This window comes from Phoenix dactylifera, unplaced genomic scaffold (genome assembly GCF_009389715.1).
Source record: "Phoenix dactylifera cultivar Barhee BC4 unplaced genomic scaffold, palm_55x_up_171113_PBpolish2nd_filt_p 001396F, whole genome shotgun sequence".
Lineage (NCBI taxonomy): Eukaryota > Viridiplantae > Streptophyta > Magnoliopsida > Arecales > Arecaceae > Phoenix > Phoenix dactylifera.
Genome location: NW_024068718.1, coordinates 23,871 through 95,959, shown reverse-complemented (window position 1 = coordinate 95,959; position 72,089 = coordinate 23,871). Strand labels below are relative to the sequence as shown.

At 37.6% G+C, this 72,089-nt stretch overlaps 3 protein-coding genes and 1 long non-coding RNA gene across 4 annotated transcripts in view; 1 reads left to right on the top strand and 3 right to left on the bottom strand.

Annotated features, from left to right (window-relative positions):
* LOC120108563 (metal transporter Nramp5-like) overlaps nt 1-10,009 on the bottom strand; it is a 10,717-nt gene extending 708 nt beyond the window's left edge. Inside the window, exons 1-12 of the mRNA XM_039122203.1 lie at nt 9,848-10,009; nt 9,346-9,424; nt 9,195-9,235; nt 8,954-9,032; nt 8,732-8,836; nt 8,530-8,639; nt 7,908-8,089; nt 7,755-7,824; nt 7,187-7,360; nt 6,374-6,478; nt 668-799; nt 435-530 (exon numbers count right to left, since the gene is read on the bottom strand). Of these exons, the coding sequence (XP_038978131.1) occupies nt 435-530; nt 668-799; nt 6,374-6,478; nt 7,187-7,360; nt 7,755-7,824; nt 7,908-8,089; nt 8,530-8,639; nt 8,732-8,836; nt 8,954-9,032; nt 9,195-9,235; nt 9,346-9,424; nt 9,848-10,009 (1,335 nt within the window). The remainder of the gene's footprint in view (nt 1-434; nt 531-667; nt 800-6,373; nt 6,479-7,186; nt 7,361-7,754; nt 7,825-7,907; nt 8,090-8,529; nt 8,640-8,731; nt 8,837-8,953; nt 9,033-9,194; nt 9,236-9,345; nt 9,425-9,847) is intronic.
* Nucleotides 10,010-21,711: 11,702 nt separating this feature from the next.
* LOC120108562 (metal transporter Nramp5-like) lies at nt 21,712-27,099 on the bottom strand. Its single transcript, XM_039122202.1, has 13 exons — nt 26,937-27,099; nt 26,438-26,516; nt 26,305-26,345; nt 26,064-26,142; nt 25,847-25,951; nt 25,645-25,754; nt 25,024-25,205; nt 24,868-24,937; nt 24,294-24,467; nt 23,479-23,583; nt 23,108-23,239; nt 22,875-22,970; nt 21,712-22,255 (listed from the first exon to the last, which is right to left on the bottom strand). The coding sequence occupies exons 1-13, from the start codon at nt 27,087-27,089 to the stop codon at nt 21,926-21,928; spliced, it is 1,656 nt and encodes a 551-aa protein (XP_038978130.1). The 5' UTR covers nt 27,090-27,099; the 3' UTR covers nt 21,712-21,925.
* Nucleotides 27,100-40,161: 13,062 nt separating this feature from the next.
* LOC103713900 (beta-galactosidase 3) lies at nt 40,162-62,667 on the top strand. Its single transcript, XM_039122201.1, has 19 exons — nt 40,162-40,515; nt 40,616-40,711; nt 40,821-40,933; nt 41,029-41,095; nt 41,229-41,321; nt 41,695-41,838; nt 42,510-42,598; nt 47,159-47,264; nt 47,420-47,507; nt 47,693-47,811; nt 48,438-48,602; nt 51,861-52,069; nt 52,568-52,677; nt 54,757-54,866; nt 57,380-57,484; nt 60,107-60,217; nt 60,548-60,759; nt 61,532-61,868; nt 62,277-62,667. Exons 1-19 carry the CDS (start codon nt 40,210-40,212, stop codon nt 62,388-62,390), a joined length of 2,694 nt encoding a protein of 897 aa, XP_038978129.1. The 5' UTR covers nt 40,162-40,209; the 3' UTR covers nt 62,391-62,667.
* Nucleotides 62,668-67,039: 4,372 nt separating this feature from the next.
* LOC120108564 lies at nt 67,040-68,664 on the bottom strand. The gene is made up of 2 exons (XR_005509869.1): nt 68,355-68,664; nt 67,040-67,401 (listed from the first exon to the last, which is right to left on the bottom strand). It is a non-coding gene; the product is annotated as an uncharacterized LOC120108564 (long non-coding RNA).
* Between the last annotated feature and the right edge of the window lie 3,425 nt (nt 68,665-72,089).

Genomic DNA, 72,089 nt, shown 5'->3' with positions numbered 1-72,089 from the left:
AGCTATTGAAATTCTCATAATGTTTTACAATTAGATTTTTACCTGGCAAGGATCGGGTATCATGCATACATACATACATATGGATTAATCTGTGCGTATACACACATATACAAATATATTCAAATATATATTCTTCTTGCTTCATATGCATATACATATGTATCCATGTATACTTGTATATACGTATCCAGAAGACAGAGTTCAGATCATTTTTTGATGCAAATCCTTCGTGTTATATAGCTGGTGGTTGACACAACATGTAGGAGTTGGTAAGCTAACATTTCAAAATTTTCGTTGCATACGTGGCCGGACTTATATAACGGCATGCACCATATGAGTATACTATTGATGCAGTAAATAGGCTTGAATTGTTGGCCGGATGAATGGTATTAATAAATGTCACGAGACAAATTGGATAATCTGAAAAAACTCACAAAGATTGAGTTCTTGTGAGGTCCCATCTTCGTACGGCTGCTGCTGAATTTGAGAAGAGGGATTAGAGAAAATGGCAGCTGAAAAGAGAGAATCATCTGCACAGTTGAATTAATTAGTTGGAGAGATCATCTTTAAAATAATAATGAGTACTCTTTTGGGAAAGATAAAAGATGACTATAAAGAATAACTCCCTCTTGAGAGAAGTTTAATCAAAATGATTAATGGATGGTACCGATGCTATGATGATGAGCCGTCCAGCTCCAGAAGAGCCACCAATGATAGAGACAATAAGACTGGGAGTGATGGAGATGCACCGTATCATGACGTTCCCCAACCATGGCCTCGTCTTGATGTCCAAGAATCCCTGCAAGATTTACCAATAGATCAAGAAGACATTTCAATTGCAAGTTAGTAACTAAGATGGTTCCTTCAACAAAACAAAAAAAGAAAAGAAATCCTACGTGCCCTTTTTCCTGATATGTACAGGATTGATGGAATTAATCAAAGGGCGTCTCAAAATTCGGAAAAAAAATTCATAGAAGACTGAGAGTGTGATAAAACCGCCAGGCCCAGATGAACCGACGTGGACCCAATAGCTCCCGGCCGAGTCCCAAGTCGTGGAGATTTCGGAAGAAAGGCGGTAGAGAGCGGCAGCTATTGAGGCAGTTATAACAGCCTAACAGCTGCGATCACCACCCCTGAGCTTGATGGAGGGTTATAAAAAGCCCAAGGAATCCTCAATGAAGGACTCATCGAACCATCCTCTTACCTCCTTTATTACTTCTTCCTTCTGTGCAAAAGGAAATGGATCGGGAGCAGCAGCCCTAGAGGAGGAGGGATCTCCAGCTCGTCACCACATGGCATCGTCGGAGCAGACACAGCAGCTCGTCGAAATGCCTCACGGCTCCTCGGAGCTAGGTAAACCCATAAACTCTCTCCCCCTCTCATGATTTATACCACATTTAGCTTAGTGCTAGGATATCTGTAAAATAACAAACAGAGAATGAAGATTGAAAACAAAGAGAAGAAGGGGAGGAAGGAGATGAGGATATGGGAGAGGGGAGAATCTAACCTGGTCGGCCCTTGACCTGAGATCGGTTCGAGCAGTTGAAGATCATAGCCGGTCCAGGCCCGTAGATCTCCTTCCCTCACTCGATCACGTCCTTCCCATTCAATCAACCCCAAAGTATCAACCCTAACTCCCGATCCATGGAAGGAGGAGTCGGTCCAAGCACATCCGGTTCCTATGGGGTAGAACCGGCATGTTCTTAGGGTTGCTGGAGAGGAGGTGGTTCTTGCTCCCTTCTCCATCAACCCACGGCTCGGCCACAGCTGTCGTCGACCTCAGTCAAGGTGGTGGCAGAGCCGAGGACCTTTCCTCCGTTGATGTGCCGATGGAGGAGGGCTTCTCCTCCCCTCCCTCTATTGCGGCGAATCCCGAAAAAGAAATCAACTAGAAGAAGAGGAAGGGAGGTCGACCCGGGTGGCGTTGGCCGGTCGCCGGCACCCGCCAACCTCGGACCCGGTTTTCTTTTGAGCCTGCCTCCTAGTTTCATGGGAGAAGAGGAGAAGAGGGGGAGAAGATCGGGAAGGGAAGAAGAAAGAAGGAAAAGAGAAGAAGAAAAGGAAAAAGAAAAGAAGAGAAGAAAGTTCGGGAAGGGAGGAGAAGAAAGAAAAGAAAGAGAAGAAAAGAAAGAAAAGAAAACGAAGAAAAAAAAAGAAAAGAAAAAAAAGAAAAGAACGAAAAAGAAGAAAAGAAGGAACAAGAAAAGAAGAAAGAAAAATAACATAAAAATTGCTGTGGGCCGAGTTAGGCCCTAATTGAGGCGGTGGGCTTCATGTGAACCAGGCTTTTAAAGGCCCGAAGCCGCGCTGGGCCCTGGTCAGATCCCAATATTCTTAAAACCCAGGATTAAACTAAACCAGTATGCAACTGACCTATGCCTGAACTAGTAATTGGGTTAGATCTGAACCAATATGCAATTGATCTAGACCTGAACCAGTAGTTGGGTCAGAACTGAACCAGCATGCAATTGATCTAGACTGAACCAGAAATTGGGTTAGATCTGAACCAGTATGCAATTGATCCAGGCCTGAATCAGTAATTGGGCCAGATCTGAACCAGTATGCAATTGGCTCAGACCTGAACCAGAATTTAGGTCAGACCTGAACTAGAAAATTGTTTAGACCGAACTCAGACACTGGGTTAGACCCAAATTGAGAATTTTGAGTAGACCTAATCAGAAATTGAACTAGGTTAGAGACCTAAGAATGAAATTGAGTCCTATAGAATGGGTTGTAAATTAGTTAATTAAGAAAAGATATAAATAATAAATTGAATGTGCAAGTAATAAGTAATTTGATGATATTGATAGGTATTGAAGAATTGGCATATTGGTGGCAATTTAAGGTAATTAACCTGTCTTAATCTTATTATGGATAATGTATCACGTTTTATATAATGAAAAAGTATTATTTATGCAATTGGAATTGTGTATATGAATTGAGGAAAATATAAGTAATTCTGATATAATCTTATGTTTTATCAAATACTTGTGACTATTTGATTAAAAATTGTATATAATTATTTATGTTTTCACAAAATTAGAATCAAGCATGTGTTAGCAAATGATTGCATGATTTTGGATAAATAGCATCCATCGTGATTATTATATTATTTACACATGATTATGATGATGTTGAAAGATGCATGGAAAGAAAAAAAATAAAGTTTTCAGCATAATCATGAATTTTATTCAGCATGATGCCATTATTCACTTTCCAAAGTATCGATGAGAAAAGATTTATAAAAATCATAATATGTTTTAAAGAACTCTCAGATTGCTATGTATGATCCCCGCCAGTGGGTATAACAGTAACTAGGCATACAACCTCAGCTAGTGGGTAAAAGTAACTTGCTTTACGACCCCTCGCCAGTGGGTAATAGTAACTGGAAGATGACCCTGCAGTGGTAAAGGCCTTGTTGTGGGAATAAGAGCGGCCATAACTACACTACCATCTGAGAGTATGGATTTCAAAGTAGGAATAATGGGCAAAAGTTTTATGATGCATAATCATATTTATGAAGTTGCATGAATGTGTTGGGAACCCTGGTAGTCGCATGCATATATTTTTTAAAATTTTACAGTGGAAGCATGAATTAAACTATTTAATTTCTATGCATGCTAGAAATCATATCTCTATAACAAAAATAGATCTAGGACTTTAACATTTATCCTAAACAAGTAGGCATGATTCTATGTCAAACATGTAGTCATGCAAAATTTCAGCAACCTAGTTGATTTCTAATCTTAATTTTTAATGAGATCAGATCTCATACCTTTTTGCTTTGAAAATTTTGATGATGCCTTGATCACTTTGTATAGCCGAACACGCGTCCGGCCTCTACGGATAGTCCACGCGAAGCTCTAGGAAGATCCACAACTGCAGGAGTGCTAGCTTGTACAGAGGTGCTGCAGTGGGCTGAACTTTTCTCCCTCGAAGCACTCAACTTTTGATTCTTCTTCGAGAGGATGAAGGATGGAGATGAAGGAAAATAAGAAGGAGAGAAGGTGGCTGGCTCTCATAATTTTTCAGAATTTAGAACCCTTTCTAAAGACCATCTTTTTCAAACCCTAGGCGTGGGGGTCTTTTTATAGCCAAAAGACCCTCCACGCCTCACACCTCTTTTGGACAACGAATTTGGCTGATAAAATTTCCAAAAAATTTTGATGAATTGGCAGCTAAGAGATGAACAAATTCTCTTTTAATCTTGTGCCAAGAATCCCTAAAAATCAGGGGGTTATTGCACCTCAAACTTTAGCTGCACGCCACCCTCCTTGATGCGCCATGCAATCCCTACAAATTAGGGATTTGATTCCTATCTTTTTAGAAAGATTTGAGGTGCCATATTTTTCTAAAAAATATCCCACACCTCCTCTTTCGTCACCCCAAAAATTGGCGAAAAATAAAGAGGATAGGCACCACTGCTTTTAGGGATAAGGATGAGGTGTCTTTCTTCTCCAAGAAAGAAAGCTTGGGTCCTAAATTTTAGGAATTCTTCTCCATAATAAATTTTGATTATTTGGACTCTTAATCCTCATCAAATAAGGACTCTTAATTGAATTGAGTCAAGCCCAATCCAATTGGGTCAAGTCCGATCAATTAGGTTATGCCCAATCGGCTCGGGTCGAACTCGATCAAATTAGGTCAAACCCTAATTTAGCCCAAATTGAATCTAATTTAATTTGGTTTAATTAAAGTCCAATAATTCAATCAAATTGAATTTATTAGTAATCCAATTACTAATTAACCCTTCAATAATTCATAATTATTTTAATACAACTTTTGCTTAGGATAATTTGTCAATCGAATTGACCAAATTATCCCTGAATGATTCTTAATCATCAATCAGCCATTTGTTCAACCTAGAAACTTCTATGCGTGTGACCCCATAGGTTCGAACCTAAGCCAGTAGCATAAGAACAACTTCTTGTACTAATCGAAATGACCATCTAGCAATAATACCCGACGTCCGGATAGGCCGAATATATGCGAAGCAAATATTTTAGAACCCAGGACTATGGTTACTGTATAATTCATCCCTTTGACTCCTAATGCCAGGATGACTTTAGAGTTCTGTCAACTCTATAATAAGTACATCCTCTATGTGATCAACTTAGAAATTCTGTGACTCCTCACAAGGGTTATCCTAGTCAAGGTTTTGCTAAATTGAACACAAAGCATTATCTCATGTTTCCAGGAGGGGTCAATTCCATTTTGACTCACACACTGATTTCGCAGTACTTGACTGCACCCAGTAACCTTCCGTCCTAGAATTAGAAATTCTGCTAGTCCGGTGCCAAAGTACAGTGAGTTGCTTGCTAGTTACTGTGGTGATCTCAGGTCTGAGGGATACTTATACCCATATCCACTCAGAACATCTCTTGACAATAGAGTGTTCCGAAATTGGTCACGTTTAGTGAAATGTACTCCTACACTTCACCTGTACGACATATTCAGAGTCTCCATACTCCTTGGTTAAAAGGACAACCAACGTATATGTCTCACAACGACCTAATCTCGCCAATGCTATGGTCCTATTAATAGCAAATCATTTGGTCGCGAACAGGTTGAAGGACTTGAAGATAAATCCTCCTTTATCATAAAACAAGTCCTAAGGACTTCATCATATAAGATCATTTGAAGATGTACAATGAAATGATGAACAATGTCAAATAACACTTTATTAATTTATCAATTCATTTACAAAATTCAATCATCAGCACACTGACGATTGACTCTTAGGATACAATTTTCAACAGAATGGACTTGCATAGTTTTGTGACTGGTTGGATTATATGAAATGTTTACTTTATTACAAGCACAGATTTCAAAGCATGAATAATGATAAGTATGAATTTCAAAGCATGAATAATGATGAGTACGGATTTTAAAGCATGGGATAAAGACAAAAGTTTTATGTCTCGTTTGATTATATGTTGTATGAAGTGCTTACTTTGTTACAACTGTTAGTTTCTTTAAAATAATGCAATGGCTTGCAAAACATTATACTTGATCTGATAAAATTATGAATGGTTACTTACTAAGCTTTTATAGCTCACACCCATTCATTTATGTTCTCACAGATAAATAGGATTGCTAGGAGCAAGGAGCGTGACATGCTTCAGAATTATGGAAAAAATGGAATATTAAGTGCTGATATTTTTAGAAGCTTGTATCAATCCTTAATGATGAAACATTTGATTATATTCATGAAATGAAATTGTTCCTAATTGATTTGAAGGTTTAAAGTGGCTACGTATTATTGCGGGCAAAGATTTGCAATAGCACGGCCGTGTCACGGTCCGAATTCAGGGCGTGACAGAGAGTTAATACAAAAAGAAGGGAAATATTTCAATAAGATTTAGACTTTTACCTGTATGATGTATTGGCCCGCATAGGTACCAGTAATGGTAGAGCTTTGTCCAGAAGCTAGCAATGCGATCGCATATATTACAGAGCTTGATTTTCCCAAGACATCCTATAAGAACATGGGATGAATCAATTTTAATCTCATATAGATTACAATTTTTTCTACAACTTCCCATTCACGTGATCTTGTTATTGTTGCTTATTCATGAGATAAAAAGTAATAAACAGTACAGATATGGTCCAGATTTATATTACTTTTATCGTATATCTTCGAATTTTTTAGGGAGAAAATGCGCTTTGAAAATATTAATAAATATAAAAGTATGGTACTAAGTCTTAAAATAAAATTAGTTTTTGATATTAGCTTATTATTTATATATATTTCTATCATTGACGGTACACAGTGCCCTTCTAATAATATTTAACTTTGCGAACTCTTTGGAAATGTGTTCTTTTGAAAAAATGAGCTGGAAAAATATTAAGAAACATAAAAAATCATAAAAAAATTGTTTTTTGGCAAATATATAAAAAAAAATTTGTTGTTAGCTTATTATTTATATCTCTATATTTGGGATAGATGGCTCTTCTAATCACCCCTAACCTTTTAAATTCTGATAAAGGCAGGATTTGAATCCAGGCCATATATTACTTAAAGACTTGACCAGCCTGTATAGTAGTATTATCAAAAAAAAAAAAGTTTAAGCATTTTATATTTTTTAAGAAAATGGCCTTATTTCTTGAATATTCTCTCTATAATTTTTGAGAAGAGACAATGAGCTGGCTGTATCAAGGATGAGTTTGAAGCATGAGGGTAGACCTCGAGCAAAAAAGATGCTGAGTTGAGGGTGAGATTGCTGCATCTGTCCGAGTTCTCTTGTGATAGGTTTTCAGCAGAACACACGTAGCCAGAGACAGACACGACGGCGATGTTGATAAGCAAGGCAACGAGCATTGCGAACGTGCTCTCCAACAGGAAGTAACGACAGGCGTTCTAATAAAAAAATGTCACCATATAAGCAATTGACAAGGGAAGTAATCAACTTAGCAACCTAAATGGTATTTTATTATATATGAAAGTCATATACATCAAACATCCATGGCAATCCCTCTCCAATTTATTATACACCATTGCTTGCATGATGCCAAGAAATAGTCACGAAAATATTGGAACAAAGAGTAAGCAACAAGTCTTGTTGCATCAAGTTTGAATAATATAACGAATAAGAAGTATTCTACTTTCATATCCATCAACACAAACATAAAGTCAAAGCTATGAGACATTGACTTTTATTTTTTTGTGGGGGAAGGAGTATTGTTCATTAATTTGGGATCATTGATAGGGAATGACGGTGTAATTGTTTTAATTTGGCCAAGATGGATCTTACATTGATTCCTTTAGTGGATGGTGGTGTCTTCCTTGAGAGCACAAGAGCTGAGTGCAAAAATAAATTATGCCTACAACCGAAAAAAAAAATGAAGTGGTCAACCGAGTAACTTAACAACCACGAAGCTGTAGTAATTTAAGATGAGTTGCTTACGGGCTGATAAGGGCACCCAAGAGAGCAATGAGATCTCCAGTGGCTCCACTGCCGTTAAGCCTGGGCACAAATAATCCCTTTAACACCTCAGATGCAGGGGGTTTCACATAGCCCATTTCTCCAAAGTAGCAGGCCGCCATGACGAGCAGCAACATAGATATCAGAAACTCAAGTTTCCGAACCTGCACAAGCATTTAGTTTAGCAGCTTGTTTATTATATTATATCATAGGCAAATCCTATTTCTTAATTACTATTTGACTGCAATTCTATGGTTTGTCCTTGGCTAAGTTTCAGATGAATCCATGTCTTTTAGCATTGCAATCTTGTTCGAATGGGTGTATTGATATGATAAAAGGTTTTCGTTAAAGATGTCAATTGCAAGAGTTTCAGCTAGTTAAGGATGGTATACGTCATGCATCACAATAGGCAATTGAGTGAATTGTCGAAGTGTGGCAGTACCATGCTGCTGCTCATGTACACTATCTGAAACTAGAAAAGCTGGTAGAAATCACTATGCAATAATGTGGTAACCAGCTCATCAGCATTTCCATTAGTGGGAGCAATCACCCTATCCTTACCCCTTTTTTAACAATAAATAAAGGTCTGATCTTAGTTAATTACCCCATATCTCTGTAGTCCGAGAAGTACAAGAGTGCTCAATCCTGTGATAAGGACTCCCGTCCATACAGGGATGTTTAACAATATATTGAGTGCAAAGGCTGTTCCGATCACTGCACCAAACCAAAGAAACAGATATATATTCCCAATGAGCCAAATTGATTAAGGAAAGAAAATCCCATAAAAAGTTGAGCTCCAAACCAACCTTCAGGGATGTCAGTTGCAATGGCTAACATCTCTGCAAGCAACCACAAGCAGAGGTTGACGTACTTCGGATACTCGGCTTTACACAGCTCGGCGAGGTGCTTCCCTGTTTTAAATTTAATGATCAATATCGAAATATGCACTTAATTTGACTGGCAATACAGAGTTTCTGGTAGCGTGAAGCTTATAGATTAGCATGCACTATTGCAGATGCCATCCATACCTGTTGTTACTCCAAGATTTGCTGCTAAGGACTGTATAATAAGCGCGAAAACCAGTCCAATCAAGATGACCCAGAGGAGCTGTTGTCGTGAGTTTCCCAAAATTGGTGAGATAATATCAGTTTAAGTTTGTGATAGGAAGTAAACAGCTAACTGAAGAAATAATGAAAAAAGACAAGAATAGAGGTCCTATAAATTGGCGAGTCTGGACCATGGCTCTCATTCTCTGTTCTTAAAGTTTACCTCGTATCTGTGATTAGCTCCGGCTTGCAAGTCGGTTTCCACTGTCCCATAATTCCAGCATTAGATTCATAGACTTGAATGAATATGAGAGAGTGAGTGAGTGAGAGAGAGAGAGAGAGAGAGAGAGAGAGAGAGAGAGAGAGAGACATACAATTCCCAGGATCAAGATAAGCAACGCACACAAGAAATCCGGGTCCAACATGTGCCAGAAACTTCTTCCATCCAGGGCCCTGTCACAAAATGGTTATTTAACAGAGAAAAGAAGATACTTGTATGGATTGAAGCATAGTAGGTATACAGAGCCAAGTGTTTTTGCTCAAATGTGCATAGAGAGCCAGGTGTCTCACTGGAAAACATTTTGGTCATTGGCAAGTTGTCGTGCTAATGATAGTCATAAAACAGAAATCATTGAAGTAAAAGGATGGACCAACTCAAGTGATTCAATGAAATTTCAAGATGAATTGAATTTAATCTGATTCTCTTGTGTATTTTAATCTACATAATCACTAGAACTAGAGGTATCAGGCCGGTACTGTAACTTAAAATAGTTTTTTCAAAAGAAAACAAAGAAAAGAAAAAGAAAAATAAAGGAAATGTTAGTGAGGGTGTGGGGAGTGAAGAAAGGAAGGGGGGTGGGAAAGCCCTAGAGAAACCTGCTCCTTGGCATCACCGTTGTCACCACCACCAACCAGTGTTGTTGCCGTGGCTGCGGGCATCTCTTCTGTTACTGCAGCAGCAGCAGCAGCAACTCTACCGCTCCCTCTTCCTTGTGCACCATCTCTTGTGATCTCTCTCCCCTCACCACCCACCTCCATCTCCTTTATTTCCAAGCAATGCTAAAAAAACTAACGAGAGATGCCTTCTGAATAGCAACTTCCCTCCGTTCATATAGGTCTTGTCAGCTTAAAAGAATGTGCTGCAATATACTACTCGGCATTCCTCGTCCAAAAAAAAAGTATTTTAAACAAAAACCAAGTTGATTTTTTGTGCTCGTTTACTTAAATTTTTTTGCTCGTTTACCTTAATTTTCCAAAAGACATGTGCTCGTTTACTTTAATCTTTTAACTTTTTGTCCTGGAGTGATGCGAGACGGTTGACCATCTTCGGTTAAACCCACACTTCCTGGGCCTCCAAATTCTCTGACCAACACTCTTCTAACATTTTTTTTATCATGAAACCACCTACCTTGCTATCTATGACGTTATGATGGGATTTTGTTTTCTGTGCTAGCACGGAAAAAGTTTATATTTCTCTCGCCCACGTGTATTCATGTGACCTGCGACTGTTGTTAACGAAAGATTCCTTTTTTCTTTATTTTGGTTTAAATTTTTTATCTGAGAGGGGGAGTACGGATACAGATTAGCAGGGACTAGGCTAGATTGTGGTTACGTAAATTGATTTTAAATGGTTCATCAAAACTCTTCTAACATTTTTTTATCATGACACCACTTACCTTGCTATCTTTGACTTTATGATGGGATTTTCTTTTCACATGGAAAAACTTTATATTTCACTGTTGCTGCCGAAAGATTCCTTTTTTCTTTATTTTGGTTTAAACTTTTATCTGAGGGGAAGTACGGATACTTTTTTTTTGAAACAGTACGGATACAGTTTAGCTGGGACTATTACATGTAGAGCAGAGGAAACGGCTTTGAACGTGCCAACGTTCTACCAAAAAAAAAGTAAAAAAAAAAAAGGAACGTGCCAAAGACTTTTGTTTTTCGGTTTTCTCAATCTGATCCATTGTGAGAATTCGTGCGGATGTGTATTTAGTTTCATATCGGTTATTCGCTGGATAGATTTTGGATATTTATACAAGATCAAAGAACCCAAATAGTAATTTCCGACTAGCCATTTTGGGTGAGGTCCTGGGTTGTTACAAATAGTATTAGAGCGGATCCGGCCCATAACCTATTAGGGCTGACCACGGGCCAATCGTGGTGTTTGTGATTAGATTTGAATAGATATGAATCCTTAGCTTGACGAGGGGTTGATCTTGGGTACTTATACAGGATCAAGGAACCCAAATAATACATTCCGACTAGCCATTTTGGGTGAAATCCTGGGCTGTTACATCCATGATTTGATTGAGAATAAATTTTTTCTTGCGAGTGGCAGATGCGGAGCACATCACAAGCAAATGTCTTACTTCGTGGAACCGCCTCCGCCAAAGGCTGCGCCTGTAGAAGAGACACCTCCAGAGGTTTATCGAGTTAAGCGGTGGATCGATGAGCAGAAAACTGTTAGGCGTGAGTTGGCATTGGAGAGATCATAAAATAAGCCTCGAATGTAAATCTCTTAATTTAAGGGATCCAAACATTATCTTCCCATAGAACTTTTGCTTCAAAATTGTCTGACGAAGATGCAGGAACGGGAAACATTACTACAGAAAAAAAACATTTATTCTCGACATCCAACTGCCGACGCTTGTAAATAGCGTCGGTAGATACCAAAGCGTCGATAGGAGCCTGACTTAGACGACGCTAAAAAGAGTCGTCGGAAATCAAAATAAAAACGAGGCTTTAGAAAGCAACATCGGAGGCCAATTCCTCAATGACGGCGCTTTCTAAAACATTGTCAGAGTCATGTTTGTATCACGCCCCGAACCCAGCACCCGAATCCGGTACGCGACCGGCCGCATGAGCCCTAGAGCAATGCCCTAAAGATCATGCAAGACCTGAGATGAACAAAAATCAATAAATTCATAATTAATTAATTAATTAATTAATTAATTAATTAGATAAATCCAATATGTCCAGATAATCAAATTGGTTCATTTACAAAAGTTTTCAATGTTCATTGATATCAAAATAAACTAACTAATTAATGACTCTGATACTCGTACTCTATGTCCATCCCATCCATGTCTATGCATCCCACAACTCTTAAAAGAAAAGAAGAGGGGGTGAGCTTTACAGCCCAGTAAGAATTCCTACACATCCATACCAATACAATAATAATATGAATTTAACAATCACCAGAAATCGATGCACATATCATGAAATCATATACTGGCTATCAATAGCTTGAATAATCAGTATAAATATGCAAATCAAATATCAACAAAAATCCGGCCACTCAAGTGTGATATGTCATGCAATATTTCAAATATCTTCATTAATGTTTTCAATGCTTTTAGTTACATTCCTTTTAAACTTGATCCGAATCATTTATCTTTCCGACTTTAGGCTAAATTCTGGTCACGTTTCCAGCCCGTGTCAGGGCAAACCAATAGTGTCACACTTAGAGCCTGTGACAGGCAAACCAATAGTGTCATACTTAGAGCCTGTGACAGGCAAACCAATAGTATCATATGTAGAGTCTGTGACTGGCAAACCAATATTGTCACACTTAGAGTATGTGACTGGCAAACCAATATTGTCACTCTTAGAGCTTATGACAGACAAACCAATAGTGTCACACTTAGAGCCTGTGACGGGCAAACCAATAGTGTCCCACTTAGAGCCTATGACGGGAAAACCAATAGTATCACACTTAGAGCCTGTGACGGGTAAAACAATGGTAACGAGACGGCCCAAAGTCCATATTTGTTTAATCAATTTTACATCCACACATCAATCCTTTTTATTAATTTCTAGCTTTAGATTAACCACTGTTACGTTTCTAGCCCGTGATGGGGCAACCAATGATAATAAAGTTAGTCTAGAGCACCACATCCATAAATTCAATTATGCAAGTGTACGTTATGCACATACATGCATCCATCATAATACAAATCATAAGCCAACACGATCAAAATACAATTTAATATAAAACTATTTTTGCTTTGTCTAGATCATAGCATATCATACATATATGGCGCAAAATTATTTATATCATGTAGGATTGGCGCACAAGAATTCTTACTCTTTGTTGAAAAACATAAAAACAGACTAATCAACCGCCCTCACGGCGATTTATGAACCAAGATGCGCAGAACCCCGCTCAGCGTCCTCTCGTCTAATAAATTGTTCTCCTACAGAATCAAGTCATCATTAAAAATTATTCAAGATATATGACAATCCAGAATCCTCAAAATAATGATTTTTCTGAATCCAAGTTTAGAGAGAGAACCCCAACTAGAGAGAGAAGAGAGAAGGGCAAGGAAAGAGGAGAGAAACGAGTGGCTCTTCCTCTCTCTCTCTCTCTCTCCCCCCTCCTTTCTATCTTGTCCCCGTGGGCATGCTCAGCAGCACTAGCCGCTCGTGGCCGACAACTCCAGCGGTCGACGACCCCAACATGGTGCCGGCCATGCGCCACGCCTGGCAACATCGGCCAAATGGAAGGAGAAAAAAGACCGAATAGAGGTTCGGTTTCCCCATCAATCCGGCGGCTTACCGGCTCATGTCATCCCAATAAATAGGAGATCAGCACTTCCAACCATACAACAACTCAAAAGGTGCCATTTGTATACTTGCTTGATGGTTATTATTGTAAGCAAACTCTATTAGTGACAGGTGACTATCCCACTTTCCTCCTAGATCAATGACACAGGCTCTCAGCATGTTTTCCAAAATCTAGATGGTCCTTTCTGACTGTCCATCAGTTTGGGGGTGGAAAGCTGTGCTGAAGCTCAATTTGGTTCCAAGAGCTTTATGAAGACTCTTCCAGAACTGTGATATAAATCTATTATCTCTTTCTGACACAATGGTAACTGGGACCCCATACAACCTCACAATTTGCTCTATATATAAATTTGCCAATCTCTCTAAGAAGAAATCGACTCTAAACGACAAAAAGTGTGCTGACTTAGTTGGCCGGTCAACAATTACCCGCACCGCATCATTACCCGATGGGGTTTTGGGTGAACCAATCACAAAATCTATAGTGATATGCTCCCACTTTCATTAAGGAATAAATAGAGATTGCAATGGTCCCACAGGTCTCTGATGTTCTGCTTTTACCTGTTGACATACTAGACACCGAGCTACAAATTGAGCAATATTCTTTTTCATACCATCACCAAAAATGTTTCTTTAAATTCCGATACAACTTAGTGCCTCCTGGATGCACCATATAAGCCGAGTTATGAGCCTCCTCTAAAATTTCATTCCTTAGTTCTGAAACTTTTCGAATACACAATCTGCTACTGAATCTCAAAGAACCATCCTCTTTCTGAGATGACTTAATCTTCTCAATCAGAGTAGATTGCACCATAAGATTAGCAAGCCGAACTTGAGGATCATGTAGTCGTACTTCAATTTCATATTTCACTAAATCAAGCAAAATATTTCTTCGTGTAGTAATTAGGGCCGCTAATTTACTTAGAAATTTTCTGCTTAGAGCATTAGCCTCAACATTTGTTTTTCTTGGATGATAACTGATAGTTATATCATAATCTTTTAATAGCTCTAACCATCTTCTTTGCCTCAAATTCAGCTCCTTTTGGGTATAGATATACTTTAGATTTTTGTGGTCCGTAAAAATTTCACAATGTTCACCAAATAAATAGTGCATCCATATTTTTAAAGCAAAGATCAGAGCTACTAACTCCAAATCATAAGTACGGTAATTCTGCTCAAATGCTTTTAGCTGTCTAGAAATATAGGCTATCACTTTCTCATTTTGCATCAGAACACAACTAAGGCCCTTGCGTGATACATCACTATAGATGGTGAAGCCTCCCATCCTATATGGAATAGTTAATACCGGACCTGTCATCCATTATCTTTTCAACTCTTGAAAACTCTGCTCATATTCTTCCGTCCATTCAAACTTTACTTGCTTCTAGGTTAGATGAGATAGAGGTATGGCAATACGAGAGAATCCCTCAATGAATCTCCGATAATATCCCGCCATTCCCAAAGAGTTGCGCACCTCGGACACATTAGTAGGTCTGCTTCAATCAACTACTGCCTCCACTTTCTTTAGATCAATAGAGATACCATCCTTGGAGATCACGTGCCTGAGAAAGGTGACACTATTTAACCAAAACTCACATTTCTGCAACTTGCCATAAAGTTTGTTTTCTTTTAAGAGTTTGCAATACTATCCTCAAATGTTCCTCATAATCTTGTGGGCTTTTTTGAATAGACTAGAATGTCATCAATAAATACTACTATAAATCGATCCAGGTAGGGCTTGAACACCCAATTCATAAGATCCATAAAGGCTGCTAAATAATTTTTGATCAAAATATCTCTTTGCACAGGAATTAAGAAAATTCAAATTTTAAAATTTCAAATAGAATTACAGCATAAGCTCTATATCTTTTTGTCCTTGATTATGTAAAGTGTACTTACCATAACTAACTTTTAAGCCATTAGTCAAGTTTAAGGTCATTGCATGATCTCCACAACTTAGAATCCAAAATATTTAGGGTTAATTAACCTTGGATTTCCTTAACAATTCGATTAGACAATCTAGATTGATCTTTCTTCCAACAAGATTTACTCCAAATTCAATGGGTTAGAACTCTTGAGCCAATATCACTATGAGTAGAAATTAACTCTATCATCCTCCAAATCCTTCCTCACCAAAGTCCTTAATGTCTATGATCAGTGCTATATATGATAACTCACATAAGTATCTCGAAATCGAAATCTCTACTCAATATCGTATTTTACAATGACAAAGATTCCTAGTCAAATCGTAAACCTAGACTTAAGTTTAAGTTAACATATTCAATATTCTCCAATAATAATAAGAAAAATTTAGTAGCCCAATCCAAACATGAGAATTCAAATAATTAGAATTCCCCCATCAATATGCCAACTCTATAGCCTCAAAATAAAATCAAATACATCAATAGGAAATAGACCTATTTGCAATATCCAAACATCCCAATACCACATATAGATTCAACCTCAAAGAACATTCCTTTCAATATTATGAAATCTTCTTAGCTCACTCTGATACTATGGAAGATCTATGTACAAATCCCACTCTAATAATTAGAGCAAAACCAAAAGTGTGATCACAACTAAACCCATATCAAATTAGAACTTCCAAGTCATTTAAACAACATATGGACCAATAAATACGATATGGTATAATCAACTAATATGGTATGACATGGTTAACCTTCCTATACTTGCCTTAGATCTAATCTCTCTTACCATGATCAAAGACAATGTATCCAATCCTTCCGTACTGGTTGAATATCAAACCCAATGCTTACATTTTATCACAATGCCTAGTGATCTTATACCTAAGCATTGAATTTAATTCTGCTACTTTTGTCATGTCCCAAGTGATTATAACCTTAAGCTATGATACATTTCTGTCGCAAACCCTAGTAATCTTAAACTTATGCTTTGGTTCTAATTTTGTCACTATCCCCAATGATATTAAACCTCAAACTCTGATGCCACTTAGGCCACAGTCCCTAATGGTCTTAAACCCTAAGTTCTAATATCCTTCCTGTTACAATCTCAAGTGATTAAAAACCAAGGCTCTGATAGTTTTCCTATCATAATTCCCCACTCACACTCATCCGAACCTAAACCCTAGGATACCTTAACCTTAAGCTCTGATACCACTTTATCACGCCCCGAATCTAGCATCCGGGTCCGATACGCGACCGACTGCATGAGCCTTAGAGCAGTGCACTAAAGGTCATGCAAGATCTGAGATGAACAAAAATCCAATAAATCCATAATTAATTAATTAGACAAATCCAACATGTCCAGATAATCAAATTGGTTCATTTACAAAAGCTTTCAATGTTCATTGATATCAAAATAACCTAACTAATGACTCTGATACTCACACTATACGCCCATCCCATCCATGTCTATGCATCCTATAACTCTGGAAAAAAAAGAAGGGGGAGTGAGCTTTACAACCCAGTAAGAATTCCTACACATCCATACTAATACAATAATAATATGAATTTGAAAACCACAAGAAATCGATGCACATATCATGAAATCATATACCGGCTATCAAAAGCTCGAATAATCAGTATAAATATGCAAGTCAAATATCAACAAAAATCCAGCCACTCAAGTGTGATATGTCATACGATATCTCAAAAATCTTCATTAGCGTTTTCTATGCTTTTAATTCCATTCCTTTTAAACTTGATTCGAGTCAATTATCGTTCCGACTTTGGGTCCAATTTCGATCACGTTTCCAGTCCGTGACGAGGCAAACCAATAGTATCAAACTTAGAGCCTGTGACATGCAAACCAATAGTGTCACACTTAGAGCTTGTGACAGGCAAATCAATATTGTCACACTTAGAGCCTATGACTAGCAAACCAATATTGTCACACTTGAGCCTGTGACGGGCAAACCAATATTGTCACACTTAGAGCCTATAACGGGCAAACCAATATTATCATACTTAGAGTCTGTGACGGGCAAACCAATAGTGTCACACTTAGAGCCTGTGACGGGCAAACCATTAATGAGACGACCCAAAGTTCATGTTTGTTTAATTAATTTCACATCCACACATCATTCCTTTTTATTAATTTCCAGCTTTAGATTAACCACAGTCACATTTCCAGCCCATGACGGAGCAACCAATAATAACAAGGTTAGTCTAGAGCACCACATCCATAAATCTAATTATGCAGGTGTAGGTTATGTGCATACATGCATCCATCATAATACCAATCATAAGCCAACACGATCAAAATACAATTTAATATAAAAGTATTTTTGCTTTGTCTGGATCATAGCATATCATACATATATGGTGCAAAAATATTTATATCATGCAGGATTGGCGTACAAGAATTCTTACTCTTTGTTGAAAAACTTAGACAAACTAATCAACCACCCTCACGGCAATTTATGAACCGAGATGCGCAGAACCCCACTTAGCGTCCTCTCATCTAATAGTTTGTTCTCCTACAGAAGCAAGTCATCATTAACAATTATCCCAGATATATGACAATCTAGAACCTTCAAAACAATGATCTCCTTGGATGCAAGTTTAGAGAGAGAACCTAACTAGAGAGAGAAACTAGAAAGAGAAGAGAGAAGGGCAAGAAAAGAGGAGAGAACCATGTGGCTCTGCCCCCCCTCTCTCTCTCTCCCCTTCTTTCTATCTTCTCCCTGTGGGCATGCTCAGCAGCGCTAGCCGCCTGTGGCCGACGACCCCAGCGCTCGACGACCCCAACGTGGTGCCGGCCACGTGCCACGCCCGGCGACATCGGCCAAACGGAAGGAGGAAAAAGACCAAATAGAGGTTCGGTTTCCCCATCAATCCGACAGCTTACCGGTTGTATTTCCAAAGAAATAATAGCCCAAAGACAAAGGAGAAGGAGGAGGGGTACTCACCTTACCTCCGGCGAGCTTTTCCGGCAAGACCGATGGCGAAGAATCCAAGCTTCTCACAGATCTCCTTTTTTTTCTTTACCTTTTTCTTTTGAAGGGCTCTCGGTTGATGCCCTAGGAAGAGGGGAAAGGGGTCTTTTATTGATGGCATATTTAGTAAACAGGTTAACAATATATAAAAAAAAAGCTTACTGTTTGATATGATCTATTTATTAAACCGGTTAAGAGGTTGGTTCAAATAACCTGTTTATTAAATATGCCAGATTGAGATTTTAAATTTTGATTCATTTAATAAATAAGTCAAATTTAGATTTAAAATTTTCTGTTTAACTTAATCCCTTAATTTTTTGAGGAGCCAGACGGTTTGGCATTATATTTGGGTGAGTTCGCAACGGATTGCGTTGCTGTGTGTGACCTACATGTATCCTTCATATCTCATATATATCATTGCGTCACACATTTATCACATTTATGACATCGTCAGGATTCAACCGAGGGGCAACAAAGTGATCAGAAAAGATATTTTGAAACATGAATGAAAACATATGAACACCGAACCGCATAATTTAAGAAGCAAAGAAACATTATAAAATGAAATTAAAAACCTAAATTTTGACAAGAAAAGGTCTTTATTCAGGTCTTGGCCCTGATCGCAGGAATGACGGGATCCTCGGCATCCATTCTTTTTTGTGAAGCAGATACCACTCGGATCACTCACCTGAAGCTTGTACCGATGGCATGGATATCAACTCTGAGAAGTTCTCTGGTTTACCTGGGTCAGCAACTTGGAAGGGAACTAAAACTAGCTTACATCCTGGGATGCACTGCAACCACCGCTCTTACAGAAATTGACTGGCAGCCACAGTTGAAGAAATTCGAACAAAAGTTCGCAGGCCCGAAGACGACTGTTGTCAACGGGTGGCAGGCTCACATTGATAAATTTGGTTCTCTCAGCCCTGTCTCTCGACCATATGTCTCTGTTTCTCCTTCCAACTTGGTTACTGACTAAATTAGATAAGTTGAGAAGCAGCTTTCTATGGTGTGGCAAGCCTAGTTCTTTACCAACGTCTAACCTGGTCAACTGGAAGGGGGGACTGGGCATTCTGAATTGAGCATGATTCAACGGGCGCTTCTCTCTAAATGGGCATGGAGGCTGTTAACTGATGGAGAACAGTCAAGGATAAATCAAATCAACTCAGCTTATTACAAAAGATGCAGCTTTAGCTGCACCAGGAGGAAGAAAATGACGAAAGCATTGGCCATCTGGAGAAACATTTGCAAAATTCTGAATCCATTCCGGATGAGTCTGAACTTCACTAATAGGAGGCTGTACCTACGCAATGGAGGACACGCAATGGAGACTGCGCCAGTGTCCTTAACTCGTCTTGGGCTCATTCATGGAGCAAGTGATTGTAGCATTCATTCACTGTTAATAAAAGTGCTGCAAACAAATCCATGCAATTTAAATTAATGGCTGAGAAACAAAGAGGAACAACGTAAAAGCATATATATCCAAGTATGCTCGGGTCGGAGTAACATCTTAATCTTCCTATTATTCCTTTGGGAAAATAACAAACCATGAACTCCGAACAAAATCTGTCGCAAAATCAATAACATATGTGCATCTTTGGGTACTACACACAATCAAAGCAAATCTCTAACATGCATCAAAGCATCATCACTTCATCAGCCCTGTCTCAATTAAACAAAGAAAGCAACTTTTTTGGAAGAAGCTTCAATGCTAACTAACCAATCAAAATAACAACATATTTATCTCCATGGTAAAGTTCAAGAAGTGATCTCTCGCACAACTTCATATTGATAATCATAATGAATATATCACCTTAGATGCACATTAAAATTCACCCATAAACATCCTGAATATAATCAACCTAATACACAATACTATTAGCAAAATTACAAGTAAATATGTAAGGAATGTTATAAATATTTCCAAACTAATTGGTACACGTATAATCAACATTAAATATTATAACATGATATAGAGATAGAGACTCTTGGAATATCACGAAACAATTGCTAGTCTAAAGAATGCATAAATGAGCACTTCATCGACATTGGTAAAATATCAAACCAAATTGATAACATGCTTAAATCAAAATATTGTCATACATCTTGGATCTAACCAATATAGTCCAAATATGTAACAACCTATAAGACATTTAAGCAAACTATAAACAAAAGTACATGGGCTCATTACGTAGAATGGACTAGTTTAACATTAAAGGATTGCACCTAAAACCGGATTGCAGTAATAGTTCTGGACAAGTGTCATACCTAGAAGTAGACTTCAGGAAACAGATCCAATCAGACCTGTTCATGGAATCAATTAGTAAATGAGTTTGTAGTCTGATTGAAGCTTAAATTACTGGACTAAGCTCACATATGAACTAGATTGTGTTCAAATCTACCCCAGATTAGGCTCGGTCAACCAGTCAACCCTTGATGCTCCAATGGTTTCTCATCTATTTTTTGACCATGATTGTCTCATCCTCACCCATGCAGCAAAATCTAATGCAAAGACACTTTAGAAGATTTTGAAGGATTACAGTTATGCATCCAGCTAGCTAGCAGGTGAACCAATATAGCAAGATACCCAATTCAGCCTTAGGATTATTAATATACTTGCGAAGCATATGATCATGGAAACCTCGAACATCTGGGAACATTGCGGCCCATGGCAATTTCTAAGAGTTCCCCCTTTCGGAAGAAGATTGACCATGATAGCATGTAGTTTATAGGAACAGATTGGAGGGATGGAAATCAAAATCTTTTTCCATGACAGGTAGGATACCCTATTAAGACCATGCTGTGTTGTAGTAGCTACCTCATCGCTGATACTATTTTTCCAAAAATATATCATTCATAAGTTGGAGCAGATATTTAAAAGATTCCTATAGGCTACTACTGGGATGTGAAAATGGTACATATGCATACTGGGTGGCTTCTTTTGTGGCTAATCATTCTGAAGAACTTCTCTGAACTAGTAAAGAAGAGCTGTCTAGAATGCTCAATGACTTGTTACATTTTGACTTTTTTGGATGTATTTATATTAGAACTATATGAGTTATCCATTATAGCAAAAAAAAAAAAAAAAAAAAAAAGTTGACCTGCTCGCTTGGGACAAGGTCCACCAGCTTACGTAGAAAGGTGGTTTAAGATTCCATCTCTAATTGCTGGGAGTGAAAAACTAGAGGTGATGGTTTTCATAAAACCTGTTTTACAAAGGACGTTTTAGAATAACATTATGCAACCAAATAGGTCCTTAATGTCCTAATCCATGTCCTCTTATATTTTCTTTTTTATTGCTGATTTTCATTTTCGGAAGATACATATGGTGGGGATGAACGTCTATGAAGACAAAATCATTTCACCCTCCAAATATATAAAGTAACATTTATCATGCATGGTACAACTAGAGTATCACATGACATTTTTGCATTCTTTTGTGGCATATGTTTGAAGATAAGTACTCCGGTTTAATTAGGAAGAGGGATATCAGAAAGGTCCTCTCTATATGGTACAGCTCCATTCCCTCTGTTGCCTTCGGCGCAATGCATTCCCTTCTCCATCTCAATCTGTTGCGAATCAGGTGTATCAACAAATGTCACAGCTGCATCCTTCCTAAAAGTTAAGTAGGTAACTGCGAGGATGTATATGGCCATGAGAGGGAAGACGATGATGCCGATGAAAACATTGGCAACCTTTGGCAGGCTACTGTGGATGAGCCATTCAACAAACTGGGTGCTTAGAAAGTAGATGTTGATTCCAATTATACCTAAACCGAGGATCCATGAGACGATGATGATCTGCATTAAGGAATATAAATATAACTCAAGTTAGCATAAGATGTGGATGGCGTTTGTATGTGAAAGACAATTTTGGGATTTTACACAACAATGGCAGCTCAAAGAGGCTGACATCCTGAAACAATCATACCAAAGGTGCACATAAAGAGAAAACCTTCTTACACACCACCTTTGTTTATTTTACTATTGGAATTCTCATAATGTTTTACAATTAAATTTTTACCCGACAAGGATCGGGTATCATACATACATACATACATATGGATTAATCTGTGCATATACACACATATACAAATATATTCAAATATATATTCTTCTTGCTTCATATGCATATACATATGTATCTATGTATACATGTATATACGTATCCAGAAGATAGAGTTCAGATCATTTTTGGATGCAAATCCTTCCTGTTATATAGCTGGTGGTTGACAAAATATATAGGAGTTGGTAAGCCAACATTTCTAAATTTTTGTTGCGTATGTGGCCGGACTTAAATAACGGCATGCACCTAAATTATGAGTATACTATTGATGTAGTAGATAGGCTTGAATTGTTGGCCGGATGAATGGTATTAATAAATGTCACGAGAAAAATTGATTAAGCTGATAAAACTCACAAAGATCGAGTTCTTGTGAGGTCCCATCTTTGTGCGGCTGCTGCTGAATTTGAGAAGAGGGATTAGAGCAAATGGCAGCTCAAAAGAGAGAATCATCTGTACAATTGAAATAATTAGTTGGAGAGATCATCTTTAAAATAATAATGAGTACTCTTTTCGGAAAGATAAAAGATGACTATAAAGAATAACTCCCTCTTGAGAGGGGTTTAATTAAAATGATTAATGGATGTTACCGATGCTATGATGATGAGCCGTCCAGCTCCAGAAGAGCCACCAATGATAGAGACAATAAGACTGGGAGTGATAGCGATGCACCGTGTCATGAGGTTTCTCAACCATTTCCTCATCTTGATGTCCAAGAATCCCTGCAAGATTTACCAATAGATCAAGAAGAGATTTTGATTACAAGTTAGTAACTAAGATGGTTCCTTCAAAAAAAAGAAAAGAAATCCTATGTGTCCCTTTTTCCTGATAAGTACACGATTGATGGAATTAATTAAGGGTCTCAAAAGCAACATTCGAAAAAAAATTAAAAAAATTACATAGAAGACTGACAGTTCATGCAAATAGGAGGAAAAGATTTCAATAAGATTTAGACTTTTACCTGCATGATGTATTGGCCAGCATAGGTACCAGTAATGGTGGAGCTTTGTCCAGAAGCTAGCAATGCGATCGCATATACTATGGAGCTTGATTTTCCCAAGACATTCTATGAGGACATGCAATGAATCAATTTTCAATCTCATATAGAATACAAATTTTTCAAAAACTTCTCATTCACAAGATCTTGTTATTGTTGCTTGTTTATGAGATAAAAAGTAATAAACAGTATATGGTCCAGATTTATATTACTTTTATCATATATCTTCGAATTTTTTAGGGAGAAAATGTGCTCTGAAAATATTAATAAATATAAAAGTATAGTACTAAGTCTTAAAGTAAAATTAGCTTTTGATATTAGCTTACTATTTATATATATTTCTATTATTGGGGTACACAACGCCCTTCTAATGATATTTAACCCTGCGAACTCTTTGAAAATGTGTTCTTTTGGGGAAAATGAGCTTAGAAAATATTAATAAACATGAAAATTCATAAAAAAATTATTTTTTTCGCAAACATAAAAAAATTATTTTGGTGTTAGCTTATTATTTATATCTCTATATTTGGGATAGATAGCTCTTCTAATCACCCCTAACCTTTCAAATTCTGATAAAGGCAGGATTTGAATTCAGGTTATATGATATAATAATTAAAGACTTTGTATAGTTGTATTATCAAAAAAAAAAAAAAAAAGAAATTAAGCATTTTGTATTTTTTAAGAAAATGGCCTTATTTCTTGAATATTCTCTCTATAATTTCTGAGAAGAGACAATGAGCTTGCTGTATCCTGGATGAGTTTGAAGCATGAGGGTAGACCTTGAGCAAAAAAGATGCTGAGTTGAGGGTGAGATCGCTGCATCTGTCCGAATTCTCTTGTGATAGGTTATCCGCAGAACACACGGCGCCGGAGACAGACACGACTGCAATGTTGATAAGCAACGCAACGAGCAATGCGAATGCGCTCTCCAACAGGAAGTAACGACAGGCATTCTAATACAAAAATGTCACCATACAAGCAATTGACATGGGAATTAATTAACTTAGCAGCCTGGAGAATGGTATTTTGTTACACAGAGCAGTCATATACATCAAACATGGATGGCAATCCTTGTTCAATTTATTACACACAATTGCTTGTGTGATGCCAAGAAATAGAGTCACAAAAATATAGGAACAAAGAATAAGCAACAAGTCTTGTTGTGTCAAGTTTGAATAATATAACAAATAAGAAGTATTCTACTTTCATATCCATCAACACAAACATAAAGTAAAAGCTATGAGACATTGATTTTTATTTTTTTGTGGGGGAAGAAATATTGTCCAAGAATTTTGGGATCATTGATAGGGAATGACAGTGTAATTGTTTTAATTTGGCCAAGATGGATCTTACATTGATTCCTTTAGAGGACGGCGGTGTCTTCCTTGAGAGTACAAGAGCTGAGTGCAAAAATAAATTATGCCTACAACCAATGTAAACAAATTTGAAGTGGCCAACAGAGTGACTTAACAACCACGAAAATGTAATAATTTAAGATGAGTTGCTTACGGCATGACAAGGGCACCCAAGAGAGCAATGGCATCTGCAGTGGCTCCACTGCCGTTGAGCCTGGGCACAAATAATCCCTTTAACACCTCAGATGCAGGGGGTTTCACATAGCCCATTTCTCCAAAGTAGCAGGCCGCCATGACGAACACCAACATAGATATCAGAAACTCAAGTTTCCGAACCTGCACAAGCATTTAGTTTAGCAGCTTGTTCATTATATTATATCATAGGCAAATCGATTTCTTAATTACTATTTGACTGCAATTCTATGGTTTGTCCTTGGCTAAGTTTCAGATGAATCCATGTCTTTTAGCATCGCAATCTTGTTCGAATGGGTGCATTGCTATGATAAAAGATTTTCGTTAAAGATGTCAATTGCAAGAGTTTCAGCTAGTTAAGGATGGTATACATCATGCATCACAATAGGCAATTGAGTGAATTGTCGAAGTGTGGCAGTACCATGCTGCTGCTCATGTACACTATCTGAAACTAGAAAAGCTGGTAGAAATCACTATGCAATAATGTGGTAACCAGCTCATCAGCATTTCCATTAGTGGGAGCAATCACCCAATCCTTACCCCGTTTTTAACAATAAATAAAGGTCTGATCTTAGTTAATTACCCCATATCTCTGTAGTCCGAGAAGTACAAGAGTGCTCAATCCTGTGATAAGCACTCCCGTCCATACAGGGATGTGGAACAATATATTGAGTGCAAAGGCTGTTCCGATCACTGCATCAAACCAAAGAAACAGATATAGATTCCCAATGAGCCAAATTGATTAAGGAAAGAAAATCCCATAAAAATTTGAGCTTCAAACCAACCTTCAGGGATGTCCGCTGCAATGACTGCCACCTCTGCAAGCAACCACAAGCAGAGCTTGACGTACTTCGGATACTCAGCTTTACACAACTCGGCAAGGTGCTTCCCTGTTTTAAATTTAATGATCGATATCGAAATATACACTTAATCTGATTGCAATACAGAGTTTCTACTAGCCTGAAGCTTATAGATTAGCATGCATTATTGCAGATGCCATACCTGTTGTTACTCCAAGATTTGCTGCTAAGGACTGTATAATTAGCGCGAAAACCAGTCCAATTAAGATGACCCAGAGGAGCTGTTGTCGTGAGTTTTCCAGAATTGGTGAGATAATATCAGTTTAAGTTTGAGATAGAAAGTAAACAGCTAACTGAAGAAATAATGAAAAAAGACTAGAATAGAGGTCCTATAAATTGGCGACTCTGGACCATGGCTGTCATTCTCTGTTCTTAAAGCTTACCTCGTATCTGTGATTAGCTCCAGCTTGCAAGTCGGTTTCCACTGTCCCATAAATCCAGCATTAGATTCATAGACTTGAATGAATATGAGAGTGAGTGAGAGAGAGAGAGAGAGAGAGAGAGAGAGAGACATACAATTCCCAGGATCAAGATAAGCCAGGGACACAAGAAATCCGGGTCCAACATGTGCTATAAACTTTTTCCATCCAGGGCCCTGTCACAAAATGGTTATTTGACAGAGAAAAGAAGATGCTTGTATAGATTGAAGCATAGTAGGTATACGGAGCCAAGTGTTTTTGCTCAAATGTGCATAGAGAGCCAGGTGTCTCACTGGAAAACATTTTGGGCATTGGCAAGTTGTCATGGTAATGACAGTCATATAACAGAAATCATTGCAGTAAAAGAATGGACCAACTCAAGTGATTCAATGAAATTTCAAGATGATTTGAATTTAATCTGATTCTCCTGGGTATTTTAATCTATATAATCGCTAGAACTAGAGATATTAGGCCGGTACTGTAACTTAATTATTATTTTTTTTCAAAAGAAAGCAAAGAAAAGAAAAACAAAGGAAATGTTTGTGAGGGTGTGGGGAGTGAAGAAAGGAAGAGGGGTGGGAAAGCCCTAGAGAAACCTGTTCCTTGGTATCACCGTTGTCCCCACCAACCAGTGTCGCTGCCGTGGCTGTGGGCATCTCCTCTGTTACTACAGCAGCAGCAACTCTTCTACTCCCTCTTCCTTGTGCACCATCTCTTCTGATCTCTCTCCCCTCACCACCCATCTCCATCTCCCTTGTTTCCAAGAAACGCAAAAACTAACGAGAGACGCCTTCTGGAAAACAACTTCCCTCTGTCTATATAGGTCTTGTCAGCTTAAAAAAATGTGCTGAAATATACTCCCTGGCATGCCTTGTCCAAAAAAAACTATGTATTTTAAACAAAACCAAGTTGGATTAGGTTGCTCGTTTACATTTCTTTTTGAACGTCTTGTCCTGGGGTGATGCGAGACGGTTGAACATCATTGGTTAAACCTACACTGCGTACACCTCCAAATTCTTGACCGGAGGCGGCGCAATATGTGCTGCTAATACGACGTTGTTGTAAGGTCTCAGAAATTTAGGAAAGCTACTGTGACCAAGCTTGGGGGCCATGTTTTAATGATTCCCACTAAAGTTTCGTTCATGCAAGCAACATGTAGTGGTTTAGTTGTGTTAGTTGGTAAAATCCGGCATGGTGCTTCCCTGACACAAAAAAAAAAAAAAAATTTACATGGAGTGCTTGCACGTAAGGTTGCCATGGTGATAACAACCGTTAATTTATATTCCGAGGAAAAGTGGCATGAAGTTTTGAAATAAAAAATGAAACCGTGGCTTGTACTGTCAGACGTTTATTGATGCATGGGAGTCATCTACAGAAGTTTTGTCTATGTACGAATCAGGCCAATACATGCATGAAAGACAGCTAGGGAGGGCGAAATTATATGAACTCATGCATCATGTTGCTATACGTTTGGAAGGCACCTAAAAGCCGATCATGCAATATATGGCTTCAGCCATTGCTATTTCTTATCAACTGGCAGATCTATAGCTAACATTAACCAGTCACACTGATAGCACATGGTGTTTATCATCTGAGATCCTGGATAGGTCATTCTCATTTCTACTTTCAATCATAGTGCGACCATATACTACGATCAGATCCTTCGAGGCACATTAAATTGCCTTGCTATGTATGACCTACATGTATCCTTTATATCTTATATCCTTGCGTCACACATTTATCAGGATTCAACCGAGGGGCAACAAAGTGATCAGAAAAGATATTTTGAAACATGAATGAAAACACATGAACACCGAAGCGCATAATTTAAGAAGCAAAGAAACATTATAAAATGAAATTAAAAAACTAAAAGTTGATAAGAAAATGTCTTTATTCTCTAATGTCATAATAGATATTTAAGGATGTAGATAGTACTTAATCTCTCGTTTGAGTGATTCATTTATATCTTGACTCTTATATTTTCTTTATATCTTTTAACATGTTAGTTCTGCAAATTTGGAGCATTTTGGGTTTCCACGCCTATCATCACTTCCTTTAATTAGAGGTGAACCTCTGGTTGACACCTTTTTCCCACATGTGAAAGGTTCAAGATTTACAAGTTGAGTGGTCGTGATCCCATCATTTCTTTTTTTCTTTGAAAAAAAAAACTTTAATTGGAGATGACATTTCTCATACATAGTTTTATAGTGAAAAAAAAAATCAGTTGTCATATATAACACTGGGCTTTCCACTATATATATAAGTATATGCTGTGAGTCAAAATTGAATAGTTTCGGTTTTAGTATTTTTTTTTATCTCTTGGCACTTATACTTTTTTATTTTAAACTTAATTTAAGGGATTAAATATAGATTATTGGAAGAAAGGGTCTTTTTCCGTGGGGGGTTTGGGTTGGAGCGGCGTGTCCTTGGCCTCAAAAGAGTAAGCATGCCTCCAAGTGTCTACCAACAAGCATGCTTCCCCTTGCCCTTCGCACCAACGGTATACACCCTTCCCCAGATACTAATTTCAAAGGCCGTCCCATACATCAGGTAAAGAACGTTTAAATAATAACTATCTTTTGTTTGGGATTTGCTTTTGTAAAAAAAGCAGGTATAAACCTTGAGATAAATCTTATGAATTGCAGGTGCCCTTGTAGTTACACTCCCTTAAGATTCTTATTGTGACATCCCAAATCCAGAGCATGACATGGTTATACTGCAGTAGTGTATTGCTCACAATAACATGAAGCTCATAACAAAAAAATATATAAAAATTTATGAAATAATAAAGTGATGTAAAGATTTTTATTTATTAAATAAATAGAAGCAGAGCATCCAAATCCAACATTTGAATACTCAAAGATACATAATCCAAATTTTATAGTCATGAACAAAATTTTTTAATAGCTTGCTACTGTACTTGGAGCTTATTCCCTCATTCTTCATTTCATTTATTCTTCCCTACTCCTAGCAACCTTAGTTATCTTAAAATATAAATATGAAGAGACAAGTAAGCTTTGCGGCTCCGTAAGTACCATGCACCACCTTACTAGATCTAGCATAAATTTTTACATGATTTAATGCACCATTTAGAAAGTATTTTATTTATGGTAAAATAAAATATTTCATAAACATAATAACAAATCATATCGTAGCAATCCAATCATGTACGAAAAAATTATGCAAGTTTCTAAAGCTAAATTTGAGGGCAATTAAAATATTTATAATCGTTAGATATTTGTTAATTATCTATATTATTTATAAAAACAATGCTCACAGATTTGTCTTACTACGATCACTATAACTCATGATAGGACTATTTTCTTAATCGACAAAGAATTATACTTTATAATTGTTACCAGCTTTAACCAGTTGATGGAGGGTCATTTTTGTTGGATGCTAGCTCCCTTGTGTCAATTGGCCCCTATTTTTAGGGGCGATCATAGCTATCTGGGAGCTCATAAAATATTTTATATTTTTAATAAAACATACCTGTATAATTAGGTTGAAAACTTGCTAAATGGAATCATAAAAGTTTAAAATGCACAATCATGCCTTATATATCATTTCATAATAGCATGCATTTTTTTTCTTCCTTTTTTTATAATTTTAGAGAACATAATTCATATATAAATCATTCACAACAAAGCATAATGCTAAAATATGAATTATTCATAATCATAAAACTTTTTTTAAAAGAATGCAAAGCCAATCACATCACTATAATTTATATTTTTATCCTCTAGATAAATTAAATGGATCAATTTTTTAAAAATTAGCAAGGTCTATGCCAGGTTCACTTACCTCTGTTCGTCCAAAGATCATTAGGTTTAGATGAGCAAATTAGTTGTACCTATTAAAACTATTTAAAAAGATACATTAATTGACATTCAACTATTTAAAAATCTAAATATAAATTAAGAAGCTCTAAGAATACCGAAATGGACTTGAGCAGACTTTAAGTCCAAATCGAGTAAAGAGGTAGGAAAAAATGATCCAAGCGGTCACTGCAACCAAGAGCGGCTCAGTGCATTTGGGACATAAGGCGAACTCACTAAGAAGGGCCTTTTTTCTTTCTGTTTTATCTTTGAGGCCTTTTCTGCAGTGGGCCAGCTTAAGACAAACTTACTAAGGGGGGCTTTTTTTCTTTTTTGTTTTGTCTTTAAGGCCTTTGCTGCGGTGGGCCTTCTTTGGGCTGGAACCTTAAATGACCGCCTCAGTTGCCTAAGGGTTAGGCTGGCCCTGGCTGCAACATTGGTCTAGAATCCTTAAATATGATCTACAAGTTAGGTAGAGAGAAAAAGTTTGAACCAAAGATGGGATCTCTCTATATCTCCCCCTTTTAATTTTTTTTTTCAATTTTCTCTCTCCTCTTTTTTCACTTTTTTCCTTTTTTCCTTTTCTTTTTTTCTTCTTGTTACGCTCTTATCTTTTCTTTTTTTTCTTCTTGTTATACGCTCCTATCTTTTCTTTGAAGGAATCGGAGGAGGCATGAGTGTAAAAATTACCACTTGTCCCAAAAGCTTAAGCTTATAGGATGAGGTAAATTAATTTATATATTTTATATTTTTTTACACTTTTTCTCACATGTGGGCTAGACTTCATTTTAATGGGTAAGCTCAATATATGAAATTTTTAATAATAGGGTTAAAGAGTACAGAGACAGGGTTCGAACTCAGGACCTCTGCTCTGATACTATGTTAAATCATCACTTGTTCCAAAACTTAAGCTTATAGGATGAGGTAGATGTATTTATATATTTTATATTTTTTCATAATGAGCCACCCCACCGACGAACAGGGGAGGAGAGGAGGCCTTCGGGTTGACAGCAGTTGCTGTCGGATGTCCAGCAACAAGGCAGTAGGTAGAATAAGGTTACAAATTGGTAGGGTTGACCCGTGACCCGACCCGACCCAACCCACTTGACCCGACCCATTTTGGAGGACCCGTAGGGCTAGGTCGGGTTCTAATATTGGACTCGTTCTATTTTTCGAGTTGAGTTTGGATTTACTGAATTCAGACCCAACCCATTTGAATTATAGTTGTTAATAACTTATTGCTGCTTGCTAATAATCTCAATGTGATATCACTATGCCTCCACTTGCACTAAAGAGTCTTGAGGGATGAGCAATGAACGGATGTGTGCAACTGTATCATTTTGCTTTTGTCTGTGTCCAAATTTTATCAAGAACATAACTCATTAATACATTGCAGATTAACGGTTTAAGCTTTTCCAAAGGTTAACAACAAAAAAAAGGTACAATAGATAGGTTCGGAGGTAGCCAGTTTTGGAATAGTTGTGTACAATAATTTGATACGGCATGAATGGGTCTATCCTTGAGGAAGATCTTAGCTTTCTTAGATGTCATTGGCTTTTCACAGAGAAACAAAGAGAGGTGATCTAACTCTGTCATCATTAAGGAATCTGTACATGTCGCTGGTGAGAAGTTTCAGAATGGAGTTGGATCCCTTTGAGACCACGTCTATGGTGGTCCGCAGCCTTGAATTTGAGAGGAGGGCAACTAGTTGAGTTTGTTGTGATTAAGCTTGGAACGTCGTTGGCCCCCCGAGTTTGAACTACCAACTTTCCATGCCAAAATTGTATAGTCAATGCCTAGACAATCGATGTACAGAACATCTGAGTTATAGGTTCTAAAGAGAAAAACACGATTTTCGCTATGATGATTTGTTTATTCTATTGTATATTGTCAACATCGAGTTGGCGAAGAGGCCAATTGAAGGTGAGGGCCAAATTTAACATTATACAAATAGTGCTATGCTTTACCACAGGATTGAAAGTTTCAATGAAATTTACTCCTAATTGTTAATGAGAGCCTTTTGCAACAAGGCACGCTTTGTACTTGTTGATGGAACTATCTGGATTCTGCTTGAGATGATATACTCACTTATAGCCTACAACATTCATATTGGACTAAAATGGGACAAGAGACCATGTACCAGTGTGTTGGAGAGCAGTTTTTTTAGTGACTAGCAGTATGCCATTCAGAAACTTTAAATGCTTGCGTATAGCATGATAGCTTAGACGATTTAGCAGCAAATAAAGTAGTAGGAAGAGGATGTTTGGTGTTAAAGAAGGTCTTCTTTTTTAACAATTTCATGTTGGACTTTGTCACCATTGAATGAGTGCAGCCTGGGTTTGAGGCCAATTGAATTGGGCCAGATAAGGATAAATTAGATGTTGGATTAGGTTGTAGTCGGCCACTTGCAGTTGCCGGCATGGTGGCGGCCCAGCGAGTATCGTCGGCCACTTGCAGTGGCCGGCATGGTGGCGGCCATGGGTGGTAGCCACGAGCTGCCTCCCAAAACAAAAAAAAAGGGAATAATGACGACGATGGGAATAGGAAGGAAAATAGGGAGGAATAATTTAGGGTTTTTCAAATCTAAATAGTCCATAGTTGCAAGTTGGCTTTTTATTTAATCTGCCCATGTTTATCTGATTATTTTATTTGCATTGCATCCTATTAGACCGGAATGGGTTTTGGCCCTAGGGCTAAAAGTTAGTAACCCATTTAATTATTATTTAAATCTAAATAATTTGAATTAAGATCTCATGCATATTAATTATTAAAGTGTTAAATTAATGAAGTTGTAACTTCTCTTGGTTTTGTTAAAAATATAGTGGACCAATGCATTTATCTCAAGATCAGTGGAAGAAAATTTATTTTTCTTATTTTGTATGTTGATGATATTTTACTTGCCAGCAGTGACTTGGGGTTACTTCATGAGAAAAAAAATGTTATCTGCTAATTTTGAAATGAAAGATCTTGTGTATAAAGATTTATGCACCATATATCACCAATGCATAAAATCAATCCGTAAATCTAGATAAAATAATAATTGTGTATAAAGGATTCTAATCCTGGCATGATAACTCTGATACCAATTGTTAATTATAAATAATAACATGCTAGGATTTAGAATCACAACAACAATAGTGTATTCAAATTTAAAAGATATACATGTGGAAGACATATTGAATACGTTTTTCAATCACATGAAATAATAGCGACTAGATCTTCCCTTCCTTGCTCCTCACAAAAGATAGGCGTCAATAAGGTAAGCTATCAACCATATGGAGAGGAGAGGGGGACCTAGCCATTACGTAGGAAACATAAGGGAGCTTTTCCATTAAAGGCTCCAAAAATCCTAATTGGGTTTTCTGGCCTATATACCAAAATTACCATAATAAATAGGACTCAATCCTATATATCCAAGGTGCACCAAAGCCCATAAAATAAAATGATCATACATCATATTGGGCTTAACCATAGTACTATTATAAGCCATACGTCTAACCCATTTTATAAAACAAAAAATATGCAATCAGTGGAAGCCCATACCCCGGCCCGCAGCGGCGGCGGCGTCCGCCCGCTGTGGCGCCATGGGGCGGCCGCTTCCATCCGCAGCGGATCTGATGGGGCGGCCATCCGCCCACGGTGGTCGCGGGCAAGCCACCTCGGCCTCCTTCCGCCGACCGTCCACGGCACAAAGGCATTGGCCAGCGAGGAGGAAGGGCTGCCCCATCAGATCCGCCGCAAATGGAAGCAGCCGCCCACGACGCCCTAGTGGGCGGATGCTGCCGCCACTGGGGGCCGGGGCGTGTCTCGAGCCACCCCACAGCCTGGCCGTTATGGTGGAGGCCGTGGGTGGTAGCTACGGGCTGCCTCCCAAAACAAAAAAAAAAAGAAGAGAGAACAGTGACGACGCTGGGAAGAGGAAGGAAAATAGGGAGGAAAAATTTAGGATTTTTCAAATATGAATAGGTCCATCGTTGCAAGTTGGGCCTTTTATTTAATCTGCCCATGTTTATCTGATTATTTTATTTGCATTGCATCCTATTGGACCGGAATGGGTTTTGGCCCTAGGGCTAAAAGTTAGTAACCCATTTAATTATTATTTAAATACTAAATAATTTGAATTAAGCCCTCAAGCATATTAATTATTAAAGTGTTAAATGAATGAAGTTGTAATTTCTCTTGGTTTTATTGAAAATATAGTGGACCAATGTATTTATCTCAAGATCTATGGGAAAAAATTCATTTTTCTTATTTTGTATATTGATGATATTTTACTTGCTAGTAGTGATTTGGGGTTACTTTATAAGACAAAAAAATGTTGCCTGCTAATTTTGAAATGAAAGATCTTGTGTATGAAGATTTATGCACCATATATCACCAATGCATAAAATCAATCCGTAAATATTGATAAAATAATAATTGTGTATAAAGGATTCTAATCCTTGCATGATGGCTCTGATACCGATTGTTAATTATAAATAATAACATGCTAAGATTTAGAATCACAACAACAATAGTGTGTTCAAGTTTGAAAGATATACCTGCGGAAGATATATTGAATATGTTCTTCAATCACCTAGAATATTAGCGACTGGATCTTCCCTTCTTTGCTCCTCACAAAAGATAGCCATCAATGAGGTAAACTATCAACCATATGGAGAGAGGGGGAGCTAGCCTTTATATAAGAAACATGAGGGAGCCTTCTTATTAAAGGTTCCAAAAATCTTAATTGGGTTTTCCGGCCTACATACCAAAATTACCACAACAAATAGAATTCAATCCTATATATCCAAAGTGCACCAAAGCCCATAAAACAAAATAATCTTACATCATATTGGGCTTAACCATAGCACCATTATAAGACATACGTCTAACCCGTTTTATAAAACAAAAAATATGCAATCAGTGGAAGCCCATACCCTGGCCCGCAGCAGCAGGGGCGTCCGCCCGCTGTGGGGCGGCCACTTCTGTCCGCGGTAGATTTAATGGGGCAGCCATCCACCCATGGTGGTGGCTGGCGAGCTGCCTCGGCCTCCTTCCATCGGCCGTCGCACGGCACAGAGACATCGGCCGGCGAGGAGGAAGGGCTGCCCCATTAGATCCGCCGTGGATGAAAGCGGTCGCCTCACGGCGCCCTAGTGGGCGGACGCCGCCGCCGCTGCAGGCTGGGGCGTGTCTCGAGCCACCCCACGGTCGGTCGTAGGCCGTGGGGCGTCGCGGCGGCTCGGCGAGTGTCGCTGGCCACTTGCAGTGGCCGGCATGGTGGCGGCCATGGGTGGCAGCCACGAGCAGCCTCCCAAAAAGAAAAGGGAACAGTGACGGCGCTAGGATCCAAAAAAAAAAGGGAACAGTGACGGCGCTAGGAAGAGGAAAGAAAATAGGGAGGAATAATTTAGGATTTTTCAAATCTGAATAGGTCCATAGTTGCAAGTTGAGCCTTTTATTTAATCAACCATGTTTATCTGATTATTTTATTTGCATTGCATCCTATTGGACCAGAATGGTTTTTGCCCTACGGCTAAAAGTTAGTAACCCATTTAATTATTATTTAGATACTAAATAATTTGAATTAAGCCCTCATGCATATTAATTATTAAAGTGTTAAATTAATGAATTTGTAACTTTTTTTGGTTTTTTTGAAAATACAGTGGACCAATGCATTTATCTCAAGATCAGTGGGAGAAAATTTATTTTTCTTTTGTTGTATGTTGATGATATTTTACTTGCCAACAGTGACTTGGGGTTACTTTATGAGACAAAGAAAATGTTATTTGCTAATTTGGAAATGAAAGATCTTGTGTATGAAGATTTATGCACCATACATCACCAATGCGTAAAATCAATCTGTAAATCTAGATAAAATAATAATTGTGTATAAAGAATTCTAATCCTAGTATGATGGCTTTGATATTAATTATTAATTATAAATAATAACATGCTAAGATTTAGAATCACAACAAACAATAGTGTATTCATGTTTGAAAAATATACCGGCGGAAGACATATTGAATACGTTCTTCAATCATCTGGAATAATAGCAGCTGGATTTTCCCTTCATTGCTCCTCACAAAAGATAGCCGTCAATGAGGCAAGCTATGAACCATATGGAGAGGAGAGGGGGACCTATTCTTTATATAGGAAACATAAGGGAGCTTTCTTATTAAAGGCTCCAAAAATCCTAATTAGTTTTCTAGCAAAGTTAAAAAACTTACCTACATTCATAAACTATAGTTCCTTCAAAAGAAAACAAAAGGAGAAAACAAAAAATTATAATACTTGCATGATATCTCTGTATACACCAAGCACAACATCTTTTTGGAAATCTATCCTGCCCTACTTTTCCTGTAAGATAAAAATAGAAAAGAGAATCAGACTAAATTCAAATCATCTTAAAAATTCATTGAAATGCTAGAGTTTGTCCATCGTTTTACTGCAACGTTTTCTGTTTATATGACTATCATTAGCATGACAACTTGCTAAAGCTCAAAATGTTTTCCAGTTAAGACTTGGCTCTCTATATACACTTGAGCTGAAACACCTGACTCTATATACCTACCATGTTTGAAACCATTTAGCCATCTTCTTTTCTCTGTTAAATAACCATTTTGTAACAGGATCCCGTATGGAAAGGTTTCTAGCACACGTTGTACCCGGATTTCTCGTGTCGCTGGCTTATCTTGATCCTGGGAGTTGTACGTCTCTCTCATGTTCATATTTTTCGCTTAGAACTCTCATATGCGTTCAAGTCTATGAATCTAATGTTGGAATTATGGGACAGTGGAAACCAACCTGCAAACTGGAGCTAATCATAGAAATGAGATAATCTTATAACAGAGAGGAACAACCATGGTTCAGACCAGCCAATTTATTGGACTTCCATTCTAGTCTTTTCCATTATTTCTTCAGTTAATTATTTGTTTCCTATGCTAAACTTAAATTGATATTATCTCACCAATTCTTAAAAACTTACGACAACCCCTGCTCTGGGTCATTTTAATTGGGCTAGAGCTTTTAGTGGGTTAGAAGCATTTTCTGGCTCTTCAAAAGTACTTTTAAATAGAATAGAGTTATTTAGTAAAAAAATCGGAAAGTTGTTTTAACTTTACTAGAAAGCTATATTGCACATCAGTCTTAAACATGGACAACAAAAGTCTCTTTTTGACCATAGTGAACTAAACATAGACGTCCCAAAGAATCTTCACTCTTGAGTCTCAGCATCAAGAATAAACTTTAAAGTTTTTTTAGCAAAGCCCTCCATCAGCTGCATAGCTTTAATGTGATATTGTATACCCATGCATTTGTACTTTCTAGAAAGCTGCCTGATCATGACTTGAGAGTCACCCTAAACTTCAATTGTCATGACCCCTATATGAAGTAATATTCAATGCTGATTATTAAGGATTCCTACTTGGCCCGATTATTTGAACAAGGAAATCCCAATTGGAAGGAGAAAGCTATCCTTCTTTTAGTAGGGGATTCGATGGTAATCGTGCTCCTATGACTCCCTAGGTCTTCGAGCCACCAAATGATAACTTCCAAGCATGAAGGACAATGTCCCTAATCTCCACATCCTGGATTATTTGCTCATCAATGGTTACACATGGACGATCAGCTAGAAAATCAGCCAAGTCTTAGTGATTTGAGAACATGGTGTTAAGCTTGACAGGGAGACCTCGAGAACAGCTTGGTAGAAGCTCCAAAATGGAACTTCTTCGAAAAAGTGCTTTTAGCATGCGCTAGAAAGTTGTTTTAATATATCCATGATAAAATGTTATAATTACAGAAAATGTCCTTTTATATTGCAGAAATTTGCAGGAGTCCCAACAAAGAAAACAAAAAACTCAAAAATTAATTCCTAAAAATATTATATTAATAAATTTTAATATATAATGATAATCATTATAATATTTTATACTTTTATTACTGTATTATACTATAAAATAATGTTATGTTACATTATATCATGATACATTGATATGTTACGTTATATAATATCAATTTTTTTATATTATTATGCTATAGCATACAATATTATATTATATTTTAATAATATTATACTATATCATATATTTATGTATTAATACATATTATATTTTATTATGCTCTGCTATATAATACTATATAATGTCTTTTATGGTCATTTTGTCATACCAAAAGTACTTTCTCAGTTTGTTTACTAAACACATATTAAAGTTTCACATCACTTTAGAAATGTAGTTACCAAGCAGTAAATAGCTTTTTATAAAAGTTTTACTTCAAAAATCTCTACTTTCGAAAGCTTTACTGCTAACAGCTCTGCCAAATTGGGCCTATATGGTCCTTAGTAGCAAATATTTGAGTAACAACATGTTTGCATTTGTTATAATGAATGCTAATCTCCAAGCTTCACACTACTAGGAACTTTGTATTGCTATCAAATTAAGTATATATTTTGAAATTGTTCATTAAATTTAAATCAGGGAAGCATCTGGCCGGGCAATGTAAAGCCAAGTACCCAAACTATGTCAAAATCTGCTCGTGGTTGCTTGCAGAGGTGGCAATCATTGCGGCAATATCCTTGAAAGGTTGGTTTGGAGCTGAAATTTTTGTGGGACTTTCTTTCTTTAATCAATGTGGCTCATAGGACTATGTCTGTTTCTTTGGTTTTGGTGCAGTAATTGGAACAACCTTTGCACTTAATATATTTTGTAACCAGAAAGAATTAAGCTCAGAAGTACAATGTCTATTCAAATGTTTTCACAACTCAATCATATATGATGGAATCAACAAAAAATTGATTTTTTCTAACTCTGTCGCTAACTCACTACAGTAAAAAAAGATGCTTAGTTCAGGGTGAGATCGCTGCATCCCAACTTCTCTGGGCTAATAGGCCGTCCTGAAGAGGCTAGGCCCATTGGTTGCTGATCGTGGTGGACAGATAGGAGGAGGTTTACTAATATAAGATCAGAGGTCATAAGTTTGAATCATCTTCACACCAGATACGATGGTTTACTTATGATGACCGCGTACCATTTTCCGGAATAGAATTTGTGCTATTATAGCTACTGCATGATGTGCACAGATAACTTTCCTTGCAATCATAACCGTTGCATGGCAGACAACCATGATTACAAGACTTTGCTTCCCATAGATTGCCTGCATTTAGATTTAAATATTATATTAGAAAGGAACGAAATAAAATACATGCTGCCTGGCGAGTGTCTGATCTGAAACTTTGTTACCATCTCGAAATTTAAAACCTACTAATCTAGCATCTAATAAACCATACACCAGAACAAGATGAGCCTTTTTTAAGCTCATCCAATAAAATCCAATAAAACAACAAGCAAGCAACGAAGGTGACGCTACATTGTGTCGATTCTAAAGATGCTTAAAAGAATATGTCCCTTTGATAGTCAGGGATATTTATTATATGGCAGATGGTGCTGAGATTGGATTGTTTTATTTTTTGTGTAGCATTTTACAAAAATAATTATATTTTGATAAAATTATTATTTTATATATTACGAGTATAGATATATACAATAAAATTAAAAAATAACATGTTATGAAGTATTCTAAGTAATTCTTTCTTTCCGGCTCACAGAATAAGCACCCATCCAATCCGCAGTGTCATTGCTCTGTAGCCTAAAAGCCTAATCTATCTCAGTTTTGGGCTTGTTGGCTTTTCTGAATAAAAAAAATATATTTTGGGTTAGCTTGTTTGTCTGTTATTTCATGATATTTTAATTTTTAATTTTATTGAATGTTACCCACTGTTAACTTAAAAAAAAAAATGGGTGTTATCCATCCGTTAACATTAAAAAAAACAAAACAGCATCGTCGAGGTGATCGGGCCCCTTTTTCTCGTGAATCGAGCGCACCGCCGACCGCGACCATGTGTCGCGACGAGCCTTGTTCCCTTCCACGTCACTGCTTCTCTTTTCCCCATCCTTGGACTACCGACACCCCACAAGCAGCGACACGACAAATGTTGCCATCCGAAAGGCGCAGAGCCCATGGTTCTCTCTGCAGCATCACGCCTGCTCATTCACAGCTCACCAACGTGGAGATGCGCACGGACTCTGCTGCCTGCAGTTTATCATCAAACCACATTGGCTGTTCCGCAGCTGTCACAGACTTCGCTACGCTTTACTCTTATAATGACGTCTCCCCTCACTCTCCCGTCCACAGAGCCAAAGCAATGGCGATTTCCACTCTCTTCTCCTCCTTGCCTTCTGTTCTCTTCTTGCTCTTCTTGTTTTTCTCTACGGCGTCGTCGGCCAATGTCACCTACGACCGCCGCTCTCTTATTATTGATGGCCAGCGCAAGCTCCTCATCTCCGCCTCCATCCACTACCCTCGCAGCGTCCCTGCAGTGAGCTTCTCCCCTCCCCCCGCGCGCCTTTTGTCCCCGTCCATTTCTTCCCCTCTTCTAACTTCTCCTCTCTCGCTCTTGATTGATCGATTCTTTTCAGATGTGGCCCGGCCTCGTCGCCGCTGCCAAGGAAGGCGGCGCCGACGTGATCGAGACGTACGTCTTCTGGAACGGCCACGAGCTCTCTCCAGGCAATGTGAGCGTCCTTCTTCCTTGAACCTTCCTCCAATCCCTTTCTCCTCTTCATTTCTTCTTCTTTATGGAGCTGGAAGCGAGGATCTATCTTCTTCTGTCTCTTTTATTAGTACTATTTTGAGGACCGGTTCGACCTGGTGAAGTTCGTGCGCATTGTAAGGGATGCCGGGATGTACATGATCCTCCGCATTGGGCCATTTGTTGCCGCAGAGTGGAATTTTGGGTCTGTATCGGATTATTTGTTTTTTTTTTTGCCCCACCTCTTTTTAGTTTGCGCTTGCATTGAGTGGTTGTAGTTATGGTTTCTTGGAGTTGCAGCGGAGTGCCAGTTTGGCTGCATTATGTGCCCGGGACTGTCTTTCGGACAAACAGCGAGCCATTTAAGGTTTGCAAATTGATAAAGTTGCAGTCTTTTTTCCTTTTTTTTTTTTTCTCATTGTTCATTTTTGGGATTTTTGGGGTTTATTGGTTTCGGTTGGGCCTGATGAAGTGGGATTGTCCTCGTTTCTTGGGTACAGAGGCATATGAAGAGCTTCACAACGTATATAGTGGATATGATGAAGCGAGAGAAGTTCTTCGCTTCACAGGGCGGCCACATTATCTTAGCTCAGGTGAGTATGTCCTGGCGATCTGTATCCCTTTTGTCCAGCAACTAGTTAATGTATCTGTTATAGTAATCTCCGAATGCTTACTGTCGATCCTTAATGCCACCTGTCTAGCCACAATGTGTATTATGAACTCTTCAATTAAACAGACATTCTAATTCCGCTATCAAGAGATATATTTAATGCTATAGTTTGTCATGTTGAGCTTCTACGCCATGCTTGGTTATGCTTTGCTTCGACTGTTGATATGAAATGTTCTATACCTCATGAAAAGATTGCATTTTGGTGTGGAGTTCTGTTGTTTAAGCTCATCTCTTCTGATTATCAAAGTTCTATATTAATTGTCATTTGTGTCACCAATCCGTTTTCTTTGTTGCAGATTGAAAATGAATATGGGGACATCGAAAGGGTTTATGGAGATGGGGGGAAGCCATATGCAATGTGGGCTGCGAGTATGGCTCTCTCTCAGAATACTGGTGTACCTTGGATTATGTGTCAACAATATGATGCTCCTGATCCAGTGGTAAGGAGCGCCTTTAACCATTCTTCATTTTTTGTATAAATATGCTTCCATGTCAAAAACAGGGTTCTATCTATTTAATTTGCACTATTTGTTAAGCATATTCTATTCAAACAGAGGTAATAATTTCAAATATCAAATGAAAATGGTGTAATGTAGTCATTATCCTTGCATGACCTATGTGAGGCCATCACAGAGGTGTAGTCATATAATTCCATCATGTTAAATGAGGGATTGTCAAATTGTTACTTGGTTGGTCAAATTGCCTGTGTATCTGTTATATTCTGAAGTGTGCCAAATTATTGTGTCATGTGGCCATTCCTTTCCGTGACTCTACTTGGCTGTCATAAATAATAAGAGGTGTGCATGTTGATCTTAATAAGTTCATACTGAGGGAATCCATTTAGGAGATTTTCTTATTTTTCCCTTTAATGTGTTATTTTCTTGCTAAATTAATAAATCCCATGCTTCCTTTCACAAAAATAAACTTATAAAATTTATGGCTTTTAACCATTTATATATGCATTTATTTTGTCTGCATGGCTGTGTGCTTGCATGCTAAAATTGCATCCTTTCATATGTGTGAGTTTTCCTACATGCTTATTTGGTTGAATGTTCACTATGTTATCTATATTGCATTGATCTTAACGTTTTAAATTTCATATTTCTTGCAGATCAATACATGTAATTCATTTTACTGTGATCAGTTCACACCAAATTCCCCAAACAAGCCAAAAATTTGGACAGAGAATTGGCCGGGATGGTAATTATATGTATCTGGAATTATTGTTCTTCTAATTAATCTCTTTTTTTTTGACAGAAAAAGGTAGAAGTCCACCCTGTTGTTATAAATCATATTTTGTTAGTTTAGAGTTCAAAATTGTTCTGCTCATAAGCTTATTCCGGAGTCATCTTGGCAACATAAAAATAATTATTATGCTTTACATTATTTTGTAATTATTCTTTTATGAATGAGCTTGAATTTGATTGTATACAAGTTTGTTAAACAATACAAATTTATTAAAAATAAACATGACCAGAATGTACAATTTGAACTTTTAGATTAATTGCATAGCAGCATAGATGAACTGACTTGGTTTTGTGAGTAAGAATCACCTTTGGAGACAGGCAGCTTTTGCCATTTTCATCTAGGGTCATAACTTCTGTCCAAGATAACCTGGAAAGTAGGTATGACTATAAGGTAATACTCTTATTTTTATGTAAGATAGGCTATATAGCTAGGGTTCCTCTAAGGGGTGACTTATCAACATAGGTTGATCAGGTTGCCACCAATTAACATGTTGTTAGGGATCAAATGAGCAGGCCACTAATTTTCCTTCAACAGAAAAAAAAATGACGCAGATGTCAGACATAAGGTTGGACTTCCTACTAGGGCTACTTTGCACTTAATATTTATAAGAACTACATGGTGGAACTCAGTTTTGGTGCCATAACCAAGATAGTGACAGGCAAGGTTCCTTAAAGGGCAATCTAGATCAGAGCTACACCCACTTGTCTGGGATATTGGTCACCTCTTGAAGGGCCTCGACTCATTTGGGGTTACACATGTATTACGAGAGGCGAACAGGGCGGCAGACTGGGTCGCCTCCTTTGCAGCATATCATACTGGGGCCTTCTTATGGGAGGGAGACACCCCCATTCCGCAGCGCTTAGCCCGTATTTTGTATTTTGATGCTTCAGGGTATATTCACAATACCTAGTGAGATGCCGATTTACCAAAAAAAAAGGGCAATCTAGGTATCAGGGACAAGGAGTGTGAAGCAACAACATGTAGGTTTGGTTGGTCATACATTTTGGCTTTCAAATTTGTTAATAAGACTTAAGTCTTCGTAGGCTTCAAGATCCAGAAGAAACGTGGTTTTCTTATTTCTAGTTGATTATATTGGTTCCATATAAGAGCAAAATTTTGATGTAATTATTAGCATCATTAACCCATGTAAGTATGCTTGTTCATGAATAGCATTCTTTAACCATTTGTGAAAAGAATCTTTGACTTTCCCTTCTAAACTTGCTCATACATCCAATTTTACTTATATTTTTATAAAAAGGGGCGTGCACGAGGATCTTGCAACTATAGGGTCTGGGAGGGTTAGGTATGCACAACATTACCTCATATACAGAGAAGCTATTTCTATAATTTGAACTCGTGACACCCAGGTCACAGTGGAGCAACCTTATGGTGTCATCAGTGCATGCCCTCGTTTGCTTATATATCTATATCGGGGCAAAATCAAGAGTGAAAATGCTTGTACGTAGCTAGCACAACCATGATCCCGTTCAAATATGTTCAATTTATTCCCATTCTATGATTGCTTTTTCCCTCTTTATTCAATTCTAAGCAATAGTTATTTTAGTTAAAACACAATGAAAATCACTATTTAATATAATATTTTTAGTATTTTAATAATTTATTCACTAATTAGTAAGAAGGGAGGTTACTTTTTAAGATGTGGCGGATGGCCACCATAGGCGCTTGTCTATGGAAATAAACAGGGGAAGACTTACTGTTTATCTTCACTTTGATACGTTGAGGAACTATTTAGGTGAAATTCATTGTCAATTCTGCAGTTTCTTTCTCCTTTCTTAAGCTGTCTCTGACTCTCCTTGGATCCCTAATATAAGCTTCCCTTTGAGTACATATATTTTTGTGCTCAGATGCATATTTATGTATTATTACTTTTAATTTTATGGCTAATAAGTAGATTTTAAGTCAACAATAGCTTTACTTCTGATGCCATATCCAAGTGTTACACTTTTTGGTTAAATAAACTATAAAAATAAAACCATCGTCCTTTTTTCCTTTATGGTATGATTCATGGGCATACAATTCTTTTCTGTAGCACAGACATAATGACCATTCATGATGTTATTTAATCTACCAAAATAGACCTAGACGTTGTTTTAGATGGATAACCTTAGCTGCTACCTTTTGATTTGCAATATCGTATAGTCATAATTTGTATTTGCTTTTGAAATTGAATTATATTGCTGATTTGACATCCCTTGCATGCTTGACTGGCACTTTTCTCTTACACGGATCCTTTCATCCAAGGTTTGCTTGGATGATTGTAAGTGCTATTTGGAGTAACTAGGTCTTAACTTATCATTCCTTGTTCCATTGTTGTTTGTCCTATGCAGGGTCAACCAACTTTCTGTTTGGGAGGGTATGGGTGTAACGACCCAGGAGCTCACCTAAAATGGCTAGCCAGAAGATATTATTTGGATTTCTTGATCTTGTATAAGTACCCAAGATCTATCCAGCGAATAACCGATGTGGGACTAAACACACGCTCGCACGGGTCCTCACATACTTCCCCCGTTCAAGCCCTGACGTCCTCGTCAGGCTAAGGGTTCAAATCCATTCAGATCTAATCACAAACACCATGATCAGCGCGTGGTCAGCCTTAATGGATCCGTACTGCAATATCCCCTAGTCTACATAGGTTATAAGCCAGGTCCGCTCTAATACCTTTTGTAACAACCCAGGAGCTCATCCAAAATGGCTAGCTGGAAAGTATTATTTGGGTTTCTTGATCGTATATAAGTACCCAAGATCTACCCAGCGAATACTGATGTAGGACTAAACACACGCCTGCACGGGTCCTCATATAGGCTAAGGGTTCAAATCCATTCAAATCTAATCACAAACACCATGATCGGCCCGTGGTCAGCCCTAATAGATCCGTGTTGCAGTGTCTCCTAGTCCACATAGGTTATGGGTTGGATTCGCTCTGATACCATTTGTAACAACCCAGGAGCTTACCCAAAATGGCTAGCTAGAAGGTATTATTTGGGTTCCTTGATCCTGTATAAGTACCCAAGATCTACCCAATGAATAACTGATGTGGGACTAAACACACGCCTGCACGGATCCTCACAAGAGGAATGGCCTATTTGTTTTTGTGAACTTTTGTTCAAAAAGATAGACAGTCATGTCATGTAACAACCAGTTTAGGTTGTATTTTGGAGCTTGCGTATGTATTGTAGCATGATGCTGCACTAAGCTATGGTACACTTTTACATGGGTAAATGCATGCTGCTACAGGCAGCTTCCTATATTCACCCCCTATATTATGTTGATAATTATGCTGTAGGTGCTTAAGGTATGTCACACTGAGATGGACTGGCATTTAAATTCTTGCCTACAAGTTGTGAAGTTGAGAGAGGTAAAAAGATGGATTGACATACTCTGTGGCACCATGGCACTTGCGTGGTGTATATTTTGTTGTGCCATGCTAGTGCTTTGCATAGTGCATGCCAAGTGCATGCTGTCCCTCATATGTTTTCATAAATGTGTGTCAGTTTCATGTATTATGACACTTTATGACATGAAGTGGCCTTTGACTTCTCACCCATAATTTGGTACATGTAACACCACTGACTAGGCAACCCATGTTGGCCAAGCCCACTGATAACCTACTTGTGTGCCACACTGTGCTCGTCTTCTCAGCTTACTTATGGTGTTCCGTACTCAGCATTGCTCTTTCCACCTTGACAAAATCTATATGTGATCCACTGTAAGTACAGGAGGGGGCACGGTGGAGGAAAGTCCAAATAGATTTGCATAGTGTCTCTTTGTATTATGTACTGTGGTACGTTTGCTACTGTTGTGATTCAGTTCTAGTTTCTTTGTTGTACACGTTAGAGTCTTTTGCCCTGATGAATGGAACATATGCTTCCTATTCATTATGGAATCCATTTTGAATCCAAACTCTGCTTTTGGTTTTTTATGCCTCATTTTCTCACACATGACCTTTTTATAGGATAATTCTGTGAAGGCTAGCTTTATTCAACTAATACTCAATGACAATTGAAAACAGTTTTTTTTTTTTTTTTGCTTTACAAACAATGTCCATCAAAGAGGATAAATGAAAAAGCATATTTTCTTAGTAGCATTAGTTTCTTATTGGTCCTCTTATTCTAGCTATCTGACAACCAATTTCCCTCAATCACACCTAATTGAAATTTTATATTTTAATGAGAACCATATTTTTTAAAGTGGATTTGTCTGTATCAGTTAGAATGATGGTTCATAATATCATTAGAGATTCAAAACGCAGGCACATCTAAATTATAGCTTTTATATCAACTTCTTGGTGTATGGCCAGTGTTATCTTGTTGCTCCTAATAAAAGTTTCTTTATTATTATATAATATTGAGAGTTTATATGTGATTACATCTCAATATGAAAGATTAGGGTACAATATCTGTTACTAGGTTTTCGAAGGCCAATCCTATCTCAGATCTGGTGCTCTTGTTTTTGTTATTATCTGAAGTTTTCCTTCCTCATCTCCAATATCAGGTTTCAAACTTTTGGGGCCAGAAATCCTCATAGGCCAGCTGAGGATATTGCATTTTCCGTTGCTCGTTTTTTCCAGAAAGGTGGTAGCCTTCTAAATTATTACATGGTATGTGTTAACAATAATTGCAACCCCAATGTATGAGATAACAGATTTTTTTTAATGCTATCAGTGATTGATAAATACTAATTTATTATATTATTTCTGAATTGCAATTTCTTTTTTTGTTCCTTCTGCTCCCTTTGCTAATTCTCCTCTTCAAGTATCATGGTGGAACAAACTTTGACCGCACTTCTGGGGGACCATTTATCACAACAAGCTACGATTATGATGCACCTATTGATGAATATGGTGTGTTGCTTTCTAGACCCCTTTGGACGAGCCTTTTCTGCAATTTCTGGATACCATGAATTGAAAAATAATTTCCTTTGAAGAAAATTTGAATATTGATTCTATCTTTTTATAAAAATATCATATTTTGATGACATTTTGTTCCCATTTTTTCCCATCTGAAATAAGTTAGAATGAGCTTTCAGGGTTGGTGAGGCTTCCAAAATGGGCACACCTGAAGGAACTTCATAAAGCTATAAAGTTATGTGAGCATGCTCTGCTTCATGGTGAGCAAATGCTTCAAGTCCTTGGTCCTCTCCAAGAGGTGAAGTACTATCTCAATCCTTGTATCATGTCCTTAAGATAGATTCTAAGTACATTATATACTTGAGCAAAAATTTATACTGTGTAGGTTATTTATACCTGATATTTTCAATTTATGGAAAGATACTGAATTAGACTATAATAATTACTGGATACAAGTATATCTTGAACTCCAGTTTATAGTGTCCACATTTTCTAATCAGTGACATCTAATCAGGAAGAAAACCAATGTGCCATATCAAAAATAAGGCAACTTAGTGGTGACTGGCATTTGTCCATTCCCCATGATTTTGTAGAACTCTATCTAGCTTCTTCAAAAAATTTCTAGTATTTTGTTTTTAGTATCTTTCCTTAAATAATATATCAGAAATTGTATATGTTATGATGTGGAAGTTGGTCTACGTTAGACACAAGATTGCCAAGTATTCCTGTATTTGTAGCATGCTGTTGTTGTTTTGAACATTTATTTCAGTGATGCAATGATTAACAATTTGTTTTTTCTTTCATCTCCTTAGGTTAACTGGGCCCTTGATGATATGCTTCAAATATTTTAATATCCTCTTGGTCAGAATTTTTTAGCTTTTTGTCCCTCATTTAGTTAAAATTGTGGCCATTTTATTTGTGCAGGTTAATGTTTATTCAGATCCCTCAGGAGGATGTGTTGCATTCATTGCTAATATGGATGAAGAAAATGATAGATGGATCATTTTTCAGAACAAATCATATAATGTTCCAGCTTGGTCAGTTAGTATTCTGCCAGATTGCAAGAACGTGGCATTTAATACAGCCAAGGTGTTTCTACTTTTCCATATTCTTCTCCTTGTCATTTTTTGTATTGTAAACAAATACTGTCATGTAAAAAGGTACTAGATATTGCATTGAGGTATTAATGGAGGCATATGTAAGGAAATTGTAGAACACATTCAGGTGTCTTGTTCTAAGTAGTTCTGAGATGGAACAATGGGATGGAGACACAGAGATAGCTAAATGACGTGACTATTTTAAGTGTTTAATATTATGCCTGATATAAATTGTTGACTCATTCCTTATAAGCTCAAGCCTTTGGTTTCAATAGGTTAGTTAACATGGCATCAAAGCTAAAAGTTTGCTGGAGGTCATGAGTTCGAATACCCTTGATGCTAATTTTCTATTTAATTAGACTGGTTATTGTTTTGACTCATTGCAGTCATTGTTTTGGCTCGTTTGTTCCTCCATGTGCTTGACCTGGGCTACATATGAAGGGTGGTGTTAAGTGTAAGCCTTTGACATCAATTGATTAGTTAACATTTAATGAGTTACAGGAAACCATCTCTGAATCATTTAAAGAAGACTATTGTTTTAATGCATTAATCATATATGAGACATCATCTTAGGCCATTGATGCTCATCTGCACTATATATAAAGCCAAATCTGGGCCACGGCTGGTACCACCTGTGGTTGTGCAAAGGAAGATGATATATTTTTTTCTTTCAGCAAACTGATAAAGGCAGTGCACTTCATTTATGTGACACTCCTTTTTCCCCTCTAAGTAGAAATGCTAATTATTGCTGTCTAATAACAAAGAGTGCATATATTGGTGTTGAATGAGAAGTTTTGTGATTTTTCTAATCTGAACTATCTACACAGTTATGCAAAACATTGCATGCATTTGCAGATGCTTCATGCTAGCAAGCGTAAACAATATGCAACATTCCATATCAAAAATTCATAAAAAAAAAATACATTTCACTATTAATAAAAGAAAACATCACAATAAATAAGCTTCCAATTAACTTGGGCTTGGATCATAATGCATGATTACATACCAACCAGTTCTTGGAGATACAGAGGTACAGGAACACCACTAACACTTGTGAATCTTGACCTAAGATATGGCATCTTTACTGTGCTGGTTCATGTATCATGCTGAATATTTTAAATAAATATGGAAGCAATGACAATTGTGGTCCCAAAAGTGAAATAATTTCCATGGAATACATTCGATATATGTATATCAATTCACTGGCGCACTGTTATTTGCCTGTTTAAGATATTAAAACCTTGTGTTTTCAGAACTATCAATCTTATATATTCTTGGGATGTATATTGTTTTTGCACATTTATATATTCATGGGTTTTGAATATAGAAGGGGAGTTTAAAGGAAAGGGATGGTTCTAATCAAGGTTTGCCGAATTGTACTAGAGGTCGTACCGGTCGGTAACTAGTTCGACACGGTATGGAGAGAGAGGGGGAGAGGAAAGAGAGAGGAAAAGAGAGAGAAAGACAGAGAGGGAGGGAGAGGACGAGGGAGGGAGGGAGGGAGGGAGGGAGGGTGAGGGAGGAGGCAGAGAGAGGCTAGGGGAGAGAGGACTCGAAAGCACCCATCGTCATTATTGGGGAGGCGAGAGAAAGAGGGAGCGGGAGAGGGTGGAAAAGGGAGGGCCGAGGGAAACCCTAATGCTAAGAGGGAATGCTTGTTGGCGATGATCGAGTGGGGGGTGAGGGGATGATTGAGTGACGTTGGGGGGGGGGGACTTCATCGCGAGCTTAGGAGGGTGGGGGGGGGATGGTGGGGGTGGGGGACGATTGTGACCCGGGGGGTTGGGGGGGTGTTGTTTTATGAAAGGGCTCGAACCAGATTTTAAAGAAAAGAATCATCAGTATTATGCATACGATGAACTGGGCTTTGAAGAAAAGAATCGGCTTGTAGAGAAGAATATCTCGGCTTGTTTACTGAGTTGATAGGGCAAACCATCCCGATTCTCTGTCGGTTTGGTTTGGAACACCCCGAACTAGGTAGTTCAGGGCAGTACGGCCAACCCTGGTTCTAATAATTCATTGTTAGATTTTAAATCTTTTAATTGTTTCAGAGTGTGAATAAAAGTTTTTTGGTTTATTGGGTGCTTGGTGCTGCACTTTATGGAGCCTTTTGAACTCCAAGTCTTGTGTCATCATTCCTTTAAAGATGAATAGTCAACTAATATAACTAGATTAATAGAGATGTAATGGTATTGAAGTCCAACTGATGTGTTATGATTATGGTATGCCGTACCGGCCCGAACATCCGATATGGGGCGTACCGTATTGTACCGGTTAGGTATTGGTATTCGGTACGGATGGCGTACCGACATTCGATACACCAAAAAATTTCGTATCATACCATACCGACACTGTGCTAGTATGGCACCAGTATGGGATCCGGTATCGAGATAACGAACCTTGGTTATGATAGAATTATTATGATCTTGATAAGTCAGTAATATCATTTTTCTTTAACAAAAAAGATTACTAAGTTTTATTAAGTTAAACTTACTGGATGGCATCTCTTTGCTAATTTGCTTGAAATAAATAAGGAATAGATAAATGTCTGGATTGAAGTCCAACCACAAAAATCAAGTTTAAAATAATTTTACACACACTCTCTCTCTTTCTCTCTCTTTATCCCATCTTCTCTAGATAGGTGCCTATGTCAACCTACAAGATTCTACCATTATAGTCCCTTTCCTGATATTGTCATGTAAGTTCTTTCCTTACCACATTTACCCACAACCCACAGAATCTGTCATCCATTCACATACAATTTCAAGTTGTTATTAGTTTTATGGAATATGGATCACTATAGTTGCAATGTGGTTGTCCAAAGTAATATACTAATTTCTTTCTGTGAAGAAATGGAGTGAAGTTATTTGATAAATTTGAATAGGTAAGTATTTTTTTCTCTTTTTAGGAGAATTTGAATAGGGAAGCCAACAAAGTTGATTATATCTTTTCCTTATACATGTGCATTTGCATGTACATTTTTTATTATCTTCAAAAAATACATAACAGCAAGATGAAAAGAGTATTTTTGTTTTATGCATGTTGTTTGTACTTTGTACCAAATGTTGTTTGTTTTTTTCTAGAAATTGCTAAAATCCACCTATGTTTGCTCGGCAACTATCACATGTATCATTTTTTCTAAGAAAAAAATTAATGTGAGACAAGTCATGTTTTCTGTTGTGAATAATTCAGTAATTGTCTTTTTGCATGCCTTTTGCTTACAGTCCTAACTGGAGATCACTTTCTCCAGGTTCGATCTCAAACTTTTATAGTAGACATGGTACCAGAGAATTTGCAAGCATTAATAATTTCTCCAAAGAAAAGTTCAGGAGATCTCCAGTGGAACATCTTCATGGAGAAGGCTGGGATTTGGGGAGAATCTGACTTTGTCAGAAAGGGATTTGTAGATCATATTAACACCACAAAAGATTCCACCGATTATCTTTGGTACACTACAAGGTCAGTCGCACTAACTTATCCCATATCTTGTTAAATATTTTACCTGTCAGTGGATCATCCTGTTAAATTATAGTTTGCAGAATACACTTGAATAGCATCAAAGATATGCAATGCACAGAAAATTGATATTTATGTTTGAGGGTTTGATTACATGCCATGATGATTAATTCTTCATATGATTGCAAAACTCTAGATTTACTTGGTTGCTGCCACTTTCAGTTTTATGCTGTTTGCCTGATCCATATATGTTATCAATGCAGAAAAGCAGAAAGAAAAAAGAAATTCCTTTCTTTGTATAGCTCTACATATAAACAAATCTTCCTTTACACCTGTCAGGCGCTTGCATAAACCTGCATCTTGTTTTAAATTCTTCCTTGTTCTTTATTCTTAACACAAATTTACCACTTAACTTTACAACACTTATATATCAGCACATGAAAAATTAGTACATCCATATAAGTTGATTGACAAGCTTCAAATCATTTTATGAAATCACAGTTTGTATGTAGATGAAAGTGAAGAATACTTGAGTGGCAGGAGCCATCCAATTCTCATGGTTGAATCAAAAGGCCATGCTGTCCATGCTTTTGTCAATCAGGAGCTTCAAGGTGATCAATCATGACAGAATCTAATGCGTGAAATTTATTCATATATGATACCTAAAATCAAAATTCAGCGACAATAGTTTTGCATGGAGGCAATGGATTCTAGTACTTGTGTTTGGCTTCTATTATATCATGTGCCGAACTTTTGTTAGTATATTGCTCATTGGTTGGTATTTCATGAGGTTTGATATTATTACTTTTTTGTTCAAGTGAGATGTGTTTCTTTTCTGATTCAAAGGAGTGCATTATTGTATCAACTTGTTTTACAAGTGTTGACAAACTTGTGTTTGTTGCATTCTGTAATTGAAGGTATTTACTTATTGAAAATTAACTATGATTAGGGGAAAAATCATAAAATTATTTTAAAACCTTTTTTCTTGTTTTTGATGTAACAATTTGAATTACATTTGGTCTTTTAAAGTAATGTCATCAAAATCTTCATGCATGTTACTCATCATAGGCGACCTTCCATGTGATATAACCAGCTTGTGAGCCTCTTGTCGCCCTTACTTCCACCACATCTAAATGTCTTTAGAAGTTATGTGAAGTAAATGTATAAAGTATCATTGTAGAGAGAAAAGATTTTCTAAAATAAATTAAAGTTTGTTGCTTCATGTCATAGAAGTACATGATAATCCTTCACCTTAACAGCTATTTAAAAGCCCATACTCGCTTATGCCATGAAATGTCTCATGTTCTTCTGGTTATCATTACGTAGATTTAAGATATAGCTTGGCCAAGTGCTTTCGATGTTATGGGTAAAAGATTGGACATTTCTTTTGCACCTCATGCTTTATGCATGACGTTTGGATCATGTGGCATCTTTCATCATCCAAGTTGTTAAGTGCAGCAGTTGACCTGGGCCTTGGAATCATTAATTTAGATTTCCTCATAGGTGAAGGGGAGACAGGCCCAGTTTTCAACTTGTAGATGTTTATATGTGTGCATGCATGTGCGTAAGCATATATGTATTTTTTTTTTTTATAATGGCAAAGTAGTGGGAAAGACCACTACACGTCTCATTGGAAATGAAATGGATCCGATAAAAAGAAGGAAAATTGGACAAAGAAAGGGAAGAGAACAAGAAAAAATGGAAAGAAAGAGATAAGGGAATCCAACCCTTCCCAACAGGGAGGCCTAGCCCAAAAACAACCCACATGACAAGTAACATACCCCAGCTACAAGTTGAAGCAGCCATGGCCTCCCAAAAAATATAAGGCCTAGCCCTGACTGGCCCATTTAGCTCTATAAAATTCAAAATTTTAAATATTTATATTTTTGTTCGTGTTTAAATGTTTATATGCATGTATTACATACATATGCATGCATACATATGTGTGTATTTTATTATCCTTTTAATATTCATAATCGAATCTAATTCTACTGAATAGGAACAGAAATATAGACATACCAGTCCCTGGTCCATATATAATCTTTTCTCTATTACTATAGACTAGGATCTGATATTTGCAGGCTGAGATAATCAATGAACAACAATACACATTGTTGAAGTATTCAGAATCTCAAAAATAAAGTAATCGAACTCCATGCAATATGACTATTCAGAGAAATGGCAATTTCCTTTAGGTGGTCCGGCAAGTTGTTCTATTCATTAGATGCATGATCTACGAAATGTTAATTGCCATATAACGATTCAATAAAAGATGGTCATTTGATGTTGAAGTGTTAATTTTCTTTTCTTTTTTGTACAATGTCTTTATGGTGATATATGGTCCATCTTGCTGTTTTCCATACTTATAAATCCTGAAGTACCATTATATCAAGAAGAAAGTGGCAGATGGTCGCAAACTCTGATTTTTTGTATGACTCTCGTACATAGTTACCATGTGTGTCCTCTTGGATTACATGCCCCTAAGCAATGAGAGTAATTTAGTACTTGTGTAAGTACACCCAGTGTACCATTACGAAAAGCTGTAGGATATATTCTAGATAATACTATCTTTTGCATATATACAAACTCAAATGAGAAAAGCTGTAGCATATGTTCTACATAATGCTATCTTTTGCATACATGCCAACTCAATTTAGTGGGCTTACATGTTCTGTCACTTTATCTTACAGCCAGTGCATCTGGAAATGGCTCAGATTCAACTTTCAAGCTTCAGACTCCCATTTCCTTGAGGGCAGGAAAGAATGAAATTGCTCTGTTGAGCATGACTGTTGGCTTACAAGTAAGCAGCTTTTGTTAGGTCTTTCTGGTGTTGATCTTTATAATTTCTATCATGATCATTTAGAATTAACAAGTATAAATCTAGTGAAAATGTAGACACAATATTATTCTTTTCTCAGCTGTTGACTCATACATATTACAGGTTGTTTCAGTTATTTCTCGACATTGGGCTAATCTACCTTTTAATTTAAAGTTTTTAGTTTTAAAGCATAATTTTGCTGTTATGAAGATTTATTTCTTTCTTCATTGATTTCTTACTATTGCATGGAGTATCCTTTTATATAATGTTACTCCCATGCTGTTTTGTTTTCCGAGGAGAAACTTCGATCTACTGTGCCCATACAATTGTAATTAAGTAACAAATGTCCCCTGACAACACCCAAACATGCACATTCTACTGCAACGTCAGCTATCAAGATATGTTTCATTAACTCTATCCCATATGGGCTCATGTGCCAGCAATGAGGTATGAGAGTGGTGTTCTGAAGGTAGCTATTTTGGCGTCATCATTCTTAAAGACAGGCTTCTGGACTTTGCCAAATTTTTTGCAGTATTATCATCTGCATTCATGCAGTAAGCTCCATCTTCTCATAGGCTATATAGATTGATATATTATCTTAATGGGTGCCTCTCCTTAATGACATTCTGGAGTTGGGAAATGTTTCTCGATCCTGCTAAAATTGGAAGTGGTATTTGGTGATAGTAATATTCATCTTCAAATCATTGCAACTCAAGGAGAAAATGTTGGAATTATATCTATACCATATTATAGAATGAGAGAGTAATATACTGAAAGATTTTTTCATATTTTACTGATAAAAATGTCCTTACTTTTTTGAAAAATTATTATCCAAAAATCATGTTATCAATGACACTTTCAGTAAATATATAAAAAAATGTATTTTTATTTTATATCTTTAATATTTTTAACTACATTAATTGCTCTCTCCAATCCAACTGATTCTCCCACCGGTTTTAAATTTGAACAATTTGAGAATACTCTCTCTCGAATCCTAGCTGCTCCCCTACTTATTTCAAACTTAAAATGTTTTGAGAACACTTGTGTCTGATCCACCGAATCCATGTTCCCAACTTTCTCCTATTGTTAATTTATACATCCAATTTATTATTTTTATCTTATATTTATGTTTTATTTAATGCAATTTAATTGCTTATAATCATATTCTTATTTTATTTATTATTCTTTCTTAAATGTGCATTGCACGTATATAGGTTCCTATATATATATATGTGTGTGTGTGTGCGTGTATGTGTGTGTGTGTTTATGTATCGAATATATTAAATATAGATAGATAGTTGCATGGTTGCAAAAGACTTGTATTTTAAGAATAAAATGTCATAGTAAGGAATTATAAGATAGGATCCATATGCATATGAGGGCCTATTTGGGAAACCCAGTAGGGTTAGGGTGCATTTCCTTCTGGATTCGTGGACTGGGTAGCCTATTTGGGTATGGTCCATATTAACCTAACAACCCAACAGGCCCACAAACTGGGACTTATGCTAGGACTTGGACAAGCCCTTAGAAGGCTGCAAGTTAGGCAGGCTAATAAGCTCGATTCCTACAAGAATATCCAAACAGACCCTAAAAGAAAGAAGAAAAAAAAAGATGCAGAGGGCAGTGCGGTAAACTTACTAATTTCAAGCCCATATGCTACTAATCTTTCTATAAAATATGTGCAAGTTGATAGTGAAGAACTTGAGCAGAACATCATGCTCCTTTTTCTTTTAAGTTTTTGAAAAAAGGAGCCACGTGGTTAAAAAACTAATCATGTCTATCCACTGGGCAGACACCTATAACTAAGTGACTGCAACTATTTCTTGTGGAAGATGTAAAGATAATGAAGATGCCTTATCATGATTTATGACTGATCAAGAGTTTAACATCAAGGTTTATGGCTGTTATATTTTCATATGTGCATATGGTTTCTGAGTCCAGCTAATATCGGTGCAGTATCATCTTCCAATGTTTTGACTCCACTATATCACATCAGATGAATTTCCAGACAGCATAAAAACTATGCCTTCCCTCTATGCCGAAAATTTCAGGACATAAAGACTTCTGATTCCCTCTAAGATTAGAGAAGCATCATCATTTGTATTGAAGAAGTAGACACCATCTTTTCATGTTGCATATCATATAATATTTTGTGCCTTAATACCATAGAGAGCAACAGTAGAAATTAAAATCTATATTATCATTTTTTGCATAGCGATAGGATTTTTTTTGTTGAACTCCTCAATATTAAGATAGGTATTTATGGCAACCTTCATTAATGAAGTATGGTGGAGCCTGTCTCCACCATTTCTCAAAACAAAGGATAAATATTTCTGAATTTAAGTCTCAGAATTTCGGTTTTTTATAAGGACAATATAAAATAGCTTACCATCTTATTGATACACTTTGATTCTTCCAAATGAAATTGATCTATATCCTCCTGATTGAATGTTTTATAAGTTTCCTGAGGATTTTCTTGTTCTCTTGTTCTTAAGAATGCAGGACCATTTTATGAATGGGTGGGAGCAGGATTGACCAGTGTTAAAATCAGGTTGAATAATGGGACCATTGACTTGTCCTCAAATACGTGGATATATAAGGTAACCTTTAAATATGACCTTTTTCTGAGTTTCAAAGTCCAGTGGATTTATGGTTCTTTGACCTGTCTTTCTAAGAAGATATTGTTAGTCTTCTGTTAAGTGCAATGCTAAATAATTTGTAATATATGGAATGGCTTGTCTGTCTCTATGATAGAAGACTTTTTTCTTTTACTTTTTATTTCTCTAAGAGAGATGAATCAATATCATATAAAATTTTGCTACTATTGATGGAAAAGAAAATAGTCTCTTATGAAATGACTATTTCATTGTGGCAATATCTTGTATTTTTTTTTCCCTGTTTTCAGGCATGCTTATATTCTGCTCTGCTTCTGGATAACATAAGGCTATCATACTAGTTGAAACTTCCTAGAAGCATAGTGAAATATAGTCTGAATATTTGGAAGGCTGGGAAGTGTTATGGTCTTTAGAGAACTAGACAGAGTATGGATTCCATACTTTACTATTTGTTTCCTTCAAGAGTGAAGTAATGATCAATTACTTATTATATTTTCCAATTGGTCAATCGATTCACTATGGATCAAACTTTAAACTGTGAGATCTTTCTAGACTCAATAACAAGGACTTATGATTTTTCAAGTAATTATTCTCTGATGGTATGAAAATTAAGTAGACTAGAATATGATTTTTTTGGAAAATACAAAAAAGAAGGATAATGATTCAAAATACAACCAAAAATACTTTCATTAAAGTAACTGATTGACCCACCCATAGTTAGAGCATTTACAACACCACTAGACCTCTTAAATGATATGGACGTCATTACAATAAATTAACATAATCTGGTTAGTCTCAAAGTCTGCCCCAGAAAAATTCTTAAATCATTCTTCTGTTTTGTTGCAAAACCAATTTATTCCAAAAGCTTAAGCTGATAGGGAATGAGTCAACAATGTATTTCAAGCTTAACAGCTTTAACTAATGCTCCCGCCACTAACCACATAGTAACCGCGTCTGATTCAATTTTTACAGGAAGTCTGATTATACACATTTTGCAAACTAAACAGATCTCCATTTGTCACCTGTATATTGTCCCACCTGTGTGTTTCAGCTGACTTCTCTCATCTGTACCTGAATGGGCACTGCACTGATTGTAAATGCTATGGTTTTCTCTACTCTTGCATGTTTTATGAACAAGAACTAACCTACTACAGAAAATATGTGCGCCAAGATAGCAGAGTTTTCTTTTCCTTATATGAGGTGTTGTAGAAAACTAACAAAAAATGTGGTTGTTATATGCAAGTAAAAAGTCTGCAGCCTGGCATTAATATCTCAAAATTTCCTTTCCGATCTAGAAAAGAGATGGTAGGATTTAATTAGATCTACTTTATGACCGAGTGTCATAGACCTTATTCCATCTTAAATATTTTCCCTGGATGAATTAGGTCAAGCCTCCTGTAATTAAGGACATGATATAAACATGATGACAGAAATGTGATAGGGCACATGGTGACTGTTGCATGATACATCTACAATCCCCTAAGTTTTTTGTACATACCTTGTAAGCGACATGTCTTGTCAGTATATGTGGGAAAAATGATGCATAAAGTATGCTTTGTAAGGACGATTTGAAATACAACATATCATGCTTTAATATAGCAAAATGTATGTAGTGAATGTTATAATTTTTGTGACGTGCTTTTCAGCAAAACCTATAAATAACATAAGCTCAGAAAGGAAACCTGTACATTACAACTTTATTGTTGCATTCATAACTTTTACTCCACTCATACTGCAAATACTGTGATGCAATCCAGATAGCATAGAATTTGATATTTGAATGAGCAGAAGAAATATATTGAGTCTGATTGCCACATTGTCAAACAAAGCTATCAAGATTCTTCTTCTTAATCTACCAAGGTGCAAGATGATTTCCATCCAAAGACTGAATTCTTGATGAGCTTGCATTTTCAGTTCAACATGAGTTCCTTGATGGTGATAGAATCATGGAGAATATTTACATTATTGTATTATCTGTGAAATATTAGTTTGTCTATGCAAATACATCAGAGTTCATTTTATTGTGTGTATTTCATATCAAAGGATCCATTTTCTATTACAGTTGTAATCATTAGTGCATCACCTCCATTAAAAGTAATTGCATTATTTGATGTCCCATGTCAGTTCCTCAAGCTATTTCTAATTTCATATAATTTTATGAAAACTTGAGCTCTACTTTTCTTTGTATCTTATACTGTGCATTGCAGAGGTTTCTATTTTGTGTTGTTCCTCATCTTAGGTAGGCTATTAGCAATGTATTCTTCAGCTCATAGAACATAAAGAATACTGTCATCGAGAAGTTCTTCTATCAGGGAGATTTCACAAGTTCACTCTTGGTCTCTAGCTCTATGAGGATTTTTATAAGCACCATGTATACTTCAGTTTTTTTTTTTTTTTGATGCACATATATTACATGATCACAATAAGGTTATTAGTGTGAACAACAACAGGCAAATAGCTACATCAGTTTTCATGTCTCAAGTTCTTTCGAAGTTGAAATACCCTTCGTATTTAATTATCTCTTGTTCATTGCTGTCAACAGTGTTATTTAGTAACCATTGCAGGAAGTCTAGTTCTTATCTGTGTTTTTTCTTTGCCTCTTTGTAGATTGGGTTAGAAGGGGAGCAGCAAAATATATTCAAGGCAGATGGTAAAAATGATGTGAAGTGGATGCCAAAATCAGACCCTCCAAGGAATCAACCTTTGACATGGTACAAGGTACCTTGTTTGCCATTTCTTATCTTTATTGATTACTTTGATGTCTTAAAGGTTAAATTGGTAACAGTTTGAGACCAGTAGTCTTGAACAAAAGGATTTTATCAGAAGTAAATTGGTTGGGACGAGAATGACAGGTTTTATTGTTACATCAGGTTGCAATATAGTAGTTTGTTTGATATTTCATTTTGTCATAATCATATATTCAGAAAATAAAAATGCTTTTGACATGCTGAAGCTTTGTAGTTGGCCATGTTTTAGAGTAATTATTTCATCCCCTTTGTAATTGGCTATGTTTTAGAGTAGTTGATTCTCTATCTTAATGTTTTGCAGGTAGTTGTGGATCCTCCAGAAGGAAATGAGCCTGTTGGGCTGGACATGCAATTTATGGGAAAAGGCCAAGCTTGGCTAAATGGAAAAGCCATTGGAAGATACTGGCCCGTGACAAGCTCCATACATGATGAATGTGCTCCTAGTTGTAATTACAGAGGCAAATTTTTCCCAGACAAATGCAGAACAGGATGTGGAGAGCCAACTCAGAGATGGTAATCTAAGTAAAATTACAAAAGAAAAACTGACTGACATTAGCTTTCTTTTTGATAGAAGAATGAAGTTAGCTTATAATAATTAACAAGGTCCATCAAATGTTTTTAATGGAAGAAAACCCACTTCATTAGAAAACAAAAACCTGTTACAGCAAAAGAAGAAAAAGAAAGAAATAGAACTGGAATCATTTCTATGTCTGAAGTAGCTATATAATTTAAATGAAAACATGTTACTCATTTTTTTAATAATCAACCTAAAAAATTTTATCATCATAATGGAAAAAATTGTTTCTGTTTCTCATAATAATTCCATTTTCATTTCTGACCATGCTGGCAAGCGCCCAAATTTCTGATGAATATTTATAAATTGTCTGTAGTTAAAATAATCAGCAATTTATGTAGGACATGTATCTGCTGATGTAGTGCATATTTTAACTGTTTACCTGGTTCTATAAAATGGAGAAACAAAATGCTGGTTGCTTCTTACTCGACCATAGATTTCATTTTGAAAAGAAGTTGCTCGAATTTTAGAATGTTTCTTAGGTCAGATCTTTATTTTGGTAAACTTGCTACTGCTTGCATAGCTTTAAAAGACATTGGAAAAAGCCTTTAATTTTATGTCTTTTCCTCAATCTACCGCATCACGTCACCAAGTAATTTGTGTTTATTGTGCTTAATTTAATGAGAAGACTTATAGATGCTCTTTTTTTTTTTGAACACTCATGTACATCATCTTGCAAGCATCCGTAATCCTGGTTTCTTCTTTGGCCAGGTATCATGTCCCCAGGTCCTGGTTTCAACCATCAGGGAATATTCTGGTGATATTTGAGGAGAAAGGTGGAGATCCCACTAAGATTACTTTTTCAAGAAGACGAGTGATAGGTCTCTGTGGATTTGTATCGACAGACTATCCTTCCATGGACTTGGAATCTTGGGATCAGAGCATCAGAAGCAATAATGGAGATAAGGCAGCAGTGCATTTGAAGTGTCCTGAGGGCATGCTTATTTCCTCCATTACATTTGCCAGCTTTGGAAATCCAAGTGGAACATGCAGATCCTACCGCCAAGGAAGCTGTCATTATCCCAACTCCTTCTCTGTGGTTGAAAAGGTATTATAAATCATTTTAAAAATTATCTCGGAACGATAATGATTTTTTTTCTTTTTAATTTTGTTTGGATTAATAATCAAATTAATCATGGTACTGGATGGTATTTTTTTTAAAATTCAGCAGTAACACTAAAGATATATTTTGACCTTATAATTGTTGAGATGCCAAACTTGGAGGGGCATATTGAAGCTTGCAAGATACAGATGTAAATATTCTTGTAGCTACATGCTTTTGCCATGAAAAGGCTTTATATAAATCAACTAACTTCATAGTGAAGGAAGATTCTTGCATTGCAAGGCAGTGCTGAAAGCATGTGCCTTCTCTTAATTATATGTAGATATCACTATCTAAAGTTATCAGTTATTTAAATGATTTCTTTGAGCTTATGACATGATCTTCTTATGGCAGGCCTGTCGACATAAAAGTCAGTGTGCTGTGTCATTGTCTGAAGACAACTTCGGTAATGATTTATGTCCCAGCATGGTTAAGATGCTCGCTGTTGAAGCAGCATGTAGCTGGTAGCATGCAGGCGTCTAAGGTTAACATTTCCAACAGTTCCATTGATGAAAATCATTCAAGGATCATTAATTTATTACACACAAATACTAGTACCATATTGTTTGTCCCTAATTTCTGATTCAGAAAGGGAAAGAGATGCTTTTGAGCAAAGTGTCGTATTTGAAGTGTTCTCTATGATCAGTTCATTTGGATCTGTGTGAAAATAACTGTGCTATTCAAGGATGTATTTTGGTTTTCATCAAATAGAAATGAAAATTTTTGGTCTTCTAATTCTGATATTCTATGCTCAACCTGCTTTGCAAGCACAATATTTTGATGTGTTTTTATCTGTAGGTATCTTGATCTCCGAAGCGTTTGTTTATGTATTTTATAATTACGATAACATAGTTTTCCGTTGTACTGGCTCCTTCCAAAATTCTTAATTTCTACTGTAGCATAAATTATTGCAATTATCAGAGTTCCGGTTGCATTTATTGGCCTAAATCTTAACTAATATATATATGAGATCCAATAGTCCTACATCGGAAAGACTTGTTCTAGAGCCTGGGCATATGAGACGGATGTCTCTAAATTCTGCAGACGTATTTTGGGTAGAAAACAAAACTAGGGAAGGTTTGAGCGGTGCGTGCGGCGCGCGTGCGGGCTCCAGAACCGGACAATATCTGGGAGGAGAGCTCCGTATTCCCTTCTCATGTGGTCCCCATGTGGGCACTGGGAGCGCAGACGGGAGCGTGACATTTGGTATCAGAGCTGAGGATGACTATTGTATGAAGGGTGTGAGGCCTAATAGTCCCACATCGGAAAGACTCATTCTAGAGCCTGGGTATATGAGGCGGGTGTTTCCAAATCCTGCAGACGCGTTTTGAGTGGAAAATAAAATTGGAGAGGGGTCTGTGCGGCGCACGTGCGGACTCCGGAACCGGACAATATCTGGCAGGGAAGCTCGGTGATCTCCCCTCATATAGCCCCCACGTAGGCACTAGGTGCCGCACGTGCCCCGCGCAGGTGGGGGCATGACAATATAGTTCCTATATATGGAAATTCACGGATTACAATAGTAAAACAGAAATCTTGTTTGATCACAATAACACATTCATACTATCTCTTCTCTTCCGTCCCTATATCTATTAAATAAATATGAGAAAGAAAGCCCAACCTGTCACAACCCAATTCTTATCCAAAATGGCTTGCTGGAAGGTTTTTCTAGATTTCATAGTCTTAAACATACGAACGGGTCCTCGCATGCTCCCCTCGTTTAAGCACTAATGTCCTCATAAGGCTAAGGGTCCAAATTCATTCAAATCTAATCATAAGTATTATAATTAACCCGTGGTCAGCCTTAATGAGCCCGCACTACAATGTCCCCTAGTCTACATGGGCTATGGGTCGGGTCCGCTCTGATACCATTTGTCATAAATAGCAGTCGGAAAGAATTTTTTTGGTTCCTTAGTCCTGTATATGTATCCAACATCTTTCTGGCATATAATTGATGTGAGACTAAACACACGCCCGCATGGGCACTCATACTACATATTCTAAAATTTAGAATTTTTTTTTAAAAAAAAGAAAAAAATTGAGCATGTAATGTTATGAAGACTATGATTCGATAATAAAATTTGATTTTAGAATTTCAAACTACCTAGACCCTTTAGATTATTTTTTTGTCAAAAATTATTTCTAATTATTATGTTGGTATGAATATACCTGAGCATGGACAGATTCAGAGATCCACCATGTCCTCTTCAAATTTGAAGAAGAATCCAACTCCTTGTACAATGGGTCATGGAATCTCTGGTACATTGTTTTTTCTTGCCTTTGATTTTCTCTAATCTTAGTGACTTCAAGTTGAAATCAAAAAATGTGATTTATTTCTTTTGATTGGCATTTTCTTGATTAAAGCCTGTGTATGATCAGATGAATGTTGGAGGTACATTAGTTCTTTCTTTTTAATCTTGGATCTTAGTATTATAGTTAGTTCTTTCTTATCATAATTATACCCTATTAGCTATTGGACAGATTGCAAGGGTATCTACACTTTGCTTTCTCATTTGTCTAATTTATATTAGAAGTTCATTAGTTGGTTGCAATCGGAATTAGAATCAAAATTGAAATGGATTAAAATAGGGATTGGCATGGCTATATTCTCCGACAAACTTGTTTCACTACTGGAATCGAAATTGGAATTGGAATGGGATTTGAAAACTAGAAAAGAGTCGGGATTCGATTTTAGGGGTTTAAAGTATTCTCATTTCCTCGTGAAATCAGAATGTGAATCTTTTCAACCAAACAACTGGAATGGGAGTCACTCATTTCTATTTTCATTCCAGAATTCAACTCCTCCCAACCAAATGTGCCCTAGAGGTGGATGTTTGTTTGTCTTTTCCACAAGGACAATCATGCTATAGGGTTTTAAAATAATGTTCTTAGAATTGGATCAACTTAATGACATCAAATTAGGGTTTGCAATTTGTTTTCGGACATTTTATTTTAATCTTTGATCAAGGGAATTGAACGGTATATCACATTCACAATAGTTTTTAATGAGAGAATGAAGCCCTTTTTGCTAGAAAATTTGGAGAGTCCTAATTCTAGATTAAAGAACTTAGCATGCCCTCTATCACCATTTCTCTTTGTTCTTTGTTCTAATATGTTGTCCAGCTCCCTGAATGCAGCTATCACTGAAGGCAAACTTAAAGTCTTTCGATCAGGTACTACTAGTCCGTATCTACTTTTAGTTGCCAGGGCTACAGAGTAGAGTGTGTGTGAGGACCCGTGCGGGCGTGTGTTTAGTTCCACATCGGTTATTCGCTGGGTAGATCTTGGGTACTTATACAGGATCAAGAAATCCAAATAATACCTTTCAGCTAGCCATTTTGGGTGAGGTCCTGGGTTGTTACAGTGTGCATCAACTAAAGGAGATCATGAAGAACTATTATGGGCAATTCGGTCTTCAGCACCTAGCTTGCTTGTGATGTGCAATCAGTCATTTGTAATGAGCTTCAGATCTGGGTGCTCCAATAATAGGGAGACGGCTTCATTCATCTGACTTCAATCCCTTATTGGACAAACTTCATTCCAGACTAAGTGGTTTGAAATGGAAGGCAGGTAGACTGACCCTTCTACAATCAATGCTTGCAACATCTCCGTTGTATTTGATGTCTATTTGCACAATTCCAGACTTTGTTCTAAGCAAAATGGAAAGATTGTTGGAATCCTTTCTTTGGAGGCTAATCTCCTGGAAAGCAGTTTGCTAGCCTAAAGCTCATGGTGGATTAGGTTTTTTTTTTTTGTTTTTTGGTGCTGAAACGAATGGTTAATACAATTTTAGTATAGATTCATCCAATAAGATCAGAAAACAATAAATTCTGGAGTGCTCTGAGCAACTCTTCCTTCCCAACCCACAATGTGCCTCCAGAGTGACTGGCCACAAATGAAGCCACCCAGTCTACAGTCCAATTTGCCTCTCTACAAACATGCTTGGCCTGAAAGGCCACACCATCACTCATCATAGCCCGAATATCCTGCAGCAAGGGGTAGCCCCCTCCACCGCCACTGGAGCCACCCTGAATCTAGCCAATCACAATGATTGAATCACCCTCAAGTATGGCTAAGCACACCTGCAACACGTGGACTAGGGCTTCAAGTTTGCAGATCCAGTTGTACAATATTCTTGGCAGATGTGGCTGCTAATTTGGTATTCAACAAGGCTTCTCTCTGATCTAAAGTAGTCTTTTCAAAGTATAACTTTCCGGGTCCATGGGAGAACTACACTTATATTAGGAAGGTATCCAGCATTTGGTAAGCTATTGGCAATGCCGCATGGGTTATCCAGCATGGGTTTCAATAGATGCTAGGTAATGGGAGTACAATCAACCTTCTTACTGATCCTTGGCTCTCTAATATTCCCTTAAATAGATGTCCAATCCCTATGAACATGAATGCTATGAGTGCAAATATGGGACTTGCACATCTACTTGTTGATGATAGCTCTTGGAATGTGGATTGACTACAGAATTTATTTCCATCTGAGATTACTAAGGAAATTCTGTCTTTTGCGATTCCAAAGTTGGTTTCTACTGACTGCTTTGCTTGGTTTAGAACTTGATCTGCAAGAGTGCAAACAAGGATATCAGCAAGCTATTAAATCAGGAGAAGGACTTTGACTCTTCTATGACCCAATTATTATTTTCTCTTCTGGAGAATCGCAGCTGCACCAAGGGTTCTCCTTTTTCTTTGGAAAAGAATTCCCTGTAAGACTTTACTTGCTCAGAGAGGATTGCTCAATGGCATTCCAATTATCTGTGATCTTTGTGCCATTGAGGAGACTTTGGAACATATATTGTTGGAGTGCACAACTGCAAAAACCTTGTGGGATGTGATTGGCATGCGCATAAGGTCCTCCATTAATCTGAATTTTGACTAACTGTATTCCTTAATATCATGCTTCTCATTGAGAAGGAATAATGGTAATAATAGTAATAATAATAATGCTTTTGATGTTGCCTACCCTCATGTTTTCATTGGTCGTGCATATTTAAATTTGACGTGTTGCTGATGTTGTTAATGAGGATACGTTGGTATGTGCACACAGAGTTGGGTTGATGTATTTACTATCATAAATGAGAAAGTACTTTTCAAGGCAAACTTGGAAATTTAATAACAGCAACAATAGAAACAACAGCAACAACAGCTACAACAACAAAGACAAATAATAAGTTCTACAGTAGTTATTGTTACTATTGTATCTTAGGAGGATAATTAGGCATCACTATTGCTATTGTTGATACCATTGTTTATTATCTCCATATACAAAGGCAAAAATATGACTGCTTGTTGGTCGAGTGTCCAATTCTGCCTTTTTCAGCACTATTCGCAGTTAGCAACAAATATAGCTTTCTGTAGTTCTCAGCAATAGAGACTATTTTCCTTCTCTTCTGCTAAATCTCCATGTTCATTTGCCGAGTGGCACATATATTTATATTCTGCATTCATGTTTATCTCGTTCACCTTCTCCCTGTCGTAGCATTGCAGTAAATTTTAACAAGGGATCAAGTAGCTTTTAAGCAACAAAGCATTCCTCCTAACTCTCAAACAATTTCCAAAAATCATGATCTCATATATCGATCTCAGCTGTCTCCATGAGCACAGCACCATTAATATTTCTCTGAGTTAAATATGCTGGAGTTTCTCAACATAATTATTACAGCTGAGCATGGCTTACTTTTCAAAGAGACCCTTTCAATTTCAATTGCTGTTTTTAGAGGCCTTACTATCAATTTCAAATTTTATCCCCATTTTTTTATGAAGCAAAAAATTTATTGGAGGGATATAAGAGGGCCCTAGTCTGAAGCTGATATGTCCAAGGCCTGTTTGTGTGTGTGTGTGTGTGTGATAACCGCCCCACTTCCAAGAGAAACGGAGGGGGGGGGGGGAGGGCATTACACCATCGTGCAGGCGTTCGTAACGCCTGATGGTGGGCGGTTACAACCGTCCGCCTTCCCAGTGATCGAGGCTACAAGAAGCCCCGATCGGCTACCATTTCACCACCCGTTCATCCTCCTCCTCCACTGTTTGTCTCCCTCTCTCACAATCCTCTCCGATTGGCAGGACCCAGTGTTAGATCCACGCTGCTGGAGCAGAGGGCTACGTCATCGGAATAGGAGACTAACGATCCCCTTCAGAGCAGGTAAAGCCCTTCTTCCTAATTTATTTTGTAGATCTAGTTAAAAAAAAAAAAAGAAAAAGAAAGGAAGATGGCGGCGGGCGCCGGCTGCGATGGCCGCAAGCTGCGTCGGCCGCAAGCTGCGTCGGCCGCAAGCCGCGGCGGCAAGGGAGGCCGTAAGCCGCGGCGGCCGCAAGGGCGGCCGGTGCCGGGGAGCGCCGCCGGCTGCGGCTCGGGCCCTCCCAGAGCCAGATCTCCCGTCCGCGGGAGAAGAAGAAGAAGGAAAAAAAAAAAAAAAAACTTACTGGTGGTTGATCCGTAGCCGCAACCGCGGGCGCCGGCCTCGGCCGTGGGCCGCGGGTCGTCGGCCGTGGGACGCGGGTCGCCGGCAGTGGGAGGCAGACGCGGCCGCGGGCCGCCGACGCGCCCCCGAGCACGGCCGCGGGTGTGGCCGTGGGCGCCGCAGGCCGGCCGCCGGGCGCCATCAGCCGCTGCCCGTTCTCCCCAAGCCTCCCGAGCTCGCCCTCCTCCCTCCATGGGAGAAGAAATGGGAAGAAAGGGGGAAGGAGAAATCGGGAGAAGAGAAGAGGAGGAGAAGAAAAAGAAAGAAAAAAAAAATGGGAGAAGAAGGTTCGGGAAGGAAGAAGGAAGAAAAGAAAAAGAAGAAAAGAAGAAAAAGAAAAGAAAAAGAAAAGAAAAAGGAAAGAAAAGGAAAAAAAAAAAGAAAAATGGATTTAACCAAATTTGACTAAAACCGAGCCCAGTCAGATTGGGCTAAGTCCGGACGAACCCAAACTATAAATTGGGTTAAATCCGAACCAAATTAAGCCCAATTGAGTTAGGTCTGAACCTAATTAAACTGAGTTAGTCTCAGCAGACCTAAATTGAATATGAATCAAGCCCAATTCAAAACCAGTTTAACTAAATTGAGACCGAATTGACTTTGGGCTGACCCTGACTCAAGCCTAGATGAGCCACATTGACCCTAGACCAAAATTAAACCTAATTGGACTTGAAATTGAGCCCAATAACATAATCAGAAGACCAAATTGACCCGATAGGGCTAGACCCAATCAAGAACCGAGCCCAATTCTTTAATTAAAGACCCAATTGACTTACGTGAACCCAATCTGGTTCTAAATCGAGGCCAAGGGCTCTAAATTAGGTAAATTGGACTTGAGATCCAAGCAAGTAAATTCATGTTATGATAAATTAGAAAATTATGAAATAAATAGAGAATAATATGACCCCTATGTGATTTATTTAGGTGATCAAGGATTTGTCACCCGGACGTAAGAAATTGGAAAGCATATTGCTGTAAGTAACCTTGGCACTGATCTTAAAGTTTTTAAATTACTGTTTATTCATCATTATGAAAATGTATTGCTTATGATATATTTTTCTCAAAATTAGGATCAAGTATATGATTGCATGTAATTCATGAATTTGATTAAAGAGCATCCTTCATGAATATTTGATGGTGTATGAGTTATGAAATTTATGATTATGTTAGACTGTATGAAAAATGATATTTGAGGCATGTTTATGCATTTTAAATTATATAATGCCATTTATCATTTTCAAACCTATTTATGATGATTATGATTTATGAAAGAAAAAGAATATGATTTATGAACTCTCAGATAGCTATGACCACCTCTAGAAATAGAGGCCAGTCGACACCCTGGAGCTAGCATCCAAAGAATAACAGGCTCTCTGCCAACGGGTTAAAGTTGGTAACGAATAACAGAATTAGTCGACTAAGATTAACAGGCCCTGTCACGGGATTATAGTGACCATAGCAGCACATCCGTCTGAGAGTATGTTTTATAAAGTATGGATAAATGGCAATATTTTTATATGACTTGCATTATCATGATTATGAACTTTTATGGATAGAACATGCATTGCTTTATCACTTGATTTGTGTATATCATCTATAAAATGTTTTATTTTACTACAACTGTTGGCTTTTTAATCACTGCATTGGCATAATTGTACTTGATCCAATAAGATAGTACCTGGTTACTTACTGAGCTGTGTAGCTCATACCTTTTTATCTATTTTTTTTCCTACAGATGATTAAGACCACTAGGAGCAGGGAGCTTGATGTTATTCAGGGTTGGGGTAATTGAAAATGTTATGTAATAATCAGATTTTAGAAGCTCTGTACTGTTCCAACTTCTTCACTAATGTTATGACATTAGTAAATGAAACTATTTATTTTTACTACGAAATTTTAAGTGGCTTCGTGTTATTGTGTGCATAAGATAGCAATAGCACGGCCGTGTCATGATCCGGATTTGGGGCGTGACATTTAGTGGTATCAGAGCCGAGGACGACTCTTGTCCGATGGTGGGAAGGGTGTGAGGCCCAATAGTCCCACATCGGAAAGACTCGTTCCAGAGCCTGGGCATATGAGGCGGGTATCTCCTAATCCTGCAGACGCGTTTTGGGTGGAAAATAAAACCGGGGAGGGGTGAAGGATGCTTGCGTGAAGCCCCAGAACCGGACAATATCTGGCAGGGGAGGCCCGTGTTCCCCCCTCATGTGGCCCCCACGTGGGCACTAGGTGCCTCACGTGCCTCGTAGAGGCGGGGGCGTGACATTTGGTATCAGAGCAATAGGTTTAATAAAGGGTAAAAAAAAAATTTAGTAAGGGAAATGGGTAGTTAAGTCTCGTTAAATTAAATTCGGCATATTCAAAATAAAGAAAATTAGTTAATTGAATTATGCTAATATTTTTTTTTTTAGGTGAAAATGAGGAACAGAGAGAATGAAGTCTTGGCAAATATTGCAGCTCAGAGGAGAGGAGCAAGAGGGAGAGGAGTTGCCAGGCAGGCAGCCGAGCAAACTCCTAACCCAGCTGCCACCCAGGCCGATTTTGCAGGAGCAAGTCAGGTGATGACTCAGCTCCTTCAGATGCAGCAGCAAATGCAGCAACAGATGCAGCAGCAGATGCAACAGCAGATGCAGATGCAGCAGCAGGTGCAGCAGCAGATGCAGATGCAGATGCAGCAGCAGGTGCAGGCCACTGTCCGACCTGCACAGTCCATTGAGTCCTACTATGAGCGATTCCGTAGGCTCAACCCACCTATGTTTGACGGTGGAGCTGACCCTCTGGTTGCTGAGACCTGGATTCGGGAGGTAGAGAAGATGTTCAAAGCCTTGCAATATCCCGAAGAAGTAAAGGTCAGATTGGCTATCCCTATGCTGAAGGGGAATGCAGAGTTCTGGTGGACTGCTATTGAAGCTGCACTCGAGGGTGAGGACGAGCTACCGACATGGGAGGAATTCAAGAAGATGTTTTATGACCAGTATTTTCCTGAGTCAGTCAGAATATCTAAAGAAAATGAATTTTTATCTCTGAGGCAGACAGATGATATGACTGTGCTAGAATATGCCAACAAATTTACTAAGCTGGGTCGGTTCTGCCCTCAGATGATAGAGATTGAGAGAAGCAAGGCTAATAGATTTGAGCAAGGCTTGAGGGACGAAATTCGATCCCGGTTGTCAGTTCTGATTTTTACCAGCTACGGAGAGGCCCTGGAGAGAGCACTGAAGGTAGAAGCAGATCTGAAGAAATCAGGGAAGGAAAGAGGTGAGCAGAAAAGGGCCGAGACGTCAAGGAATCTAATGAACCGACCAAGAAACTTTGAAGGCCCTCCTAACAAGAAGAAGAAATTTAAGGCTTGTTATTACTGTGACAAAATGCATTCTGGTCCTTGCTTGAAGAGGATGGGAGCCTGTTTTATATGTGGGCAGCCAGGACACATAGCCAGAGATTGCCCGAACAAAAAGAAAGTTGAATCTGGACCTTCTAGACCAACTGATCAGATGCAGAGAGGAGCTGCACGGGTGTACGCACTGACACGACAGGATGCTAGTGCCAGTGACAGAGTTGTGGCAGGTATGATTCCCATCAACTCTGTTGATGCTTCAGTACTATTTGATTCTGGCGCTACACATTCCTTTATATCCTCCAAGTTCTCTGCATCCTTGCATCTTATGCCTGATAAGTTAGATGAGCCTTTACTTGT

Bases quoted from the DNA above. Each gene is read 5' to 3' on its own strand.
- LOC120108562 (XM_039122202.1), bottom strand. From the start codon at position 27,089: ATGGAGATGGGTGGTGAGGGGAGAGAGATCAGAAGAGATGGTGCACAA. The intron at 26,346-26,437 runs GTATGTCTCTCT...TTTATGGGACAG, and splicing joins TTATCTTGATCCTGGGAATT to TGGAAACCGACTTGCAAGCT. The intron at 23,240-23,478 runs GTAAAAGTCTAA...TAAATCTTGCAG, and splicing joins CTGGCCAATACATCATGCAG to GGATTCTTGGACATCAAGAT.
- LOC103713900 (XM_039122201.1), top strand. From the start codon at position 40,210: ATGCGCACGGACTCTGCTGCCTGCAGTTTATCATCAAACCACATTGGC. The intron at 48,603-51,860 runs GTGTTTCTACTT...CACTTTCTCCAG, and splicing joins TGGCATTTAATACAGCCAAG to GTTCGATCTCAAACTTTTAT. The intron at 57,485-60,106 runs GTAACCTTTAAA...GCCTCTTTGTAG, and splicing joins CAAATACGTGGATATATAAG to ATTGGGTTAGAAGGGGAGCA.